General features: G+C 34.0%; 1 protein-coding gene and 1 long non-coding RNA gene across 2 annotated transcripts; both read left to right on the forward strand.

Annotated features, from left to right (window-relative positions):
- Window positions 1-11,573: 11,573 nt before the first annotated feature.
- Window positions 11,574-21,055, forward strand: Cylc2 (cylicin 2). The gene is made up of 4 exons (XM_070011010.1): window positions 11,574-11,640; window positions 15,978-16,018; window positions 18,266-18,387; window positions 19,688-21,055. The coding sequence occupies exons 1-4, from the start codon at window positions 11,624-11,626 to the stop codon at window positions 20,600-20,602; spliced, it is 1,095 nt and encodes a 364-aa protein (XP_069867111.1). The 5' UTR covers window positions 11,574-11,623; the 3' UTR covers window positions 20,603-21,055.
- Window positions 21,056-21,176: 121 nt separating this feature from the next.
- On the forward strand, window positions 21,177-31,822 carry LOC138819490 (uncharacterized). Its single transcript, XR_011369464.1, has 3 exons — window positions 21,177-21,204; window positions 23,094-23,137; window positions 31,728-31,822. It is a non-coding gene; the product is annotated as an uncharacterized lncRNA (long non-coding RNA).
- The last annotated feature ends 40,267 nt before the right edge of the window (window positions 31,823-72,089 follow it).

Below are 72,089 nucleotides of genomic sequence, written 5' to 3' on the forward strand. Positions count from 1 at the left end.
TATACATATCTATACATATAGATAGATATATACATATCTATACATATATATGAATGGATCAAGAAAAATGGATCAAGAAAGTACATATATACATATGTAATACATATGTATATACATATTAATATAGATACATATATGTATACACACACAGAAAATGGAATTCTATGCTTCCATCAGAAAGAATGACACTGCCCCATTTGTTAGGAAATGGAAAGAATTGAAAAAATTTATATTAAGTGAAGTAAGCCAGACCCAATGAAATACAGGTCCCATAGTTTCCCTTATTTGCAATAAAATATTGTTCATTAAACAGATAATCCTTTCCCTGTTCTGGACTCTTGACACCCTTATCAAGAGTCATGTGGTCATGCATATCTGGGTTTACTTCTATATTCTCCATTTTGTTCCCCTGGTCTATATATCTGCTCCAGAGGCTAATATCACACTACTGTGATCACTGTATTTTCCACTACATTTATAATCAAGAAGTGTGAAACATCTAACTTCGATTTGCTTCTCCAAGATTTTTCACCTTTCAGGTTTTTGACATTCTATTCTACATTTAAAATAGTTGCATACCGTTAATTTATTACCTTTTAAGTATACATTGGAATTGATACCAAAGAGAAGTGTGGCTTGTGACAATAACTTGGCTATTTGATGCTATGATGAGCTTATAAATTCTGCAAAATTACAATGCTCTTCACTCTATCCATTTCTTACAGGGTTTTAAGTATTGGTTGTTAATTTCAGTGATTACTTCCATGGAACAAAATATGCTAGTGCACAACTTTAAAAGGCCCCTGCACATTGGCTTCTACTGCTTTAAAAAAGCATCTCTAATTTTCTTTTAAATTAGGTGCAAGAAACACACAAATGGAAGGTAAATTGTTGTGCCCATGTCACAGGACCCCCACCAAGAAGACCACCGAGAGTCAGACTTTACAGCTTTTTTAAGTTTTATTTAGACAGGCTGCAGCTCAGGCCTCGTCCTACACTCTGACTAGGAGGAGAGCCCCAAGCTAAGGATTTGCAGGGCTTATAAAGGCAAACAACCAAGTGTTTTATCACCACGTGTTTCTCTGTTCTGAAACAAGCACCAAATGGTCACTGCCTCAAGTACTTTAACCCTTCAAAATATTATTTTTTCTTACTTAATGTTAGCTTTTTAAAAAAAATAATTCTTTTCTCTTTTTTTTCCTTTTTTTTGGTCAGTACTCAGGCTTAAAATCAGAGCCTGGACACTGTCACCTGAGCAATTTTGCTCAGGGTTAGCACGCTAACACTTTGAGCCACAGCACCACTTCCAGTTTTTGAGTGGTTAATTGGAGATAAGGGTCCCACCAGGACTTTTCTGCCCTGGTTGGCTTTGAATGGTGATCCTCAGATCTCAACCTCAACTCATTCTTTAGGTGCTCTACATCTTATTTTGTCACTAAGAAAGTTCTTGTCTACTTTAATCCTTTGTTACCTTTAACAACTTCTCAAAATATGGTAAATAATTTACAATAAACTAAAAGTTAGATGGCTCTTAATGCCTCAACCTATTTATCAAATTTGTATGTGATTACACAGAGACTGCTATTTTGCATGAAGGAAATGTATATGATTTCCCTACATTTTAATAGAGTTACTGAATATGCAAATACATTCATATAATATTAAATAGTATTTATTGATCACTAATCATGAACCAGACACTATATGAAATGCTCCAAATACACAAACTCATTTAAATGACATATCTAGGCCAGGCACCAGTGGCTCACATCTATAATGCTAGCTACTCAGGAGTCAGATCTGAGGATTGTGGTTCAAAGTCAGCCCAGGAAGGAAAGTCGGTGAGACTTTTATCTACAGCTAACTACTAAAATTGGAGCTGTTGCTCAAATGGTATATGCTAGTCTTGAGCAAAGAATCTTAGGGGAAGCACCAATGCCTTGATTTCAGGCCTCAGGGCCCTCTCTCTCTCTCTCTCTCTCTCCTTCTCTCTCTCTCTCTCTCTCTCATTCTCACTCTCTCTCTCCTGCACACACATACACACCCACACACACACAGAGTCATGTCTTCCATATATAAAAATTATTATACATATTTTCATGTTAAAGATAAGGAAAATTCCAGTGTATCTTTCTCCAGTTTTGAAAGTATCATATTATACACATTCTTTTCAATCCTAATATCGAATTAAACCTATAGATTTCAGTTTTTTCCATAATTGAAAACATACTTTTTATTTTAATTATAAATACATTGTTTATATTTATCTGATTCCTGCTACTAGAAAATAAAATCATTTGAAAACTCTATTACCGATAGTGCTTTGTTTATGTATTTGTTGTACATATACTTGTATACAAATTACAAATTATTGGTTTAAATTATGTAGTAAAATAAGCTACAAGTATGATCAATACATTGAGCAATGTATTTTCCAGTTTACAGTAAAGAAAAGACTAACATATGGCCCAAAATATTCCAGTGCTACCTGGGATTATATACCTGTGGTCTTTTAAGTTTGGAATCTAGAGTCAAAGTGAACCTTGATGTTTGTCTTTTTGCTATTGCTCTGTGAAACAGTCATCTTTGAAATTAACTTGTACATGTCATGGTGGACACCCTCACCACAGCACAACAGCCTGTTTTCTTTCGTGATAGCTGGACACCCAGTACATCTTGAAGTGATACCACACGCATATATTTGGCTTAATTAGATGACATTTTGTGGCCTGGGATTTCCAGCTCTATCATCTCCTACAAAGCACATCATGTCTAAGGTTAGACGAAAGTTGATGTGTCCCATGTTTCTGATTGCCAGGTTGGACCTTGAAGAAACTGACATTGGGAAGGCCATTTAGATATTATTAATTTTTTCCCCATGGCCTGTTCTATCAATCTATTTCTCCAATGGCAAGAGAAGCTAGATTCTTTTCTATATATATTTATGATTTCTTATTTTATGGTCTTTTTAGAACTTTGAGACTCTAATAGCACATAACTCACTTAATTTGCTAAATTAAGTGAGACGTTTCTTGCCTTACCATCTACATTTAATTAACCATTGGTATGTTTCTGAAATTGAACTTCTACAAACTTGGTCTGTATTTTTCCCTTTTCTTATCAATTTTGAAATATTTGATACACATATTTTGTACTTGGTTAATGAAAGCACAGAGGGGTGTGTAGAAGAGAGAAGAGAGAGAGGAAAAGTCAGATATATGAAAGCATATGGTCAGAGGGAGCATTTCACTACTATTATGACATTATATTAGTTACTTTTATCACTATTGGGATAAACACCCTACACAAACAACTTATGGAAGGATATGCTTTAGCTTATAGTTTTAGAGATATCTATCATGTCTGCTTCAGATGGTATAAAAGGGGAATATAGAAGTTACGGAAGTGAGGGAAGTTAATATAAGTTCCACAAAGATATACTCCCAGTGACCTCTTTTGTCCAGTTAGGCACCACTTCTGACTTTTCAGGAAAATCTATCATAGAGGCTACCATAATCCTTCCATGGATTAACACAACTATCAAGTCAAAACCATCATGGTGTGCTTTTTGGAAATGTTCTCATTCAAGTACACCCAGACCTATGTATTACTATTCTGCTAAGCACTTCCCAATCCAATAAAGTTGACAATTTTGGATCCACCATGTGGACACGTCTCCTTAAACCACAGCATCATACCATTTACTCCCCCCCCAAGCCTTATGCCCATCTCATCATGAAATATGTATGCAAGTCTATCTCCAATATTCACATAATATTAACACTTTGGATGCCATTCAAAACCCCAGTTAAACGTATATGTAACTCTTAGGCTGGAGAGTCTAAAATAAAAAGTTATATACTTCACTTCAAAGTTCAAGAGCACAGAGTGAGCATTTCTATTCTAAAAGATTAAATAGGGGCATAGAAAAGAGAAATGAGATGAGAGCACACACAAACCCCATCAGGAAAAGGCTTAAATTCTGTAGCTCTGCATCCAGCACACAGAATGTATGGTGCCACAAGGTGAGCCTCAACAGGTTTAGAAGCCCAATAGCTATGTCCTTGCAGGCTGCAGACTATGTAGCCTCGCTGCAGCTCAAGCCATTCTCTGCCTGAAGCTTGTATCAGCAGTCATTCTGTGTTCCTTGGATCTCCAGTATCCTGGGGTCATCATATTATCATCATATTATGAATCCATGAAAGGATAAACACTATTCATTACATTAGAATCTCTGTGAACAAATAGTCTCTGGAAATGTCCTCATAGTCATACCTTGATGTGTGCTTTGTTAATCTCCCAAGTATGTCTCAATGTAAAATAGCATGAAACAAAGCCAAACTACTGTTTCCCTCAGTCCACAAGTTGAGAAAGAGCCAGTCAATAAATCTATTGAACAATGAGACGTTTAGGTTTAGAACAAATCAAGAAGGGACAGGCAACTTATTGTAAGGATTGATCATTATTGTACTGTTAAAGTGTGGTATAAACATGGTTACTGAACCTTTGAGAAAACAGAATTTTTCTTCTTCCCCCAAACATGCATAAATCCATAGTCAGCAGTTTATCATCACTCAATATTCATGCCAAGGCATAGTTCAAGAATCCAAAATTAGGTCATCAATAACATCCAATAAAATCAAGTCAAATCTTCCTTGTTTTAATCACTAATAGGGAGAAACAAATACAGCTACACAAACGAACTCTTTTATTTTTTGCCTAGGGTTTTCTAGTGTATTAAATTACCAAACCTATGCGGAACATTAAACCTACTTGAAACTCAAAATTATACTGCATCTCTTTTTAAAATTCAACTTTTCGCCTTTTTTCAGCTATCCATACGGTGATTTTTCCATTTTCCCATGGGGGAGAAAAACATATATTCTGCCAACAGAATTATTTTGTTATTTTTAAAAATATATATTCTGCCAACAGCCTTATTTTGTTAAATCATACTCATATTATTTTCTAGAACAAACTCACAGAATATACACGTCATGTTGACTTGTTAAGACTGATTGTGACAGGGCTAAACTAATGTAGTTTCAAAGGTGGCATGCAGGTACTCTGATTAGATATTTTTTGCATATTTTGCTCACACACCTTATGACTACTGATATATAAATTATGCCTATGATCACTCAATATCTTCAAGCAAGAAATAATATAAACAAGATGCTGTATTTTAGGTATCTGTAATTCCTACAAGAAGCAGAGCTGGAATCTCATTAACATTTTTTTAATTATTTCTTAAATCTAAGATAATCCCAAAGCAGAAAAAAATGGAAATAATTGGAAGGCAGTGATCAGTAAAAAAAAAAAAATAAGTAAGCAAAAATCTCCACATCTTCCTTTCCAAATCATTTAGTAATCATTTTACATGAGTATTATGTCAATTGTCATTGTCTTTCTGCTATGTATTTTCTCTGTATTATGTGTAATCTGTGAAGTAAATGGAGAATGCCATGTTCATTCCTGAATTTTCAAAACTTTAGCAAGACACTGATACCTTAATGTGATTTAAAATAGTTGAGTAAACCCACATCTCTGAGCAGAACTGTTTCCCATACCTAGTTTTTGTATAATACTAAAATGTTCCATGAAGCATGATACTGTGTGTTATTTGATAGTTTTATTATATTCCTTTTTTACTGAGTCTTCCAGTCAATCTAAAAATTGCCTACTTTCTGTGTAAGCCAAGAAGTTAAAAGGCAGAAGAGCATTTGTAATCATTGTTCTAGTTTGTTGATTTTTGGATAATCTGGGGAATTAATTTTCTTCAAATGATGTCCAACTTCTTATGTGCCAATTATCAAAGAATGAGAAACAAGAAAGCCTGAAACATTTACATTTGTTATAGAGCAATTAATACTATACAATATTGTATTTTATTCTCAAAGCAGTGACATGTACTAGATGAAGGTATAATTGATTAACAATTATGCAGAATTCAATCACATGTGTAACAAAGTTTTAAATTGTATACCTGGACCAAAACAAGCTGTATAAGTAAAGTTGCAATTATGAATAGAGATTAACAGATTTCTCACTTTCTATAGTTTTACAAATATATAAACACTGACGCAGCTTCTACTGTAACTGTCATCACTTGATGTGATTGTGAATTCCATTCCATCCAGGACTAAAGGAAATTCAGGATAACAGCTGTAGATATCCTTATTCATATGTTCTCTACCCAGAGTCTACCTTTAATATGTTAATAAGTTACATTATTTTTATACAATCATTTGACAAAATAATGAAAAAATTGTAGCTGCCATCTTGGAAGAAATTTATACTGACAAATATTCATTCATGTATGCTTTTAAATTTCAAATAGAGAATACAAAGGAGTAGGTAACAATGTTTATCAAGAAATGTGCTCATTACCATACTTATGTAACTGTAACCCCTCTGGCATCACCCTTATAATACAATACAATTTAATTTAAAATAATAAATAAATACACAAGGCATTATATGCAGCCACTTCAGGATTTTGCCAAATTCCATGAATGGTAAATTTTACATTCAAGAACAATACAAGTTGGCTATTAGTATCTTCAAAAATAAACAAGTAGGGCTGGGAAGGTGGCTCAGTGGTAGAGTGCTTGCCTTGCAGGCATGAGGCCCTGGGTTCTATTCCTCAGCACCACATAAGCAGAAAAAGCCAGAAGTGGTGCTGTGGCTCAAGTGGTAGAGTGCTAGCCTTGAGCTAAAGAACTGAGGGACGGTGTCTAAGCCCAGAATTCAGGCACCACGACTGACAGAAAAAAAACCAACAACAAGAACAACAATTTTCTTGATCCATTCATGGAATTCTATGCCTTCATCAAAAAGAATGACATTGCCCCATTTGTTAGGAAATGGAAAGACTTGGAAAAAATTATATTAAGTGAAGTAAGCCAGGCTCAAAGAAACATAGGTCCTATGGTTTCCCTTATTTACAATTACTAGTATATGTCTGAGACAAGCAGAAAAGGTCAGGTAAGTTGATGTTGGGTGAAATGAACTCCAAGATAAGGATTCAATTTTTTTTTCTTTCTTGCGATTGTTTCCAACACATTTATAAGATGATTTCTTTGTTGCTTTGTATGTCCCTCCCCCATGGTATAACCCCTGTTTTCACTGTATTTGATGTTGGTATAATTTGTGGAGGGGAAGGGAAAAAACCAAATCATTTAAAAAAAAACAAAAAACAAATCATTTAAAAAGGGATACAGGTGGACCCATTGTAACAATGAGATGTATAGGAGGTTAGGTCGAGAAACGAACTTTACAACTTTGACTGGGCAATTACATTACCCATGCAATTGTAACCCCTCTGTGTGGCATTTTCACAATAAAAAAACAAATAAAAAAACCCAAAAAACAAGTATTATTGCCAATCCTTTTCTATATTTCTACTCTCAATAAAGCTACAAGAAAATGTATTTAAACAATGTAATGTTCTCATACTTTTCATATTGTAGAAAGTATGTTCTGTCTCACGTACATGTAAATAGGTTTATTGTCTGTCAGAAAGCAGAAGACATACCATTTGGGCCTTGTGTGCTAGTTGAAAGGACACATGTGTGACATGATGACATACAAGTCCTCTGTCACTCAACCCTTCTTCATGGAGCTGAGGCTAAACAGTTCTTGTGCCTCTCATATTTTGTTACACCTGAGACAAGAAATGAAAAGAAGGAAACCAGCATTCCTTTGAGCTATTATGAATGTGGTCCTGGTCTTTTGTCAAGTTTTACTTTATCTTTTTTATCTGAATCTCCACCATAAGCCTGAAAAGCCTGCTTCGGAATTATGAAAGTTTGAACTTTACATTGCCAATGTTATGTCTTCTTTCAAATACAAATAAACTCACACTGTAGGAGGCTCTTCAGTGGCCACGTCCTTTCCTGTCCTCTTAGAGTTGTCAGGCTAACAGATTTATAGCACTCATGCTCTCTTGCAGTGAAATTATTTCTTTACAAGTCCAATCATAACATCTCTGCTTAAAACCATTCCAGAAATTATGCATGATCATGGATAGATTGTACAGCCCTCTTCCTCTCTGTTTCTTAATTACATTGATGTACATGCTATCTAAAAATCCAATCTCCTCTTCCAATATCTTCCCTTGTCAGTCTTTATCAAATTAATTTTGTTTCTTCTTAGATCCTTAATATTTATACTTGTATAGCTATTTAAATGTTACAGTGTGTGTGTGTGTGTGTGTGTGTGTGTGTGTGTGTGTGTGTGTGTGTGTGTGTGTGTGTGTGTAACAAAATACTTAAGTCATAAATTTTATTTGTCTTGGAGTTCTGGTTGTTGAAAGATTGTAATCACATGCTATCCATGTCCTGCCAGAGCCTCTTGGCTGAAACAACTACTGTCCACAGAACTAATCCACTGCAATAATCTAAGCTCACTCTGAGAAACCAGCTTTAAAATATCCATCAGGGTGAAGCCCCAAGACCTAATTCCTTTCCAATAGGCTCACTTCCTAAAGAATGCATCACTTCAACCCTCTCAGGGGCTTACCTAGAACTTTTGGGAGATTAGCCATATCCAATCAACAGCAGATTCTGACCACTCTGTTCTTAAACCTAAGGGAAGGGCTGACCACTAGCTTTATAGAAAATATTACTCTTTGGCTTATCTGAGCCCAGATGATTCTCTATGATGATATATTCCCTCTGACTTGCTTCTGCAAATATATAAACTCTGTGCTACTTTGTGTAGTGTTTAAGATGGACAATTCTGTATTCCAGCTGCTCAGGTAAAATTCCTTGATTTGTAATTTAATCAAAGATTTTTTTGAAGAAATCAAGAGTACAATAAAGAGAATTGCTTTATGTTCTGAATTAGTAGAAAAAAAATATAGGATAAGTTATTGACCACTCACTGTTATTTACATCTTTATAATATTTTTCTAAATCAGATTGTTTCCCTATTGTTATATATTAAAATATTCCAAAACAGATACTGTAATTATTATGTTTGCAAATCATAAATAGTGCAGTATAAATGCTAAAAAATGTGTCATGTGAGAGAAAAAATGAATTGGACATCTGAAAATCAAAATCAAATAATCTAGCCTAGAATGGATTCTTCACATTAATGTATTCAGAAATGCAAATTTTTGACATTAAAAGAATAGATTCTTGAATTGGATGGATATTACATTCAGAGAATAATCTTCCAACAAATCAAACAGATGTGTATTAATGTAATATATGAAAGGAATAGTTGTGAAGCATTTCAGGGCATAGGTAAATCGATTCTCCTCAAGGCATGGTGTTTTAGTCCAGCACTGCTATTTATAATACTTCTTTCCTGTTTGTGGCATGGAAGAATTTGCACATGTGCAATATCCTTGTGTGCAGTCTAAACATTTCCTTCACTGACAGTTTAATGACATGATTTAAGCAGAAAACCATGTAAGGGAAAGAAGATATTGAAGCAAATTAACTTTGCAACCAAGTATAAAGGAAGTTTCCAGTTGAGATTATTTGTGTGATTTATGGATACATACTAGCAAGAATTAACTTTATCCAATAACATTTACAATCTTCATCTTGGAGCAGAAATATAAAATATAACATCGAATGTCTTAAGAATAAATGAAAGAATCTTATTCATGTGGCTCAAGCAGTAGAGCATCAGCTGTTAACAAAGGATTTGTTCAAGCTCTGGAACCTTAGAGAGAATTCATTCTCTACTACACTCAAGTGACTTTAAAAACTAACACACACACACACACACACACACACACACACACACACACACACACACATAAATTCCAGTCTTAAAATGAAAACACTAAAAATGCTTATGTACAGTGATAATACTCAAACTGGATAGACTTTGGGGAAAAACATAGGACAAATTTTATGTTCAATGATTTAAGGAAGCATTTAGTTTAATTTTGTTTCAGTGGTTGGCAAAGTCTAAGAATGATTATGAATGAACCTCTCCTTGGTTGTGCGTGAGGCCATGATGATGATGTTTTAGGATAACTCTGGCATATTTTGTAATGAGAAAACATTGAACAGGTAAGTGTCCTTCCTCTATTTTATGGAGCTCTTTAGGAAACAAAGGTTTGTTGTAGCTGCTTGCAGTAAAAGAAAAAAGTATTTGGATTATGAAATATTATTTTTTATGATGCAAGAGATTGAGCTCGGAGCATTGGGTAGGTTTTGAAAATATTTTGCAACTTGATCTATACCCTCTACCCTTTGGTGTTGCATTGCTATCTGGTATATATCAGGCTGGCTTCAAACTCATGAGGCTCTGGAGCTTTTGTATAGCCAGAATTACAGGCATGTACCACCATACCAGGATGGAATAATGCTTGTTTGAAAGCATTGGCATCTCATAGCCCCATGACACGAAAATATTTATAAGAAATACAGGATCAAGAAGTGAAGATATAGTCTTTGCTGACTGGAATGTGTTCACTAATTCCTCAACAATCCAATTAAGAGCTTGATCCTACAGAAAATCTGATTTTAGCCAAGTAAGACACTGAACTGATAACCCCATCAAACCTACCTGAGGTTTTAGCCTATACAATTAAAACACAATCAATGTGTGTTGTTTTATATGACTAAGTTTGTGGTTATTTGTTATGTAGCAATTGAAGGCTAAACACATGCTCATTACAAAAGATCATTGGCGGTCTAAGATCTTAATAGATCATGCAAATTTAATTAAGAACGCCATGCAAAATTAACTTGAGAGGTCAGGGTATAAGGGCAGGCATTATGGGCTGTCCACTTATTAATTGCATCTGAGTATATGTTAATACCAGAAGAATATTATAGATACATTTTATAAGCAAAGTATAAACATGTAGTTCTAACTGAAATGTAGATTTAGATATCATACTTTGTATAGTAAATGATCCTTTGTATGGAAATATCAGAACTTATGTTGTTAAGTCAGTGGAAAGACAAACAATTGGGTCACAAAAGTCTTTTTGATAGAAGGCTCCTGTGGTAGGGTCTTTAACATCACCGAGACAAGAGAAATTGAGTTAGCCCACTGAAATTTTTATACAGGATCTTTAATAGCATCTGAAATTCATCTAAGAAACTGTTCCCTTTCAGGAGTGGGGGAGAAAAGACAAAGAGCAATGTCAATAACTATTGTCTATATAGAACCTGTAGTCTTCTTTTAGTTGGGTAGAATTGTCAGTGTCTCTACTGACCCAGATCTGTGAGATTATAATTTTAATTCAAATTTAGCCTTGCTTAAAATACATGTCTGTGAGATGAACAATCCAGAATTTTAAGAACATAAAACAACATGTAGTTAGTCAATGGATTTGACAAAATACACATGATCCACAAATGAAATTCGGTTTAAGATCGTCCTCAGAGATAATGGTGATTTTCCCTTTACATGTGCTCATACATCAAAACTGTAAGAAATATTTACCAAAGTAAAAAGTCATTCAGTAATTTTAAATTTTACTCAGTACTAGTAGGTGAAAGTAAATGCTAATCTTAGAACGTTGGAGAACAGAGTGGTTCTTCTTGTTATTTCCCTTGGGTTCTGGGTGTCATTATGATGTCACTCTTACGTCATGAATCTAAGTTCACATTACTTACATCCTGGCAAGTCATAGGTGGGAGAAATGTCTGTACCAAGATTGTAAGTCCTTTGGTCAAATATTAGGTTTTAAACTAACAAATGTTGCAGCTAGCTTATTATTACAAACTATTTATTATTGTATTATTACCATAACTTTCAGAAGCAAGAGCAAATCTTTTACAGTAATGTATTCTCCAGCAATGTCACTGGCTATTTCTTTTCTAAGGCTTACCTATTTACTCTACTTCAGGAAAACGGATGGGTTTACAAAAATATATTATTTTAAAATTTTTCCTTACTCTTTGTTATTTTAAAGGTGATGTATAGAGAGGTTATAGTTAAATAGGTCAGGCAATGAGTACATTTCATTTTGGACAATGTTACCCATTCTCTCATTCTCTTCCAGTTTCAACAGTATATTTTAAAAACAGACAAACAAAACAAAAACGAAAAACCCACCCGGAATACCTAGGTGTTTTTTTTTTATCACACTGTATTCTGAGAAATAGAAAATTGAATCAACACAGTTCTGCGCCATTGGAGGCATTTGGAGATTTCTAGTAATATTACAAACATCACAATCACTGAGGAAGGCTAATGCAAAGGATATGGGTCAGGTTTCTTAAACCTCCAGGATAAACATTGTATCGCTACAGAAAGAAGACAAGCCAATTGATAAATTACATCTCCTTTGAGAAGTACTGAATATGTGATAGAGACATTGAGAGTAATAGTTGATTGTTTTTTATGTCTAACATTTTTGGAGAAATGCGATAGGAAAAGAATAATTTTCAATCTGTCAATCTTTTTTTGCACAAGATAAAGAACAAAGGTACTAAAACTTTGAAATACAAAATAGAGTCTTGGAGGATTTTTAAAAAGAAATACTTTTATTAAACAGAAGATGATCCAAAAGTATATCAATTAAAATATTCTTACCTTAAGTGTTGTTGCCTACTGCCTTAGAGCAATCTTGATAAAGTTTAATTTAAAATTAAACTATGATCTGTTATCTGGCATGTTAGAATAACACTAAATCATCATAATTTAAAAATGTTTAAGTATAGTCAGGTGCTGGGGGCTCACACTGATAATCCTAACTACTCAGGTGGCTGAGATTTGATGATCACAGTTCGAAGTCAGCTTGGGTAGGAAAATCCTCTTGATACTCTTATCTCCAATTAACCACTGAAAAACTAGAAGTGGTGCTGTGGCTCAAGTGGTAGAGCACTAGCCTTGAGTACAAAGAGGCCAGGGACAGCACCCAGGCCCTGAGTTCAAGCCCCAAAATTAGCAACTAACTAAATAAACAAAGAAAGAGAGAAAGGAAGGAAGGAAGGAAGGAAGGAAGGAAGGAAGGAAGGAAGGAAGGAAGGAAGGAAGGAAGGATGGAAGGAAGGAAGGAAAAAAGGAAGGAAGGAAGGAAGGAAGGAAGGAAGGAAGGAAAGAAGGAAGGTAGGAAGGAAGAAAGAAAAGCTTAAGCATCATACAGTATCAATGGGATTTCTGTATTGCAATCATGAACAATGTATGATTCTTTTAAAGAAATTCTCCATAATGATTAACTACATTTGTTTTTATAACTTTGTTTATGATGATTATTTTGTGTAATACCTAGACTCTTTTGTTATTGGAGAAAGAAAATATGGTAGAAGTCATAATCTAATGACATTGCTATTAACCAAAGAAATCAAAATCCAGCAACAAATTAACATATTTCATTCAACTTGAGTGGCAACTCCCAATCTATTTGTCACAGGAAATTTGAGAAGCTGTTCTTTTCTCTATTGTCTTATTTTATATGTTTGCCTCTTCTCATTTCCTGTTTGAATTCATCCAGTCCTCCTTTGATAGTTTTACCTTTACTTGCCTTTGTTTCTGAACTCAGGTTGTAGTGATCAAATCAGCACTTTCATTGCAACAGTTAAAAGGGCTAAAAGATTTGAAATCAGGGAGGGTATATAAAATCCATATAAATGACCATCAGTGCTCATCTACACTGTAAACATTACATATTTCCCTCTCTAAGGTGCCTTCTGTTAACTGTGTTAGAATGGAGACTTCCCATCGTTTATAAGAGGGTTTGTTAACCCTGGCACTAATGACAGGTTGACCTGCTCTACCTTTGTTGGTGTGGAGTTTAGAGTGCAGGATTTCAGTATTCTGTGCAGTTCAGACATTTAGCAGCCTCCCTAGCCTCTCCCTAGGTATGCAGTATCATCTCACACTCCTCTATAATTATGATAACAAAAATATTTTCAAACATTGCAAAATGTTTCATGGGTAAAGGGTTTAAAATAACATGATGTAGAGAAACTCCTTGAGAAATTATCAGGAAAAGAAAACCTCACCTCCCATAGAACCAACCTTCAGCAAGAAAACAAGCACTGGCTTTGATCTTATAAACTACACCTTGAGCCGGATTGACTCAGGCAACACTTAGTAATTGGAAAATTTTCCACTAAGTCATTCATGGTCTTATTTCCTCTACCACTAATGCAAAACCTACAGACTTCAAGCATGATGGCAGGATTATCTAGGAATAGGTTCACAAATAGAACTGTCTGGTGACAATTCCCATAAAACTGAGAAATATCATATTGCTTAAAATCTTTGGCCTTTGACTTTCCTGCATATTTTTAATACATGTCCAGTCCAAAAACAGCAAGAAAAAAGTACATGCATTTTTATACAGGTTGAATTTTTTCAAGACTGAAAGAAAGTACAAAGTTGGTTAAATATGTATGCCTTAAAAATAACCTTCTCTGTCAGTACTGTAGACATGTACATTTCTTTGAAAAAAATAAAGTCCCGATATGTCCTACATTGGGAACCTGAATTATTTTTTCAGAATTTTATGTGGTGTTGGTGGTTCATGTTTGTAATCCTAGTTACTCGTGAGGCTGAAATCTGAGGTTTACAATTCAAAGCAACCCAGAGTGGACAAATTTGAGAAACTCTTAACTTCAATTTTTCAGCAAAAATCAGAAGTAGAGGTATGTCTCAAATGGTAGAGTTCAGGCCTTGAGTGAAAAAGTCAAGGAAGAGCACACGTCCTGAATTTGAGAGCCAGAACTGGCAAGTAACTATCTCTAAATCCCATTCCCTTTCTAAATCATGAGCACATTACAATCCTCATTGCTAACAATTAGAAACCATCTTTATATTAAAAAATCTCAGGTACTGAGAATGTTTTGGAAAAGACTGATCATATATGCTTCGAGTTAAGGCAAATAGATGACTTTATCCATTTTATTTTTAGTAATATGAAGAAATGCTATAGACAGACAAAGACCGATGGGGGTGGGCTGTGGAGAGAAAGTGAGACCAGAGACCTTAATAAAAGCACTAGTCATATTAAAACACAACCAAACCTGACTTAATAGTTGCATGAAAGTCATTAAATTAGAACTTTCTTAGCCTTAAGAAGCTTAATTTAAACGAATGGAAATGCATATATATTCACATGCTCATCCACTTTTTTCCAAAACAAGGTTGTAAGAAGCACTGAGTTTATAACTTTTAATACTTTATTTATCAAAGAAATATCAAAAATTGAATCCAAATGGATCTGATTCTAAAAGAATATATGCCTTGCCTAGGAAGGCAAGACAAAAGATGTTCTCACAAGCAGACCTGGGTACTTAAAAGTACTCATTTTATTAATAATTTGAGCTAATATAAAAATCTCTGTAAAATGCAAGAAAGCCAAATTTCATTGATTTTTTGATTAATTTGAAATCAACCCTAAGATATATATAGACGTTTTTGAGCCCAGCAGGAAGTTTCACTACGTTAAATCCCACTCAATAATACATATTGCTTCCTCCCCACAAATGCCTGCTAATACAGACAGTCTTGAGATGCAAAGAGAAACACTATAGTATAGTTTCATATCTTTTGATATTTTTTTCAGTAGAATATATCTGGTGTATCCATGTTGTCATGTTGTAGTATCAGAAACTCATTTTTGTAGATTTCCAAGTACCACTCCCTTACGTAATTACTTCCCAGTTAATTTTTGTGTTGGACAGTTAAATAAGTTATTGGATTATTGAAATAAAGCTAGAGTAAACATTTTATCCAAGTATTTGTGAACTTCCATATAGATGGATACACACTGTGTATGTGTGTGTGTGTATGTTGTGTGTGTTCTGTTATTTCCCTGTGAATAATTTTAATTTTCTTATAGGAACACACATATATTTCAGATGTGATGTTTGGACACATATTTATTCATTTCTACTATCCTAGAGTTAATATTATTTTGTATAATAATGGAAATTGGAGAATGTAAAATAGTTAGCTACTTGTTATAACTGCTTATATATAACAATGGTCATTAAACAAACTGAATTGTATAAAATAATCTAAACTTTTTTCTTTTATTTTAATAGCCAAAAAGTAAACTTCGGATCATATGATAATTATATCCCAGGTGAGATGTTTAATATTTATTTTAAAACATGAATAGTGACTTTCAGGACTATTAGTGGTCATGGAATACACTGCATGGTAGATATTTTCCTTCCAAAAGAACTTTTCTTCTGGATTCAGTGAATATTTTCTATATCTATGTACTTTTGGTTTTAAATCTAAGTAAAATTAAGCAAATAGATTCAGTAACATACAGATTGTTCTTCTATTTGAAACTCAGTGTAGAAACTTGATACACAGCCTCTCACCCCACTTCTCATACTGGATTTTGGGTAGATGCATCCAATATAACTGGCAGAAACATTTCCTTAAAAGATAAGCCAAATATTTTGGTGAACAAATGTTTTTCCCTCATATATTGAGCTTAAAGAATTTAAGTTGTAAATTTTTATTTACAGCTATAAATTTTATTATGTAAGCAGTATTATTTTTTCATTCTGTAAGTTGTTTATACTGTTTCAATATTGTATTTAGGAGATTCATAAGTAAAGTATATTCTCTTGTACAAATCATAGCATTCTCTATTGCCTTGTTTCTAACATAAATAGCTTTACTAATTTTGGGGGTGGGGGGTCAGGTAACTTTTTCCAAAGTAACTACATCCTTATGGTCACCATTCTGTAGATGTTTTGTCAACTTCTCTTTTCTTTCTTTTACATTTACTCACAAATACCCTTGGCATTAATACTTATTTGAATTTTAATCATTTTAATACTTTTTAACTGGGCCTTGATTTTCTTTTATAATTCCTTACTTTTTATATTTTTTCTGAACTTCAAGAGGTTATACAAAGAGGTTACAAATTAATGTGTTCCTGAACGTGCTCAGTGCCTCGTGATCAGTCACCCCTTCCATTATTTTCCTCCATCCTACCTGTCCCTTCCCCCCAGATTAATTTCACATTTTCTACTTCCTTTATTATAAATGTACACTGATTACTCTTATTATATTTGTCTCCTGTTTCTTTTCCCATTCATGTATTCTCCCTCTCTGTCTCTCTAGTCCTTCTTATAATCTGACATTCAGTTTTTGAAACTTTCAATAATTGGTCAAAAAGTTTACTCCATAAAATTTTACTCCTGTGTATATACACAAAAGTCAACTAAACCACACATATATAATACACACACGTATATATTCATATATATACATACATAAGCATATAACTCTGTGTGTTATTCTATGGGGGTTGCATTTGGGGACTGAAATCCACTTTTGCAAGAGAATATATACCCTTGGTTTCCTGTGTCTGGCTTAGTTCACTCAGTATATGTTATTTTTCAGAACTATCCATTTTCCTGCAAATGATCAAATTTCATTTCATTCTTCCTGATGATTGCATACAATTCCATTGTACACTTACAGACATATATTATATATATATATATATATATATATATGTATTTGTGTATATACACATATATACACATGCATATACATATACATTGCAAATAACTTGGCCATTGTTAACTGTGTTATGATGAACTTGGGTGTGTAGGACCTTTTGTTGCATACTGATGTGGAATCATTTGCATAAAGGGCCACAAGTGGTATCACTGGATTACAGGGTAACTCTATGCTTAGTCTTTTGAAGAATATTCATACTAGTAGTACTAGTTTATATCCTCACCGATATATATAAGCCTATCTTTCTCTTCATTCTTGCCAGCATTTGTTACTGTTGGTTTTCTTGATGATGGCCATTCTTGCTGGGTTAAGATGGAATCACAATGATTTTTATAGCACGTCACCAGTAAAAATGTGGTCCCTGTATATACAGGATTTACACCTTTATAGCATGGAAAACAAATGTTAACTAAATGCTACAGTACTTAGATTCAATCACATATTACTCACTATTTTCTGTTAGGCATTTTGTGAAGCAATTTGAGAAATACAAAAGAAGTTAACATATTTTGTGTTCTTAATAGAATTATATTCTAACCAAAAGAACATATAGTACACTCTAGACTGGAAGAGAAAGTTATAAAAGAAAAAAGGACTAATATTTCTCCGCATTTGTATTACAGATTACATTAGTTTTATGATGACTATATAAGTCTCATCAAATTTTATAAAAAATAATTTTTCTTTTGTTATGCTTATCATACAGAATCTTTAACATTAGTATGTAAATTAAGCTATAATTCAAATAACTTATGTGCATGATATGTATTATACTTACTGGCATTTTCAACTTTGATAAAACTCTATTTACCGAAAGCACATTTTATCTCCCACATTTTAGTCAGTGAATTAAGTAAAAAATCATGGAATCAACAACATTTTGGCTTGGCATTTCCCAAACCACCTCGCCCAGGAAAAAAAAAGAGATCAATACCTTCCCAACAAAGTGACAGTCCAGCTCCTGTAAGTGTTGAAAACATTATTTGCCTATTAATACTAGTTTAATTTCTGACTAGCAATGAGCCTATGAAATCATGTGTTAGTCTAAGTATAAAGTATCGAACTATCTAAGCATCTAAGTCTAAGGTTTCAGTGCTGGTGAGTAGAGGATAGACATCTGCATGTCAAAGAGACTATCAACACTGGAAATCAGCCTACTACAAAGGAAGAATTAAAGTTTACATTTCAGAAACATTTCAATTTAAGTAAAGATCACATATGGCTGCTCCCTTAGCTAGGATATTTAAAAATAATTTAAAAATAATTCTAATGCTACAATTGGAAGAAACTGTATCCATTTTACTTGCATTTCTTTGTATCGCTTTTCTCATGTTAACTATGTTCAGCAGCCTTGCATTGTATAAAAAGATGTTTAAGAACCATGGGAACTGAATACTCTAACTTACAGTTTATATGAATATTCAGGAATAGTTCACCAGAGACAGTAACTCCCTTATTGAAGTTATCTAGTTGTATTGTGACCTGTAGATTATCTCCCATAATATTGGAATTCAGGAGTCTGAAAAGTGGAATAAAATAATTTCTCAGTAGTTCCTGAGATATCATGGAAAAGATGTATAAAGATATGTCCTCCCATACTTAAAAGCATCACCAATTATTTTTTATTTTAGGAAATGAATCCAAACACTAGTGATTAGTATTCTTTTCCTTTCTAATTATTTAGCTTTGTATTTTTGACACTTGTATTAAAATTAACTATTTTAACCATTTGATTTTTGCAAATAATTGGTTAAAAGATGAAAAACTCTGTCATCCCAAGCCTTGAAAAATACATATTTTCTAATTTCAGTTATCCACATAGTGATATGTGATTTATAACTAATCAAACAGGAGGAATTGCAAACTTTTTCATGTAACTACAGGTGTTCCCCTAATTTCCAGACAAGTTAAAAGTGAGAATACAGATCAGAATATGTCTTAAACTGAAACTGCTAAGTCTTTGAACATAATTAATTTATGAGTTACTTTAGAAATAAAAGAAAAACTAGACATTTCAAGATTTATCAGTAGCAGGGTAAAAAAAATAGAATAGCCTCTCGAACATGGATTGAATGTAGGTACCAAAGGATGCATCTATTTATTTAACAATGTTCAATTAAAAAAAAAAGCATATATAAATGATATAAATTACCCACCTTTTCTTAAAAATCTAGTCTATGTGAAGGGTTAAAGTCAATTTGTTGTGTGTTAGGAAAGATTGTTTAAAACAATTTTCTCATCATTAATTGGACAAACATTTCAGGTAATTGATGAAGGAAGATTGGGAATGCATAGACCACCCTTATGGATGCACCGTTCTTTAATGAGAATTTCCGAAAGACCATCTGTTTATTTAGCTGCCAGGAGGAGGCCTCCCCAGAAACCATCTCAGTCCTCCATGGGTGATTCTAAAGATTCAAAAAAATCTTTCTCTCCAGTAGTCAATAAGAAAGCACATAAAGGGAAATCCGATTCCGAATCAGAGCCCAAAGTGAAGACGGCAGAACTAAAGAAGGGCAAAGATTCATCCACAGGCTCTGAAGATGAGAAGGATACCGTAAAGAAGGACGCCAAGAAAGTGAAAAAGGATGCAAATGGCAAAGACTCCACGACAGGATCCGAAGATGAGAAGGCGGCCTTAAAGAAGGGCTCCAAGCAAGACAAGAAGGTTGCAAAGGGCAAAGACTCCACGACAGGCTCCGAAGACGAGAAGGCCGCCTTGAAGAAGGGCGCCAAGAAGGGCACAAAGGATGCAAAGAGCAAAGACTCCACGACAGGCTCCGAAGACGAGAAGGCGGCCTTGAAGAAGGGCACCAAGAAGGGCAAAAAGGATGCAAAGAGCAAAGAGTCCACGACAGGCTCTGAGGACGAAAAAGCTGCCTTAAAGAAGGGCGCTCAGAAAAATGCCAAAGGTGGGAAGAAGAGCAAAGAGGGAAACACAGAGTCTGAAGGTGAAAAGGGAGGTGATAAAAAGGGTAAGAAAGATCTAAAGGACAAAAAATATAAAAAGAATGAAAAGAAGAGAGGGAGTGGAGACAATGAGTCAAAGGATGACATCAAGAAAGACATCAAGAAAGAAAACAGGAAAGGCAGCAAGAAAGAAGGCAAGAAACGCCCCAAGAAAGACAGTGACACCGAGTCTGCTGAGTCCAAGAAGGGAGGAAAGAAAGGCAAATAGACCTTGGACAAAAGAGGAATAGGAAAGCGAAATTGAATCACACTATAAAAGAAGGATCAGATATTTTCTAACAACAAGACGTATTCTAAAACATTTTAACACACAAGAAAGGTCTTGAGAAAATTAAAGGAATATCCATTGAAATATCTGGAATAAATGTTCAGATGCAGTATAAGATCTCTAAAGATTAAAGAATATTCAAATAACCGTGTAGAACATAATGAAATTAAACATATGGATACAAAAGTAACGTTCCAAGAAAATAATGTTCAGTAAGAACTTTGAAAATCCAGGGAAGCAGATGCTGAATCTCTAAAATTAAAAAAAAAAAATCTTCAAGCTGCATCCGCAAACTTAAACAAAGAAGAACAGGAGTCATGGAACCGCTTTCAGAAAATCTAAAGTGAATAATAAAGATAACTTTTGGGGAAAAAAAAGAAAGGGAGGAAGGAAGATGGAAGGAAGGAAGGAAAGAAGGAAGGAAGGGCGGAAAAAGACCAGAAAAGGAACAGAAAGAAAAAGGAATTGCTTTCTTTCCTTGAGTCCACGAGATTTAAAGAACCACAAAATGTCTGGCTTACAAATCAAGATGAACATACTTGGTAAGTTAGTTTTGTCTTATTTTAAGCCAAATGGAATGAATAAAATAAAATATGAATCCATTACAAAATTTAATTGATGCTTACTATTCTGATAATTGCTCTGTAATTTACTAATTAAAATAATTGTTCAAATTTTTATCAAGTTTAGGCAAACTCATAACAAAAAATGTTTGACTACAGAGAGATCATTAAGTAAATTAAGCCCTAAATGATGTCCATTAAAAGATAAAGAAATAGGAAACCATTTTGGCTGCAGAAAATATACTACCTTATGATAAACACTTTTAAAAAGAGATTGTGAATATGTTTATTAGGAAAAGTAACTACATTCTCTACACTTTAGGAAGACTAAAAATTAAAAAATGCAAACAATAATTTTGCCTAAGTGTGTTTCCACATGAAGGGATTTTATATGTCCCTTCATCATATGGGAGAAAATATACACTTTTTGTCTCTCTGAGCCTGACTTATTTAATATAATCATCTAAGGCCCAGAATTTCCCTGAAAGTGACATAATACTATTACTCCTGAAGAATGAATAAATTAAAATTTCTGATGGAATTATATTTATAATAACCACTCAATTTACAATTTATATTCAATTTGTAATTCATGTATAATTCTATACAGTAGAATTGAATTTATTTATTAAATCCAATTTACATACCAATTTTCTTGACTCATTTTTCAATTGTAGGGCATCTCTTGTGTGTGTGTGTGTGTGTGTGTGTGTGTGTGTGTGTGTGTGTGTGTGTATGTATGTGTGTGTGTGTATTCTGATGAATACTGCAGAAATGATCATATGTATGCAGATGTCTCTACTGGATTCTGATTTGTAATATTTGGATAAATTCTCAGTAGTAATATTACTAGGTAATAAGGTAGTTCTATTTTCAATTCTTTGTGGAATTGTACTAATTTACCTTTCCACCAAAAATATAACAAGCATCCTTTCATGTATATCCACACCAGCTTTCCTTGTTGATAATATTCTTGATGTTGGCTATGATTACTGGATAAGATAGATTTTTCACTGTTTTGATTTGCATTTGCTTTGTAGCTAAAGGTTTTGAGTATTTTTCATATGTGTATTGGCCGCTTTATGTCTTCTTTTTCTTTCTTTTCTTTTCTTTTTTTCTTTTTTTTTCTTTTTTTTTCTTTTTAGCCAGTCCTGGGGCTAGAACTCAGGGCCTGGGCACTGTCCCTGAGCCTCTCTGTCCTCAAGGCTAGCACTCTACCGCTTGAGCCACAGCCCTACTTCCGGCTTTTTCTGTTTATGTGGTGCTGAGGAATTGAACCCAGGGTTTCATGCATGCAAGGCAAGCACTCTACCACTGAGCTACCTTCCTAGCCCCCCCCCCCCACTTTATGTCTTCTGAGAAGAGCTATTTTAGCTCCTTTGCCCATTTATTAATTTCCTTTGGTCCCGTGGGAAGTTTGTTCTTATTAATATTCTGTAAGCAATTTTCCCACAATTATGCCTCAGAATTCTTTCTTAATTCACATAATAAATATACAATTATTAAAAAGAAAACCAACTACTTTATGAATCATTTTAGATGCATATTAGCACTTAATTTCTATTTTTATGAATAACTTTTCAATTATTTGTTAACCTATAATTTGTCATTTGTACGTGAATTGCAGAAAGTTCATGGCCCAGAATGGTACAGCATGCCTGTAATCCTAGTTATGAAGGAGACATGTGGGAGGACTGCTTTGTAGGACAAATCCAAAAACAATTGATGAGACACTCCTTGAAAAATATTCTAAGGAAAAAATGGCCAAAGCCATGTATCTGGAGTAGAGTGCTAGGCTCTAAGAACAAACCACAAGACTGCCAATAAAGAAATTTGATAATGATATACTTGATTTGTCTTATTTTAAGGAGAGAAGAGAAGAGGGAGGGCAAAGCTGTTCCTTGACTTGAAGGTAATTATTTTTCTTTCTCTACAATGACATCCTCTTTATTTAGAATGTATTTGGAACTTAGAAAAGGCCATTGAAGAAGCTGGGCCTACAAAGTTCATATCCAATAGAGTTAAATTCCATCTCAAATGATAAATTTAGATTGATACATCTAAGTATTTAATTTCATAGTCTGCCTATTTATAGACTCATAAGTAAGTAAAATTAATTTTTACCCTTCTACATAAGAGCAATTAAGGATTATATCTTTTGAATAATTCAGAAGACAATGTAAAAAATTTTAAGATTTTGCAGTTAGCTGTTTATTTCTTCTTCTTTATACCAGACATTAAACTCGTCCATAAATATTCCTGTGATTGCCTAAAATTGTACTACTTGCCAAACAATCTATAACCTATAGCACTGGTCTTAGAATTCTTTTCAAAGCTATATTTTCTAATCTAAAATGGGTATATACATAGAGATTTACATATAGAGATAGATTATATATACACACAAACATAAGATATATTAAATATACACATTTACTCATATAAGAGCTTGTATACAAGCAGAGCTAATTTATTTCAAAGAAGAAAGAGTATGAGCATACAAATTATGCTTATTCAAATTCCACTGTAGTATTTTTATTTTATTTTACATGTTACATTTACTTACATAAATTTATATAAATTAGGACCTGGATGGACTAAAATGTAAGTGAAATAAGGAGTTTTAACGTCTTACTAAGGAAATCATACAGAATATTTTTATGAATTGTTTTAAAGTAATAATGACTTTGAGAACTGTTTGATTTTCTTGGATTTTTTGAATATTTTTATTATCTTTGGAGTAGTACAAAGGTGTTGCCATTCACCAAAGCAGTTTATGAATGCAGTACATCTTGATCCCTGTCATTCTTTCCACATTCTGGCCCATCCCTCCCACACCACCTCTTCCCTCTCCTTTATTTTAGGCTATGCATTGAATGTTTTGCAATTCAACAAAGCAGGTGATGGGTACAATGCATTTCAGTCTGTATCACCATGTCAATATCTTCACTTCAACCCATCCCTTACCTTGAGTTCTTGCTCTTCCATAACTCTCCCCTTGGCCCCACCCTTCTCAATTTCTATAACCCATTTCCTGGTAATTATTTTGTTGAGCTTTAACTTTGTCTTTTTTTTTTTTCTTTTTTTTGGTCAGTTGTGGGGCTTGAATTCTGGGCCTGAGTGCAGTCCCTGAGCCTCACTGTGCTCAAGGCTAAAGCTCTACCACTTGAGCAACAGTGCCACTTCTGGTTTTTGAGTGGTTAATTGGAGATAAGAGTCTCACAGGGATGTTTCTGGCTGGGTTGGCTTGGAACTGCAATCCTCTGATCTCAGCCTTCTGAGTAACTAGGATTACAGGCATGAGCCACTGGGTCCAGAGTGACTTTTTAGTTTTTTTTAAAGAATTATACTATTTGTACTCTCCATGGAGTCTATTAAAATTAATTCCTTTTAACTCCTTTCTTACCATCCAGTGTGTTTACTTAAAAATTTATAGGCATATTCTAGCTACCACAAATGAGGGAAACCACGCAACCTGTGTTTCCCTAAGTCTGGCTTACTTCATTTAATGTAATTTTTTTCCCAAATCTTTAAATTTCCAAATGAATGGTGCAATATCATTCTTTCTGATGGATGAGTAGAACTTAATTGTGTATTTATATATCACAGTTTCTTGATTCATTTGTCCCTTGAGGAGCATCTGGGCTGATTCTGTATCTTGGCTATTGTAAGTAATGCTGTAATGAACATGGTTTTGTTGGTAGCTTTACATATTTCCCAGCTTCCCTGGTATTGTATTTACTTTTTTGGTTAGGCCCATGGATATGTTATAGCGATTAAACTCAAAATTACACATTAAGTATCTGAGTTTCAAAAGGGTTTTTATAATGATGTCTTATAATATGAATATTTTATCAATCATTGTTAAAGTGACAAGATTTTAAAATTAAAAATGATAAAGTTGAAATGTTAGTTTAATGAAATAGTATATGACATATTATGAATTATTTGTATTGCTACGACAGATGCTGCTAATGGCCAAGTATTTACTCTTAGTGAGACAAAGGGCAGATCAAAGGAGGCTGAAGTTGTTAAAGGGATGACACAGATCAAGATACATTATATACATAAATTGCTTTGTTAAATAGCAAAAAGAAAAGCTAGGGAAGGGTTGGAGTGGGAATGTTGAAATGTATGATGTTGAGCAAGATGCATTGTATTCATAAACTTGTGTACAACTACTTAAATATAAAAATATTAACAAAATTTAAAAAAATGGATTCTGAATTCTGGCCAATACAAATATAGGAGAATAATTGCAAGAGGTAATTAAAATTGCAACTCATGATACGTGAATCTTTGTGGACTACAATGAACCTTTGATAATTAAACAGTGAAGAATGACTCCAAATTATAATTCTTCCAATGATTAAGGAATATTTGGTTTTATAATTTTAATCATGTATCAGAGTTCTACTATCCTTTTACTCATCTATAATAACCAATAGAGGCAGTTGGTTTTTCTCTGACTTGCCACCACCATCCTGAGATGATAAATAGAGCCAAAGCCAAAAGAGGACATGAAACAGGGTTAGAGATGAATTAAAGGTGAAGAACTCTGTTAAGGACAACCTGTTTCCCAATAATTCCATCACCTACTTGAAAGTACACATTTTTAGGAGCTATCAATTCCCAGCATAAGCTATTCATCCTGCAATTTGTATGTGGAAGATAGTTTTCCTCTTTTGATGACTTTCCCTTGAGTCAAACTCAGAACACTAAAAATAAAATACAGATATTAAAGATTTACTGCTTTATTGATTTGTTGATCTGTGAACATAAGACTAAGTCACTCTATTTGCAGTGATGAATAAAGATTTTAAAATGTAACTAAAATCACAGAAGAAAAATCATAACATAGGCACTACCTTGAAGTTAAACTTTTATATATCCCATAGGAAGTGCTTAAAACCTCTACATTACTTATATAGAAAAATACATAGTACATTAAAGCATGAATTTTTTCTTTTGTTATGTAAAATTCTATAAGTACCCTTAAATTTAGTTCATCATCTAAATTAGTATTTCTATTTGTAAGGTATTTCTGTTTTATATTCTTTTCTTTGTGTATTGATTTGACAAGTTTAATACAATATTGTTAATATCCAATTATAAGATGCTAAAATGTAAGAGAAAATCAGTATTGCATTTTGTCTATTGTGAAATATACACTGAAATTATGTGAAATACTAGGTATCATCATATTCTTATAATCCTATGAAAAGCACTATCATATAAATTTTAAAAGCAAATCAGTTGTTACTATACTTTATATTCAATACAAGGCATTCCATCTGTGATTACACCAGGTAAAAACAAGTTATTTCAATATTATATACTTAGAAATAGTCCAAGATCTATCCTAGACACTTAGCATTATAAAAAAAATCTTCTAGGATTTTGGATATCCATCTATATTAGAGTACAAAGCATGATATAATTCCTCTACATCATTCTTCATCTTTTTTTAATTTACATTTATTATCCATTTCCTTCATTGTTTCAAACTCTATTCCAATGATGTGTCCTAAGATATTCTCATATTATAGGATATGTTAAGTGCTTATTAACACTTCCATTAAAATTAATTAATTATACACATGTTCACCCGATTTGTAATTTGATGTTTCACTTTAATATTTTCTTTACTGTGTAGAACATTTTTAGTTAGGTGAAAATCCAATTGTTTATTTTCCCTTTTACAGCTTGTTCTTTTAGTGTCACAGACAAGTAATCAGTACTTATGCGTATGTTATTTATTGTCATGAGCACTTCTAGATATAATTGTGTGAATTATATTATTGAGTTTTTTTCATGAAACCCTTACTGAGTATTATTTGACTACATATGTATAGAATTTCTGTTTCTGGAAATTCTATTCTGTTTTATTGTGTTAAACTTTATATCTTCTTTTATCCAAATACAATACAGCTTTAATTTTATTTTTTTTAATTTAATTTAATTTTATTTGTGAACATACTGTACAGAGGAGTTACAATTACATGGGCAGGATAATGCGTACATTTCTTACCAAGCATTGCAGCCTCCTCCTTTGTTTACCCTTCACATCCCTTCCCAGCCTCCCCCCTCCCCCCAATCCCAATCCCAATCCTTCTCCTTCCTCCCCCTCCCCCCCACCCCCCACCCCCCCCCCCACCAACGTTGTAAAGCTCGTTTTGGACATGACAACTTGTACTTCTCATTGTTGCAACAGGTCCACCTGTATCCTTAAACAACTGGTTTTTCCCCATCTCCTCCACATGTTATACTGACATCAAATATAGTGAAAGCAGGGGTTATACTGTGGGGGAGGGACATACAAAGCAACAAAGAGATAATCTTATAAATGCGTTAGAAACACATTCATGAAAGAAAAAAAACATTAAAATACATATCTAAGGGTTCATTTTCCTGACATCACATTATCTGACCTTTTCCGCTTGACTCATACATATACTAGATATTGCAAATAAGGGAAACCATGGGACCTATGTTTCTTTGGGCCTGGCTTACTTCACTTAATATAATTTTTTCCAAGTTTTTCCATTTCCTAACAAATGGGGCAATGTCATTCTTTCTGATGGAGGCATAGAAATCCATTGTGTATATATACCACATTTTCTTGATTCATTCATCCTCAAAAGACTTCACATAGAACTCCCCTATGACCCAGCAATCCCACTTTTGGGCATTTACCCAAATGTTTACAAACAAGACCACACTAAAGCTACCAGCACAACAATGTTTATTGCAGCTTTAATTTTACTTTGTTTGTAGTGTGTTTCTTTCTGTAAATTACTTTGGATATTCATGGTATTTTGTATTTTTGTTTAAATTACAGATACTTTTCGCTTCTATAAATTATCATTGAAATTGTGAAAAAATTAGATTGATCTGTTGATCAGTTTAGTTAGCGTGGATATTTTAACGATATAAGCTCTTCTGATTCATGAACACACAATGTCCTATTTACTTGTTGTATAACGTATCGAATAACTTAGAAGGCCTTAGCTTTTATAGTGTATAATTTTAACTATTTCATTCATGTTGATGCTATTATAAATGAAATAACCTACCTTAGTTTTTGGACAGTTTATTACAGGTATATAGTAATATGGTGAAATATATGTCAATTTTTGTATTCCGCAAATTTACTGAATTTGTATATTGGTTTTAAATGTGTTTGTGTTTATTGTTCTTCCATATTTTACATATTAGAACATATCATCTACAAACAGAGGTAATTGTACTTCCTCCTTTCTGGTTTTGATGTCTTTTTCTGGATTTATTTATTGTATTATATTTAGTGGATATGTTGAGTTTGGGAATTCTTGCATTATTCCTGATCATAGAAGATAAAATTTCAGGTTGTACAATTGAATATGTCATGACAATATCTATAATACAGTTATTATAAATTCCAGCCGGGTGCTGGTGGCTCACGTCTATAATCCTAGCTACTCAGGAGGCTGAGATCTGAGGATCATGGTTCAAAGCCAGCCCAGGCAGGAAAGACCATGAGACTCCTATCTCTAATAAACCACCAGAAAACCGGAAGTGGGGCTGTGGCTCAAGCGGTAGAGCGCTCGCCTTGAGCTGAAGAGCGCAGGGAAAGTGCCCATGACCGACAAAAAAAAATAAAAATAAAAAATAAATTCCAAAATATCTATAATTATGTTAATGTAAAGGGCATTGAATTTTGTCAAATACCTCATGCATTTTGTTGATATAACTATCATTTTATCATTTATACTTTTGATGTTGTATATCACATTGAATAATTAGTCTATGTTGGTCCATGATTATGTCACAGGAATATAGTTCCCTGATCATTAAGGTTAATCAAAATCAAAGCATTACTGAATGTTATTTGCTTGTACAATTGGTTGGCTAAATCTCTGGATTCAAGCAACTATAAATTAAATATATATATATATATATATATATATTAAAGTGCCTATTCCTTAAAAAGCACTATATTTTCTGTATTGTTTCATAAATAATGCAATATTCCAACATTTTGTACTATTTATATCACAGTAAGCATTATAAGCAATCACAGGCCCTATTAAAAAAACATGGCTTTTTAAAATGAAACTTGAAAAACTGCAGATTTGGTATCTGCAGGGGTCAAGCATCATTTCTCTGTAGATACCCACAAAGAGCCACAGAGATTAATGTAGTGAACTTAAATTTGTGGCGAAACAACAGATTTGCATCATAGGCATGATTCACATATATAATCATTTAGAGTTAGAAATATTTACATTACTTTCCCATAAATACATTTTGCATGTCCTAGTAACTGTAGAAGTAGTTGAGATATTAATGAATCTTTATTTATTATTTATTTATTATTCATTATTCTTGTATTCCCCACCTATAACAGGAGAATGACTTCTCTAATTTTGCCATTTTTGAATGGCTCATATAATTACATTTAGTAAAAGGAGAACAATAAATGAAGTCTCTCCATTCACATGTACCAAACTGCATTTCACTTGGAATTATAATACACAGACAGAAAACAAGATTTAGCCTATGATTATTTAATATTTTAATATTTAAATTCCCCATGTTATTATTATGCAATACACTAAGTATTAAATTGATAAATACTGAAGCTGGTAATAAAATTACAAATATTTCTTCTATAAACATTTAGTATGAAACTTAATGTGAAACATTAGAAAACCCTTATTACTATATTTCACATGAAAAACCATTTCTCATTTCAAAGCACAAATATTTTTAGGAGAAAAAGTTCATTGTAGACATACTTAAATATATGCCACTAGTATCAACTTATTCAATCTTATTCCAATGAGGAATTAAATACCATTAATAATAGAAAACAAATAGCAATCATCACACTATAGGAGACCGAGAAGTTACAAGTCTTACACCAAGTTACTGGTGTAGCAATTGAGAATTTGTAAATAAAATTATTTTAGAATCAAGAAACAGCTTTTAAAAACAGAGGCAATCTGCCAGACACCAGTGGCTCACGCCTGTAATCCTAGTTACTCAAGAGGCTGAGATCTAAGAATCATAGTTCAAAGTCAGCCTGGCCAGCAAAGTCCATGAGATGCTTGTCTCCAATTACCTACCAAAAAAATCCATAATTGGATCTGTGGCTCAAGCAAAAGTGTGCTAGTCTTGAGCACAAAAGCTCAGGAACAGTGTTTGGGCCCCGAGTTTAACCAAGAGGACCAGCAGACACACATGCAGACACAGACACAGACACACATGCAGACACACACACACACACACACACACACACACACACACACACACACACACACACACACACAAACACACACACCACAAAATGTAAAGGCAAACTTGCAGAATTATTTTACTGTTACAATCATGTTCGTTTTCTTTTTAAGCTGAAAAAGCAACAGCAGTAAAAACAACTGCTATCCATCTATCATTATTTGCTAAAGACACCCAGCACTGTGTCCTTACAACAGTTCTAATACATCATATCTAATCATTTCTATTGAACTGAAACTTTGAAGGATAAGTAATGAGAAGTTTGTGCAGCTAATTGAATCAGAATCAGTTGCTGAATTTCTGAATTTCTGTCTCATATGCCACTAACCTTTAGTCTATGGCTTTAAATCATCCTACCATTTGTTTTGCAATTGTTCTTGGTTCTTAGTTTTGTTATAGCCTCTGTGTTGTCAATTCTATCTAACATTCTATGATATAGGCAAAGCTTCTACTCCAGAATTGCTAAAGAAAGGCAACAGTTTAGTTCATAGTTGCTTACTTACTTGTCTCAAAGGGTTATCTATTATAAATATCTATTCTCATTCTCCATAGCACACAATGTGTCTTCTTAGGAAGTATTGAACTCTGCTTAGTGGCTTACATGAGTGTGTTTGCATGAACATACTGTATTGAACAAATATGGAAATTTCCATTTTACCAGATACATATATACATTCCAAGGGTCATCTATTTGCCTTCTGTTCCACAAATATTTAAATTTATATTTCTCTGACTATATAATTTCTTTTTACTTTATTTTTTAAGTAGGTGGATTTTTGTGTCTTTCTGAGGAAATTTGGAAATGTCATGGATTCCCCATTTTTGTTTTGAAACAGCCTCTGGGTACAGAAGTATTTGACATACAAGACTTGAGTCCCTTCGTTCAATTCTAAATTCCTGGGAGATAAAATTTTGCCTTTCTCTATGTGTGTATGTGTGTGCAAGCACATTATGGTACTATAGTTTTTACTGTACTTTTAGTACCATACTATACTTTTTCCTAATGAATGCACATGGCACTGGATGCTAGGGTGTGACCACTGCCATATGGTGAGGGACATTTTTAATCACAATCTTTGTGTCAGAGGTCATTCTTAGACATACTAAGCCATTTCCAGAGCTGAACCAGCCTGAGGTTTTTTACCTATTCTATCTTTCCTTTCTTTCTTCCTTCAAATGGACCAGACCTGCCTTATGGTTTAACACTTTGCTGTTCACTCCAGGTTTCTCTTTTAATATTGCACTTTAACCTCACCCTGGTATCTGTATACCAAAGCCCGAGAACAAGGAAGGGAAGAGCAGAGAAATTTATCTTGGCCTCTACTGAATATCTAAGAAAGGTATGGAGTTTTGGAGGAATGAGGACAGTGGTCCATGTGCTGTCAAGGGAAGATCAAAGCTTCCATATAATCACAATCCCCACCCTGAGGCATCTCAAATAGTAATTACCCCAGTGATATCTTCTTAAATAATGCAAAACAAGCAAACAAGCCAAAACTAAAAATAAAGGGCAATGAGCAAACCTGATAGCAAGAATGCTAACATTTATTATGCATGGATGCAGAACTTAATGAAATATCTCTAAGGAATTATAACAGTTATGACTATTTAGATAGTGGGAACTTATAAAATATGGCTTCTATAAAACAGCCAATAGTAGGTAAGCCCTTAGTAAATCAGAAAATAATACTGAAACTGGAAAGTTAACCACTTAACTATCAGCCAGAACAATAGAATGAGATGATAATATTTTTTCTGAACGTTAATCTTCTGTGAGCCCTCAGAAATAAGATCTCATGATATGTCTTTGGAGATTGGCAGTTAACATAAAAGCTATCCACACATTGAACTATTTTACTGGATTCTTAATTTTATTGCTTACATTTTCATACTGTGAGGACAAGAATAATATTGTCTGTATTCTTTTGGCCTTGGGAAGGCTTGTTGGGGGAAGAAAGATCCTTTTTTTCATTGTACCTTTTTGGAAAAGTTTAATATTGTAAGTTTAGGCAGTACTGGTGTACACAAAATCCCTGCATTTTATGAAATGCTTCATATCTAACATCATACAAGTTTGATGGTTAAGGTGCTTATTATTGAACTTTGGCCCTTCAGGTGAGAAGAATTTAAGTTACTTTATCAAGGAGATAACAGGTACTCTAATGGTACTAAAAACCTGATGAAACCATGAGTTACAAAATGTAGAGTCCAAGTAAAGCTGATTTTGAAAAAACAAAAGTAGTGAGGACAATTATGTAGGAGTCTAAAATTTGAGTACTACTCTACTTACAACTCATCTGCTAAGTACTACAATTTTTGTAAAGTTTCCTGGATTGAATGAAAGGGAAACATTTTACCTCCAGAAAAAAGAGATTTATCTGTGTTTCATAAACATCTTAAAGCTTGAATCTATTTGAAACATCTTTTACAGTGTTTGGATCATTTTAAAAATGAGAGTCTAGGGAAGATGGAAAGATATGATTACTAAGATTATCTTTAGGACATATATCTTTGGCCAATGGTAAAATAAGTACTTATTAATCTGGACCAACTGGCCTAAATACAGGAGGAAACCAATAATGCACAAAAAAATGCTGATACTGAAGGAAGTGTTTATGTGTTACCCCTGTTCACCCAGTCACTTTACTGTTTTATATTTTTTCTGGTCTAATTGTTTTAAGCATTAGGCAAGAGCTCATTAAGAAATGTAACCACTACCTTACTTATATAACTGGTACCCCTCTGTATATCACCTTGAGAATAAAATTTTTTTAAAGAAGTATAACTTATACATGAATTCTTACATTTGGGGCATCATGGACTATAGACTACAAAGATGGTAATTTCTAAGGAAGCATAGCTGGTATCGCAAAACTTGATAGGTATGGTAATATGTTATAGCTCCTCTTTTTTAATGATTCAAATATAACTCATTTTTGCCTAATCTGGAGCCTAATTCAAATAAAATTTCATCTGTGATAAAATGTCATGAATAAAAATATTGTGAAAATTGTCAGGTGGGAATATCTGATAGATGATTCAGGGATTTTTTTAATCATACTGAATGAATTATTTGGAGGAATAAAACAGCAAACTGTCATGTACTAGATCTGTTTATGAGCTCAGAAATTATATAATTCAAGGTTTTTAGATTTTCTCATTTCTTTGTTATAATAAATGTTATAGAAATCACATTGCAGTTTTACATGGAAACAAGTATCAGTGTATATATAAAAGGATATATATCAAAAAAGAATGGTACAATTCAAAGGAAACTAAATTTACATGGATATAGGAAACACATTCTTAGAAAATAAAAGTAAGAATACAGCTTTACTCAAGGAAGGCTAAGACTTAAGCAATGCATTTCTAAATCTAGTGTGATATTTAATATTATGGAATTCTTGATTCTATTTTAACACAGATCATCTCTAAAATATACCTTTTGAGTAGTCCTTAGAACATCTTTTTAAAAATTTCTTTCATTGTAAAAAATAGTATACAGAGGGATTACAGTTACATGAGTACAGTGATGAGTACATGTCCTATGGAGCATTGTTACCTCCTCCTTTTTACTCCTACCATCCCTTCTCTCCTCCCCTCCCCTCCTCCCCCTCACTCCCTAAGTTGTAAAGTTCATTTTCAACATAATGTCTTGTATATGCCATTGTTACAATGGGTCAACCTGTATCCTAGTTTCAGCATTTTGTTATTTCCCTTCCCCTTCCCAAATTAGAAAAATGTATATACAAGATGCAGGGCCATGTCAAGTAAAATAGATCACTGCCTCACAGATCAGCTAATTTCTATTTTAGATGAGCTATGCTTTTTAGAAAATGGCTTCCTAACATCTAGCCACAACTTGTGGCCATGATTCTTTAAATTATTCCAGATATTAATATTTGTTCTACTTTAAGTTATACTTTTATCACTAGAAAAGTAAGAAAGAAATGAATCTGAGCCTGCTGGGTGAGAATTCCATGCTTAGATCTAGAAAAGATAAACAGATACTTAGATCTACCTTTCATATATTTATAAATAAATGGTAATGTAATCATTTTATAAATAAATGGTAATGTAATCATTTGTCAATTATAGACATATAATGTTTTACAATAAATCTATGTGATGTACTAGAAATTGCTTCATCTTGGAATGAGAAGCATTAACCTCTTATTTAACTCGTATGTGATTATCTTCCAGGACTATGAAATAGATGGGACATTTATTCCACACTGAGGGAGTACAGCATGTCATGTATTTGGTGATCATCTCATGTAACTTGCCTGACAGCTTTCCTTTTGAGTCAAACACATGATAACACCTGGTGATAATAACAAATAAAGCATCTACTCTCCATAGATATGTGTGCCTGTGTTTTATAAACTAAATTACAACCATCTACGCATACTCATCTATAACATCTATTTTGACAAATTACTAAAAATAGATTTAGTTAAATATATCTAAATTCCCTTATCTCAACTGTCATGTTGTCTTCAGTTCTTGGGGAATGAGAGGTCCTGTTCTCTTTACCACGAGAAGTCCTAGAATCTGTCTTCCTGAAGTTGCATCAGACGTATGCACATCATACACTATACATGGATGTCCCTCAAGGGTCTCAGTTATGTGTGTGGTAAAACTGATTTTGTTTTTTTCCTCCTATTTTTATAAATTGCTTTTTGTATGGACATAAACATTTGCCCTTACTCTAGGCTATTGCTGACAAGTATCCTCCATTTACAGGTTTATTTCAATCAAGAGGAAGGCTATGAAGGTCATAGTAATGGTTGTTATTATATGCCTCATGCCTGCTTTCTCCCATTGAATCCCATTGGTCTCTAGTGGTTTGAGATTTAACACAGTTTAGCCCTGCTAAGAATTTTTTAAAAATCATCATGTAATGAAATTCTCAGAAAATTTAAATGTGTATGAATCATTAATCATTCTGCTTTCATGTATCACTTTTTGAGTTTTAAATAATCTTCCAAGGAATTTTGGCTCTCTGCCAACCATTTCTAACATTTTTCAGCCTTGAAAATAATACTGTACCTTTTTCTTGAATCCTTAAAAGAATTTAACATTCTTTATTTAAAAACAACTTTATTGAGATATTATCTTTAAAGTCCCATGTATTTAATGTATACTGTTTAATGACTTCGGCATGTGAATACATCATGAACAATTCACGTAATAAATTCATAGACTTAGCTAAGTTTATCACTGCCAAAAGATTTGTGTGCCACTTTTTCTGGTTTTATTTTGCCTGGTTGTGAGTGGTGGTAAAAAATCTAACCTCTTAAGGAAGTTTAAGTACATAATATAATGTATCTGATTATATAGAAAATCTCTAGAATGAACTCATTATATCTTGCTGTGATTTTCACAACTCAGACAATATTTTTCTCCATTGGCTTCTGGTTGCATATCCAATAATTTATTGCCTAGCTTGATGTAAAAAATCCTTTCTCTTTTATTTACTCCCAAGTATCTCATAATCACAGGTGGTCTTTCAATGTCTACAATGTATTTTAAGTTGGTTTTTGAGTATGTTGAAAGATAGGGGCTCAATTTAACATTCCTATGTTTATTCTTCCAAAATACATGTTAAAGTCCTTTCCATCAATATTTTTACTATCTGTTTCCTTCACCAAGAATATGAGTTCCTTCATTAGATCTGTCAGTCATTTTTATACCCTCCATTGTTTGAGTCATAGTGGCTTGTGTAACAGTAAATTTATGGGCCCTGTACTCGAGTATGTGACTACGTTTGAAAGTGTTCAATATCATTCAGAGAAATGTTTAGATCATTTGATCTTCACAAAGCAAGAGTTAGGAGGTAAAGAATGAAAAGCTTTGATTCTTCTGAAGGAACATAATTTAAACTGTGCAAATGCCTTTATCTGCAGTTAGCCTCACTGCGCTATGATCAATGGCTGATTGTGCAGAAGACCCAGTACTCTCAATGCATCACATCTGGATTTTCAGGTTCTAGAGTCACTGTTTTGAAATTCTAATATTCTCATACTTAAGTCTGTGTTTTGGAAATGAAGTGTTTTCAAATAGGGCAGGTTAAGAGCTGGATGGATCCGATTCAAGCAATGTTCTACAGCCCATGGGAAAGGACAAGGTGGCAGCCATACCTAACTCAAGTGGTGAAGTTTATAATGCCATCCGATGATGACTCACCCACCCCTCTCTCCCACCATCCATATAATAAACACATCTTGAGGGAATTTGCAATCGTCTGGTGGTGGTCTGACTGCTGTGGCACAGGGTGATAGGAAAGGGGAAAGAGGAACTGACTTCCTATCTCTAGATAAGAATTTTACACTTTTATTTTGTACAGCAACTCTCCAATTATCTAGCTGACTATGCTTCTAATAAATCTCCCAGAAAGTATCCTCTCTACACCAATTATTTCAGGATAATAGAAGAACCTTCCTTACCCAGATAATAAGCCTAGTTTAAATCCTTCAAATAAAACAAAAGTATGGAAGGTAAGACATACTCCATAGCCAGGGATTGTATTCATTTTTTCCCATGAATGGACTAAAGAATATTGCTGACCCAGTTGATTCTCTACTGAAGGGAAAATTTTTACATGTCTTATTAATTAGGACATGTATCATCTCAGAAAATAAGGCCTATCAGTGGCGCTGTAGCTCAAGTGGTAGAGCGCTCGCCTTGAGCTGAAGAGCTGAGGGACAGCGCCCAGGCCCGGAGTTCAAGCCCCATGACCGACAAAAAAAAAAAAAAAAAAAAAAAGAGCCTTTTTGCCGGGCGCAGGTGGCTCACGCCTGTAATCCTAGCTACTCAGGAGGCTGAGATCTGAGGATCGCGGTTCAAAGCCAGCCCGGGCAGGAGAGACCGTGAGACTCCTATCTCCAATAAAACCACCAGAAAACCGGAAGTGGTGCTGTAGCTCAAGTGGTAGAGGGCTCGCCTTGAGCTGAAGAGCTGAGGGACAGCGCCCAGGCCCGGAGTTCAAGCCCCACGACCGACCAAAAAAAAAAAAAAAAAAAAAGAAAATAAGGCCTATCTTTCAAAGTTTTTAAGGAACCTTCTCACATAGCGTAGTACAGGAAACATGTCAGGTTTTGCCTCTGATGCTTCCTGACTATCTTTGTAGCATTTTTTCTTCCAGGCTAAAATATCATTTTTCCCTTTTTAATCTAAAAACTTGTTTGATAATAAACAAACATTTATTGAAATGCTCAATAAACCTTAATTACCTTCTTTCTCTACAATAATTATCTTCTATTATTAACTCAGAAAAAGTACATTAGCTACTAATTGAGTCCTAAAATAGATCCCAGAAGATATAGCATGGAAATCAGAGCAGTCGTACAAAAATAACAAAATTAATCTTTCACAATTCATTACTTTAGGACATTCAGAAAGAATTGAACAGACGAAGCATTAGAAAGAAGAGGGAAAAATGTGATGAAAGTTCACGAGTAGTGGGGATATCAAGATTTATGAACATGGGTAATTCTTTGTTTTACAGCATATTCTAGTCTCCCACTTCTCAGCCACAGACATTGAGCAATGATTTTGTATGAAATGGTAGAACTATGGAAAACTACTGAAGTGTACCATTCTGGAGACTAGTGATAATCAAAGAACATATTTATCATGATTTATCAAAGCTGGTTAGCTGGGTACTAGTGGCTCATGCCTGTAACTCAGGAAGCTGAGATCTGAGGATGGTGGTTTGAAGCAAGCCTGGGCAGAAAAGTCCACGAGATTCTTATCTTCAATAAACTACTCAGCAAAAGAGGTAGCACTGTGGCTCAAGCGGTAGAACACAAAGAGGCTCAGGAACAGTGCTTAGGCCCAGAGCTCAAGCCCCAGGACCAGCAAACAAAAACCCCACAAAACAAAACCAAAACCAAACAGGTTAATTCAAAACTAGAAGTATGGCGCAAGGGTTAGAATGCCAGCCTTGCCTGTACAAACTAAGGAATACCACCTCGGCCCTGAGTTCATGCACCAGTATCAGCAGAAATAGGAATAAAACAAACAAATTTGATTTATTCACCAGGAGAGAAAACTCTGCTCAAATTTGTGAATTTTTTTCTTGGAGAAAATGGGATCATATTGAACTGCTACTAAAAATAACAGCAAATAGGCAGTGTTAAATGCACAAGAATATGATTATGTATGACATAAATCTCCCTCAGGATGGTTCTGTACAAAAACTAATAACCTGAAACACAGTAGGGATATCTGGCCATTATTGTACAGATTATGAATAATAAAGACAGGATTTTAATTATGTTCATCATCAGATCTTAACCTCTTTATTTCATTATAGGATTTCTTGCACTGGCTCTCTGAATATAACTGCAATCTTATTTCAATTTTCTATAATAATTATCTATATTCCATTAACTTAGGTCCCTTCCTTTCCTTTTCTCAAACAACAGGGGGAATAAGTAAACAGGAGTGTTAAGTTCTCTTTCAATCCATTTTTAAATAACATCTTAGGAGGTACATCTTGTGTTTCCTGTCTTTTCTTTAAATTGCTTTGCATAGTATAATGTATGCATTAGACAAGGGAGAAAATAGGCTGAGAAAAAGATGGCAAAAAATGTCTGGATGATGTTTCAGTTTGTTTTAGTGGCTTTGGCAATTGAAATTACCATTGCTAAAAGGTTTGTTCAGAAATTCATTATATTTACCTTGGTGCTAATGACTCCCTTAGTTTTCTCCCCTAAGACAAGCAACAACAAGGTCACCGAAGGTGTAGGGAACTGCATAAAAGTACATGGATTAGTTATGTATCTTTAAATTAAGATACAAACTTAGATTTTCATATTAGCATGTACTAAAAGAAACTATACATGTCAAGAAATTTGAGCCTTCTCATGACCCCATTTCTTTGCTTAAATTATATTCACAGATTTTCCTGAACTAACTTTAAAATACAGTCCATCATTTTGCAGTCTGTTTTCTCTGATCTGACCTCATTAACCCAGTTACCTACTATAAGATATGGTTGAAAGCTGCTTTTGCAGGGCCAAAAGTTAACAGCAAAAAAGCCAGCATTTATGTGTCCATTAGGAATGTTTCTGTTCTATGCTATAACTTTTGCAGTTAGCTTGCACTTTCAAATCTGAAAGAGACAGGACTGATCACTGATCAACAACATGTTTATAAGAATGAGAAAGAGAACTTAGAGAAAAATAACACTTCCTTCGGACAGGCCATCTGCCTGGCAAGAATGACTTATTTATTCTGACATTTCTCTAGACCCTTCCCCTGAAAACAAATGAAATAATGATCAACCAGGCCATACTCTGACTAGGAAAGTTTAATAATTATACAAACCCCTCTCCCTCCTGCTCCATTCTATCTATTTTTAAATAAGTTTTTATTGTGAAAATGCTGTACAGAGGGGTTACAATCACATGAGCAAGGTAATGAGTATTTTTATGTAAGCTTATAACTCATGCCTGTATCCCAAATAAAATGCTATCTTCCCATGGCTGTCATATAAAAACATTTTGCTCTGTCCCCTAATAGGTCTCTTCATTTGTAATATAGGGAAAAGGAATCAGATTTGATGTGGAAGTCTTGGAGTTTGGACCTGAAATACAAAAAAATCTCTTTTACTATTTTAGTTGACTTTATATTTTTAATTTGCATTCGCCATTGACCCTTTGCAGCTACATCTTGACAAGCAGAATGCCTTTACAGGATACTTCGTAAAGCTCACTCCTTTAGGCTATAAGATGAAGAAGGGGTACACAAAGAGTTTAAATTGAGGTTTACTTTGTTAGATCCTAGGCAAATGGCCTGGAGATGACTCTGGCAGTTGTAGATAAACTATAGAAGTTTTGCAATACAAAATACTGGCATTAATGGCAGCAACATAACTTTACCTAGTATTTCTAGGAATGCTAAAAAGAATGAATTTATGTATGTTGGATAAAGCATTTCTTTCCTCTTCATTGCACTTATACATGAGCCCTAAGGTTTAATCTATTAATGGACCTAACTTTGCTGTACTAGACAGGTTACCCCAAACTGTACTTGGGGATAGGAATCAAGAAAGAAGCAGGAAATGAATCTGTCTCCAGATGCAAGAATCAGGTCATCTGACTTCTCAAGTAGGTTCTAGGTATAAATTATAGCTGAGACTCAAACATGAGTTGAACCATAAGACAGTAGATTTTACTTACAAACAAATAAAAAGAAATGATCACTCCTTTGTGGTGAAAATGTGGCAGTTTCTTAAATCAAGTTAGTGAAAACATCCATGAAAGTATTGCACACCTAAAGAGCCCCCCCAAAAAAATAATAATAATTTAAGAAAGGTGAAACTGGAAAACTGCCCCTAAAAATCAAGTTTACAAGAATATAAAAACACAAGTAGAGTGGGTTCAGTCTTACTGTTTGAATCACAACAAAATAGAAGAGATAATTAAGCTGGAAGTACAATAAGGTGTTTTAAAAAGAATTTTGAGGAGATCATAAGGGGTATATTGGATATATCGGAAAGAGAAAATTAGACCTTGATGTTAGGATAAATAGAAAAGACAGCTTAGGCATAACTACATCTGTCTGTCTTAAAGGCCAACATAAAAGTGAGATTTAATTATTCATGTGTTCAGAATTAAGTATGCAGTAGAGACTCCGGGTAGCTCTCATCTCATACAAACATGAGTTCAAAAGGGAAATGGAAATTAAGAGGTCTGATTACACAAGATTTGTTATCAACTTTTCAAGAAAGAATTTGTACATGAAGCTTTTTATTCCCCTCTAATACCATAAAAAACTCTAAAATGTTTGAGTCAACTACTTTAAGTCTGAAGGTCACAAATGCTAGCCTATGCTACCGTTCTAATGGTGATAAATATTAAATTGTTTTTATTATTCATAATGTATCACTCAGATGATCCTCAATGCCAGTTGAGTTCATATTCTGGAATGTAAATTTTTCCCAGGGATGCTTTAGGGACCAGGGTTTGGTATGGTTTTTAATATTTGGTAATACGCATTCACTACCATAATCATTGTATTATATAGAACTTAAAATCTTTAAAAACTGTGTCCAGGAGAAACTCAAAGAATATATGTTGTCACAACTTTTAAATACCATAGAGTTGGATCTAAGATTAGACGTGCTGATTGAATACAGATCTACCTTTATTCTTCTCAAAATTGATCCATATAAGAAAATATAATTGACATCTCAATAATAAAATTTCATGATTGCAAAAGGGGGATTTTCTTGATGACAATCAGTTGAAGGAGGAATGGGAAAAAGAAAGGTGGTAGGGACAAATTTGATAAATATAATATATATGCATATATACATATATATTCAAATAGCAAAATGAAACTTGCCTAAAACTGTTAAAAAGGAGGGAACTAGGATGGAGGATTTTAGTACAGAATGGGGCAAATTTGAATACAGAATACTATATGCACATATACGAATATGACAATAGAACCCTTTTTATATAAATAACATGCCAATAATTTTTTTGTTGTCGCTGTGGTTGGTTGTGGGGCATGAACTCTGGGCTTGGGCACTATCCCTGAGTTCTTCAGCTCAAGGCAAGTGCTCTACTGCTTGAGCCACAGCGCCACTTCTGGTTTCCTAATGGTTTATTGGAGATAAGAGTCTCACAGACTTTCCTGCTCGGACTGACTTTGAACCATGATCCTCAGATTTCAGCCTTCTCAGTAGCTAGGATTACAGGAGTGAGCCACTGGCGCCCAGCCAATAAAAATATTTTTAAAAATCCACATCTGATCAGTAAAAAAAATCCACATCACTTCAGTAAAACAGGCACTTAATCTCCAGAATGATAACTCCAGGAACGCTTGGGGCAGTTAGTGACTGTGCCAGAACTGCTGAGCTAGGCTGACACCACATTCTTGCATAGTAATTGCAAGATGATAAACGTTTACCGTGTTTGAAGCCCACAAAGAGCTGGTACAATGTGTTACTTAGCCATGGATAAGCGATGTACAAAGCAAACAAATTACATAAAAAGCTTTGCCTTGCTGTCCAAATTCTGTGTGAACTAGCCAAGACTATGTTATGAATTCCTTTACTCTTGAGATTCTCAGTTGCAGCCAGATGACATTAACCAGATGTCAGAATAAGCAGTCATCCATGGGCTTTGTGGGTCGTTTGGGGATTCAGGAAGGTGTTTAAAAAATATAAACAGATCTCTACAATGAGGACAATTTTAAGATGAGCAGCCCATGCCAAAGGGTCATGCTCATCAATCATAGTTCGAGTAACAGCCCCCCAGACGTCAATCTGACCTTGATCCTACCACCTGGAGCCACAGAGTGGAGCAGTTTATTAAGAGACCAGAGAGCAAAGTCACAAGTTGACATGCCTCCTATAGTATGTTGATTATGTTCATGGTGGTCCAATCTTGAGGCTGCCTTGACCTGATTCTTTTCCCTCCTAGCAGTCTACATTTCTAGGAACCGGTGGAAGAAATACTCTTGGGAAACCAGTCAGGGATGTCTGTAAAACTTGTTCTGATTGAAGATCCAGTGAAGTGACTCCCGGGCATGATTGCAACCCAGATTTGTGAAAAGTCAGCAGAAACAAAAGGAAATAATGATGATCAGAAAACAAATAGGCTTTGGAAAGATATGAAAGACCTATGACTTAATTTTCAAAATGTAATTAAATTAAAAAAACACTTTTAGTCTAAAATCGGACTGAAATTATGTTATAAAAACAGGTAAAATATTATACTACAAACAATGAAACACACCATCAAAAGTGATTATAATTATGTGTCAATCAATTAGTAAAATATATTTCTGCATCATGCAGAAATAGAAAACTTAGTCATAACAGTAAGGAACAAAGAAAAAGCCAGGGAAAGATTAAGACAAAGAAATATATTTTAAAAATTATCATAAAACCTTCTCAAATACTTTCAAGCATTTGAAAATGAGGAAGCACCTCCAAAAGCATGAGGCAAGCATTATCTATGTATTCAATAGAGATATGAAAATTACATGAGCAGAAATTGTAGACCAAAACTACTGATGAATATGCACAGATCCAAAAATTATCAGATATAATTCCATAATAAATTATAAGGATCATCTCATTTTCAAGTGAGATTTATTCCCAAGATATGAGGATGGTTCAAAATGTACCATAATAATAATAATAATAGAATATAACATTCATATACAAACATAAAACTCCTGTAATCATCTTGATAAATATAGAAAAGTCATTAGACAAGATTTTACATAATTTCATGTTAAAATAAAATATCAAAACTTCAATATAGAGTCTACCTCATCCTAATAAAAGATATATAAAACCCCACAAATAACATTCCGATTTGGACAAAACTGATTTTTTTTTCCTTTGAGATCAGAAATAAGACAGAGTGTTCTTTGTCACTATTTTCATTCCATAGATCAGTAGGAGCCCTTGTCAGAGTATTGAGGCAAGAATTTTTTTATAAAGATCCAAGTCAGAAAGAAAGAATTAAAAGTGTCTAAAAGCTTCATTAAAAATAAACTTAGCTGGGTGCCAGTGACTCAGGCCTGTAATCCTAGCTACTAAGGAGGCTGAGATCTGAGCATCGCAATTCAAAGCCAGCCAGGGCATCAAAATCCATGAGATTTTTATCTCCAGTAAACCACCAGAAAACCCTAAGTGGTGCAGTAACTCAAATGGTAGAGCACTTGCCTTAAGCTGAAGAGCTCAGGGAGAGTATGCAGGCCCAGAGTTCAAGCCCCACGACCGACTAAATGAATAAATAAATAAATAAAACTTAATATAAGTAATAAATTCAATTAAAGTTATAGGAGACAATCAACTAACATAAACAAATTGGCTTTCAATACAATTAGGAAAGATTCTTCCAAAATGAAGAAAACAATTCAACTTATAATTTAATTACAAAATGTAAATGAACAAATTCAAAATATAATTGAATGTAAAGATACACTTAGCCAAGGAAATCTAAGGTATTGTCACTACCACTGTAAAACTTTGAGGAATGAAACTGACAAAGACAAAAATTAGTGGAGAAACATTCCAGGTTCATAGATTAAAATAATTTCTATTGCTAAAATATAAAAAAATTAAACTAAACTAATGCACAAATGCAATGTGATCCATACCAAAGTGCTAATGGTATTTTTCACAGATGAAAAATCATTTGTACAGCATAACAAAATGCTGAATAATTAAAGTGAAATTAATAATTAGAATGAACAACTTGGAGGCCTGATACTTCAGGTTTCAAAACTATACAAAAATATTTAGTAAATAGTGTGGTATTAGTATAAAATGAGAAACATCAACTATTGAAACAGAATACACACCCCAGAAATAAATCCAAGAATGTTTAGCTAATTCACTTTAACAAAAGTTTCCAAGAATATACAATGGGAAAATAAAACTCTAAAATAAATACTGTGGAAACTCTAAAAATGCACTTTCAACAAAATGAAACAGTTTTTTAGAAAACCTATCAAAATGTTTTAAGACTTAAATGCAACACTTAATTCTCTGAAGCTCTAGAAACCATCAGAGAAAATGTGTTTCATTTGGTCTTGGGGATGTTTTTCTCTCCACAGGACATCAAAGCCTAGGCAAAAATAAGCAAGTTTGACTGAACTGATGTTTCTGTGCAGCAGCTGAAACAACAGAGTAAAAAGACAACCCACAGAACTGGAAAAAATATGAAGCATATATGCTATACATCACAGCACTGCTTACAACTTATAAAAAAACTCATGCAATATAACAGTAAAACCCAAAATAGTGACATTAAAATATACACTTCAACAAAGAAAGTATAAACGTTGCTAACAGATATGTGAAATGAGGCTAAATAGCATGCATTTTCAATGAAATGCAAATCTGAACCACAAGGAGATGTCATAATATATCATCTTATATCAAGTCAGTTGTTGTCAATTGATTTGAAAAAATCCAGAGACAAAAGTGTTAGGGATGTTGTGAAGATCAAACACTTGTGCTTTGTTGCCAGGAATAGAAATTAGTATGGACATCCTGTAAAAAAGAACTTCCTCAAAAGGTTGAAGAGAGATATTATGATCTAAAAATGTGACTTCTGGGTTTGTGTTCAAAGGAAATGAAATTAATATATTGAAAAAAGTACCTACATTACCATGTTCATTTTAAGCTTACAAATTATAGCGAAGACAAAGAAATAACACGAAGAGTCCTAGCTTGTTCACTTGACATAGTCAACTTGGTCTATCAATAAAGGAATGCATACAGAAAATAGTCAAAATACCTACACAAACACCACGGAAGATCACTTGAAGTGAAAACAAAAAGGAAGCAAATCTTCTATCCACAACGGCAATGGATTAATACAAGTGACATAGATAAGGAAGACACAAAAAGACAAATACTTGTTCATCTTAGCTCCATGTGGTTTCTAAAAAAGTTAGAGTCATTGGATTCCACCTGTAATCTTAGTTACTCAGGACTCAAATCTAGTCCAAGCAGACAAAACCTCAAGACACTTATCTATCTCCAATTAGCCAGTGAAATGTCAGAACTGAGATGTACCTGAGCAAAAAGAAAGAAAGAAAGAAAGAAAGAAAGAAAGAAAGAAAGAAAGAAAGAAAGAAAGAAAGAAAGAAAGAAAGAAAGAAAGAAGAAGAAGATGAAGATGAAGAAGAAGGATGGAAGGAAGGAAGGAAGGAAGGATGGAAGGAAGGAAAAGAAGGAAGGAAGGAAGGAAGGAAGGAAGGAACGAACGAACAAACAAACAAACAAAAAACCAAATATGAGTGTGAGGCCTGGATTTCAGCCCCTAGTGTGGGCATGCACACCAACACAAAATAAATTTCCTGGAGGCAGAGTGTAGAATGGTACTTATCAGGAAGAACTGAATGGAGAAATGGTAGGTACAGTGTTCAAAAGTTCAATCATTTCCTAACAAATGGGGCAATGTCATTCTTTCTGATAGAGGCATAGAATTCCATTGTGTATATATACCACATTTTCTTGATCCATTCATCTACTGAGGGGCATCTGTGTTGGTTCCATTCTTAGCTATGGTAAATAATACTGCAATAAACATAGTTGTGCTGGTAGCTTTTGTATGGTCTTGTTTGTGAGCATTCAGGTAAATGCCCCAAAGTGGGATTGCTGGGTCATAGGGGAGCTCCATGTGGAGCCTTTTGAGGAATCTCTATACTACTTTCCAAAGTGGTTGAACAAGTTTACATTCCCACCAACAATGCAGTAGGGTTCCCTTCCCAAAGAAACATAGGTCCCATGGTTTCCCTTATTTGTAATAACTAGTATATGTCTGAGACTAGCAGAAAAGGTCAGATAAGTTGATGTTAGGTGAAATGAACCCCAAAATAAGTATTCAAATGTTTTTTTTCTTTCTTGCGATTGTTTCTAACGTATTTATAAGATGATTTCTTTGTTGCTTTGTATGTCCCTCCCCCACAGTATAACCCCTGCTTTCATTGTATTTGATGTTGGTATAATTTGTGGAGAAGGGAAAAAACAAACCTTTTAAATTGGGATAGAGGTGGACCCATTACAACAATGAGATGCACAAGTCGTTATGTCGAAAAATGAACTTTACAACTTTACAGGGATGGGAAGGGGAAACAAAGGAGGAGGAAAGAATGCTTGATAAGAATTGTACTCATTACCTTGCCCATGTAATTTTAACCCCTCTGTATGGTTTTTTCACAATAAAAAATTTTTAAAAAGTTCAATCATAAGAGGAATACATCAGAGGAATCTAAAGAACAGCATGAGGACTCCAGTTAATCTATTATTTATTTAGAACATGAGGGAGGGCTGTGGCTCACTCCTATAATCCTAGCTACTAAGGAAGCCACTCTGGGCAGAAGAACACATGAGACTCTATTTCTAAAATAATCATTAAAATTCAGGCTGGAGACATGGCTCAAGATGCAGAGCATTAGCCCAGCAAGAAAGTAGAGCGAGGCCCTGATTTCAAATACCAGTAAACGCACATCATTCCTCCAAAACAATGCTGAGGACAAATCTTAAGGGCTCTGATCATCAAGGAAAGAAATTAGAACGACATGAGATGCTAGATGTGTTATTCAGTTTTGCAAACGATGCCTATAGCAAATCAATGCATTGCATACTTTAAAGTTGTGTAATTTTCATTGTTGCACATACCTCAATAAAATGTTTGCTTTGTTTCTAAACATACATCTAAGTCTTATATCTTAAAATATGTATAAATACATAAAAGAAGCTAAGAAGCAGATGAAATCACTCCCTTCACCTTGGGAAAGCTCCCAATCTATTAAACCTTGACCTAAAATGGCAGGATTTCTTTTCTTTGTTGAAGAGAAGGCAGTGTTTCCTGGTCAATATTGAAATCTATAAATTCCTCCTATGAGATCAGAGTGGTGAAGACTGAAATTTAAATATTCTAACCTATCTTTTTTTCTGGAAATAAAGGTTGTTTGTGTTGCTGTGCAGCTGCTGGTTAGTGTTTTGTTTTGTTTTCTTTTGTTTTTTATGAAAATTCAAACTACACAGATAAAAAAGAATAGGTTAGTGTTTTCAAGATGAGGGATGGCAGAGACCTCAACTAAAAAGGAAATTTATGGGAAGGATCTGGTGTGGTGAGGCTGTTCTGACTGTTGCTATGCATGTTTCTCATGCTGCACAGCACTGAGAATGCATACACAGTGAGGAGAAATCCTAAACTGGATATAACTGGGAAGTGGTTCTAACTGTATCCCATAGGTATAATATACCTGTTTTGAAAACACATAGAGGAAATACAAGAGCTTCTCTATCTTGAGAAGTTGTGTTTTGACAGAAATCCTTAAGGCTGAAGACAAGAAATAGGGCTCATTATTGGAACAATTGTTCCACTCTTTTTGGCTGTTCTGATCCTTCTTGTTGGCTAAGTAAAATCTTACCATTTCCTCCTGAAGGAAATGATTCTTGCTCTAGGAAAGTCATGTGGTCTAGCAGTAGCAAATATTTGTTGAATACCTGAAGTCCAAAAGGTGGCAGGGAAATGGTTACAAATGGGACACATTCAACCCTTGAGTTAAAAATTCATCGTGACCAACATATCAATGACTACCATAATCAGCCCCCATCCTTCTGTCCTCTCCTTTCTCAATACTGTGGTGTTTTTTATTTTTTATTATTTACTTTATTATTATTATTATAAAGGTGATATACAGAGGGAACACAATTACATGAGTCAGGTAAAGAGTACATTTCCTTTCATGCATGTCTTTTGTTCCTTGCTCTCTCCCTGTCCCTCCCATCTCTATGCACTTTCATCAATGTCCAGGAAGCCCCACAGCCGTACTTTTTCACCCTTTTTCCCTTGAGTTATTATCCTCCCCCCCTACTCTCCCAAAGATAGACATATGAATATACCATATATAAAGAAGACAAGTAACTCTCTATAATCATCATGTTCTAAATTTAGTTGTAAATTTATATATCATTATGATACCGATGAATAATTCTTCACGTATAGACAAGACTTAAGAAAATAAATAAGTGAATGGTGAACAGTAGGAGTCAGGCTTTTGAATCTGATAGGAACAAGTTATAGCAGCACACTGAGTAAAGGCTAGCCCAAATGCTGTGGTCTGAATTCCCTGGTGACATCAGTAAGAACTCATGTCTAGTAGAGTGTAGATATACAGACAGCTGGGGGTGGATTTGGTAAACCCAGAGATAGAGAACAGATGAAGGATAGATGTGTAAATAGATGTGTGTTAATATATATTCATAACTTGCTCATCTCTGTGCTCCAAGAGAGGGTTGTAGGCTTTGATAACCCAGTAGCAATGAATATTCAACATTCAGATATTGATTTAAGAAACTAACAACATAAAGAGCTAATGTTATTGTCCTAGCCTGGGGTTAGGAGAAATATGTCATGGAATTGATTTAGAGTATAGTCTAGAATAGAAAAGATTGCAAAAGAAAAGAGAAAAAAACAACAACAAAACAAAGAAAAAAAAAAGAAAACGTGCCCAGGAATCAGCTAGTGGAATTTTCCAGGGGAGATTACCTACTAGAACCATCTCAACAAGAAAATTAATGTGGCATTGGATACATATCAAACTGTGAAGCATATACTCATGAATTTATAACAATATGAGCAATTACTTAACTGGAAGAAACGAGCTAAGCTTCCATGAAGAAAATAATTGTGAATACCATATGTAAATACTGCATTCTAAGAGCAATAGTTTAAATCTTCAGACATTACCTTATCCTACACATTTAAGGTTGACAATACCAATGATGCTGCATGGGAATACTACAAAGCCTACATGACACAAAGTGAAAGGAACTTGTACTTTGTAATATTCTTTCATAAAACTCAGTACACAAGTCCAGTCATTAGAAGAAAACATCACAACAACCCACACTGATGAAAAATCTGAAAAAAATTCAAGAGCATTAAAACAAAGAATGATTGAGAAATTGTCACAAATAAAAAGAGAATGACAAGACCACACATGACAACATAAATTTACTAAATATAAAAATAATATCAGTGGAAAGAAGAGAAAAATTTGAATAGTCTGGAATTTAATGAGGAATAATATATCAATGTTCTTTCCCTATTCTGATTAGAATTAGAATTTATAATTATTCTGTATATCATCATTACCAAAAAATCATTTATAAAGCAATGGATTTGATTTTTTTGGGGGGGTCCAGTCGTGGGGCCTGAACTCTGGGCCTGGGCACTGTCCCTCAGCTCTTCAGCTCAAGGCTAGTGCTCTACCACAGAACCACTTCCAGCTTTTTTTTCTCTTCTGCTTATGTGGTGCTGAGGAATCGAATCCAGGGCCTCATGCATGCAAGGCAAGCTCTCTACCACTGAGCCACCTTCTCAGCCCTGGATTTTATTTTTATAAGTTAACAAAACAGATATTTTATCAATTCAGATTATTAATTGTCTTACCAGACTATATTAAAGTTTTAGTATACTTTGCAGTGTCTAGCTAACTAAAGAGAATAGAACAGAAATAATACTTCCTCTCTGAATTTCTGAGTTCAGTATGAATAAATAAATACTTTTTTACACTTTGGAATAATAGAGTTATTGCATTTAGTAGAGTCTGCTTTCTGTAATAGGAATATAGTGAATCATATTTTCTTTGTATGTTTATGTGGTATATCTCGCTCCATCTTAAGAAAACATTTTATTGCTATTGTAACGGTGATGTACAGATGGGTTACTGTTAACTACGTCAGGTCATGAGTACATCTCTTATTGGACAATGTCATCCCTTCCTTGCTCTCTCACAGTTTTTCCTTCCCATTCCCACCAACAAGTTGTATAGTTCATTTTCAAAAAAGTGTCTAGTGAGTACCACTGCTGCATTTGTTCACCCTTTGTTTCGCCATTTCTGCGTCCCTTATACTCCCCAAAGCAGATAAATGAACATACAGGACAAAAAGGAAAGAAAATAAAAACAGCCACAAAAACCTTCTTGTTAAATACTTACCTTTTACATTTATCCCTTACAATTAGAGTAGTTTTTTGCTTTATAGTTTTGTTTAAAACCTACATTGAACTTTGGGCTAATACTTAAAATCATCACTTACAAAATACATTAAGGAAAAGTATTAACAAGATTAAGTGTTTTCAAATATTGTAAACTAATTTAACTATGTTTTTGGATAATCGAAAATTGTGGATACAACATACATGCTGACAGTTAAAGGCAATTTCCTTTATTGTCCTCCATTTGAAATTTTCCATAGCAACTTTGAAAACATATTCTTTCAAAAGTGATAAAGAATTATTTTGTCAAGGTCATAAGATTTTTTTTAAACAGGAAGGTATAGACTGAATTTAGTATAGAGAAATTTCTTTGATCTAAAAATATATAATTTTCTTCCTTCATTTATAATAAATCTATTTACAGTATATAGTCATAAAAAGTCTTCTTCTTTTCAAGTTTTTATCACTTTTTTCTTTACCTTGTTTTCATTTTTTGATCCTGTGAGTTAGACATTTCATTTCATACCATATCTGAATTATCATTTCATACCATATCTGAATTATTTTGGTACAAATGGAACATGTGGTATTTATCAACATATTTACAGTAAAATACTTTTTTTATTGATTGAAATTTTTTAGTGGAGTTTGTTGGTAGTTTCTTTTTTATTTTTTTTTATTATGAAAATAATGTACAGAAGTGTTACAATTACATGGACAAGATAATGAGTACATTCTTATCAAGCATTGTAGCCTCCTCCTTTGTTTCCCCTTCCCATCCCTTCCCATCCTCCCCCTGTCCCCTCACCCAATTCCCCCCCCCACAGTAAAGTACTTGCTGATACTTGCTCATCTGATTATGTTATGATACTATCATATAGACATTCTTATCATCTACAGCATGATACAATGAAAAGCAGCTTTCTTTTCTAATACATGAACCTAATATAAGTTTCCTAGATAAATGCATTGTCTAGTATTCAGAGAACACAACAACAGCAACAATAATAAGGCCACCTGGTAATAATTTTATCCTAACATTAATGTGGATACTTTAAGCTCTTACGATTTCAAGGCATTGCTGATTTGTCATGTCTTGGCATACGGGTTTTTTTTTAGTAGACTGAAAAACATCCAACTGCTATAACAGTATTAAGTAACTCCACACAATTGTTACCATGCATAGTCTATGATTTATTAATAACAAAAGAGAATACATCTAGTATCACACAGTGGCTGTATCACAAAAGAAATCCAGCTGTGTGGAGTCATCCTCTTTTTTCCTTCCTGTTCTAGTGTTCTGCTAATTTACCTCTCTAAAGTATGAGTCAGAACTGTGACATAATACCTCTTAGGTCTTGAATTATTCTTTGTAAATGCAAACTAAATCACAAAAAATATAGAAAGTACTGAAGTTTTTACTGCTAATCTTTTATCTTCTCTGGTATTTCATAGGGAGAATAGTGAAAGGAAAAATGAGATTATCTATTGGCCAATGCAATGAAATACCTTACAAAAAATAATAACTTCCAAGTCATTAGGTCCACTGGACATTTTTAGCCTGTAAGTTTGATTGGACAGTACCAGTATTTACTATGACTTCTTCTGAAAGATTCTCAACCCACCCACTATAAAATAATAGTATGCATATATATTATGTGTGCATGTGTGCTTGTTCTATTCTGCTTATTCTCTTCTATTTCCATTTTTACCTCTTATTCAACTACACAATGCTGATACTTACATCCTTTCTAATCACTTCCCTTCTTGTTTTCTCTCTCAACATGTATAAATAGATGAATGCACATATATGCGTATAATATAATGTATATAAATACATATACCAATTTATACACACACATTCCCAAATAGACACCTGATGGTCAATAATTTATTTGTGATCATTTCTCAAATATGTCCCTCAAAACCCTCTAGGTTTATTTATGGTTTTAGGATTAAAACATGGGATAGCTTTGACATTTTGCAGACTGAAAGAAAATTTGTCTTTGAAGATCTTTATTTTCTTCCTCCTTCAGTTGACTATAAGCTCCACGGCTTCACTGTAACTCATCTATGATGGAGCATCTGCAGTTTGACCTTCCTCAAGGTTAAATATTTTATCAAGGAAGTGTTCCATACCCTTGATATCTTATGCTCACAAGTTTGCCACATCATTCTACTTATTACACTTATTCTAATTCATGTGAATTTTTAACATATAGCCTTTCCAGCAAATGGGTTTTGCTTTTCTAGAGATATATGCATTTAATTTTATCTTACTCCTACTAGTTTGCTAGTTGTATTCTCTTCTTCAAGACACATTTGTAATTATACACAGACACACATAGACAATTACTCCTGTATAACTTTCTCATATTAAGTTTTTATTACATTTTTTATGATTGCTTATTCCAATTTTTGCAATAATCTAGGGCAAAGTTAATAATGGGCTCTAACAATTATAAATAAAACGTTGCTTTTTGTGGGCATATGAAATGCAAACTTTGTCTGATACTTCTACTGACATTAGCTTCCAATTATGTGTTAAGTTTTTGCCTCAGAGAAATAGTAAACATCATATTAATTATCATTATGATTATTTTTGTCTTTTCTCCTTTAATTTTAATGAGGTATATTTTTGGAAATTTTCTTGTCCTTAAAATCTATTTTTGTTGAAACATGTGTTTCTCTACTACTAGACCAGTACACTCATTATACATATTAGAATTGAGATAAGACAGAATCTTAGGCATTAAAATGACCACTTACAACTCCACATCTATGGGAATTAAATGCATCCATCACTACAAGTGCTGTTGATATGTGGCAGAACTCATATTTCAAAAGGCATAATCTTTTTTTCTTAACTAGCTCAGTGCTTCAAATACATGCTGTGTTCTGTACTACAGTTTTAGAAAGTATCATTCTGTCCTTTCAGGTAGATTAACATTAGAACACAGGTGGGATGCCTACATTTCACTGATATTTCTTCCAAAAATAGTGAATTCAGTGTCCAGTTCAGGTATGTTTATTTCTTTGCTGACAGTACTATTTTTTCAACCGGTTGACCTAAAATCCTGCAGAGAGATGGAACTCACAGAATAATAGCACGAGAGGTCAGCAAAACTTCACCCCTAGGGCTGGGAAGGTGGCTCAGTGGTAGAGTGCTTGCCTTGCATGCATGAGGCCCTAGGTTCAATTCCTCAGCACCACATAAGCAGCAAAAAGGCAGAAGTGGCACTCTGGCTCAAGTGGCAGAGTGCTAGCCTTGAGCTGAAGAGCTGAGGGACAGCACCCAGGCCCAAAGTTTAACCCTCCATACTTCACTCTTGATATGACATCTATTAAGCTATTGAGAATTTGCAAATCCAGTCATGGAGAGTCTCAGAAGATGCTACATAGAGCTTACAATGATTTAACAAGATTGCTAAGATTCAAAGAAAAATCTACAGAGTTCAGTCAGATATCCTTGATGCTTGAGTTCCTGGCTCTACCTTGAGCAAGAAATGGTTCCGGGGACTCAGCAGCCATGCAGGAGTGAACTGGTGAATACTGGTAGATCCTATCTCCAATGCTTACTACAGAATGCTTTTGGAGGGTGAGGGTCAGAAGTGGGGGAATATGGTAGTATTGTTTTCAAGAGTTGTTTGTTTCAGATACAAACCCTTTATCAGATAGATGTCCCAGGGAATCCTGGACTCTTTTGGACTGGAGCATGCTGGACTGTGGAAGGACTCAGTTTCTATTGGACATCTCTCTGATAGTGATTTGTATCTCAAATAGTCAACTCAGAATAATCACAACATTTGAACAAATATCCCAAATGCATAAATATATAGATGGTAAATAAACATAGGAAAAGATGTTTTCCATTGTGTACTGCCAGGAAATGAAAACTAGAAAAACAGTGCCATACTACTACTATTAGACAGTTGTACTTCATTGCATAAACCACAGAATTGATAATTATAAGGAAAGGCGTGGGTTGAAAGGAGGTGAAGATATTGAAGTGGTGACACAGGTTAATATGCATTATATACATAAACTGCTTTATCAAATTGCAAATCATTCAATCCAAAACTTAGAATTGAGATCAGTCTTGGAAGAGTTGAGTTGGGAAGGGTGGGTGAAAATGTTGAAAGGGGTGACATTGATCAAAATGCATCGTATTCATAAACTGCTTTGGTGAATTGTGACTCCTTTGTATAATTTTCAAAAATAAACAAAAATAACTGAAAAGACAATATGAATAGCTGGAAAGAACTTTGATTACAGGAACCTTCATTTATTAATGATGGCTCATTTTGGTACAGTTTGACAGCATTTTATTATTGTACAACTGATTGTTCTGATTCTGCCATTCTCCAATTTCACTTCCAACTTAACCCCTATACAAAATCCTGTACACAGTTGCTTGTTGCAGCAGCTTTATTCATAATGTCAAAAACTAAAACAGCCACAACATCTTTTGATAGAGAATAGATACACAAAGTTGGGAACATCCTGGAGTACTATTCAGTGACAAATAGAAATGGGCCATTAAGCTACAAAGACATGAAAGAGTCTTAAATAGACACTGAATAAAAGAAGCCAGACTGAAAAACGTGCATCTGTGTGAGGCAATCAGATGACTTCTGTAAAAGGCAACTGTGAGGGGATAGTCAAAAGAGCACTGATTACAGATTAAGGAGATTGGGGAAAATTGAATATGTAATCCCCAGGAGACTTTTCAGGATGATAAAGCTATTTTGTAGGATGATATAATGATGAATAAAAAAGGTAAAGCATTTGTAAAAATCAACAGCATAAAAGATATTAAAATGTAATATAAAACACTTAAATATATTTAGGCTGTTGGGGGTTGGAGGATGTAATGAAAAACGTAGCAAAGAAATCTATAATTACTGCATATAATTCATAGGAAATTTCTACAAGGAGTAGAAAAAACTAGAATTGTATACTTTCTATAAGACCAAAAACTAAAGGAACGTTGGATAAACAAAGGAGTCAACTTATTTTTTTCTCTCCTTCCTTTCCTTCCTTCCTTCCTTCCTTCCTTCCTTCCTTCCTTCCTTCCTTCCTTCCTTCCTTCCTTCCTTCCTTCCTTCCTTCTTTCCTTCCTTCCTTCCTTTCCTTCCTTCCTTCCTTTCCTTCCTTCTTTCCTTCCTCTTTTTCTTTCCTTCCTTCCTTCCTTCCTTCCTTCCATCCTTCCTTCCTTCCTTCCTTCCTTCCTTCCTTCCATCCTTCCTTCCTTCCTTCTCTCCTTCCTCCCTCACTCCCTCCTCACCCTGGCTCAGCTGGCAGTCAACCACTTGAACCATAACTCCTTCAGGCATTTTTTATGGTAAACTGGAGATGGAGTCTTGAGAACTTTTCTGCCAATCTGGCTTCAAACCTGGGTCCTCTAGGTTTCTTAGCTACTCCTGACTAACTAAGATTACATACATGATCTAACAGCAATGTACTCTATAAGTACATTGGAATTAAATATTTAAGTAGTTAGCTGTCTAAATATTTCAATGTTTAAATACAAGGATATGGAATAAAAATGAGGAGGCAGAAATGAATCATATTGTAATGAATTAGAGTTGGAGACCTTACTGAAATGCACATGCATTTTAGTATAATATACTGAGGTGTCTCCAAACAGAATTTTGTATTGGAGTGCACATATTATCAAGAACACAGAAGTGGGTATGAGGTCACATAGCACTCAGAACTTGGTTACTGAACCTTTCTCATGAAAAGAAAACAAGTTCCTTAGAGAAATGGTAGACCCAAGAACTGGGACCAAAAACAATTAAACAAGAAAAAAGTACTTGGAATATATTACTATGTTGTCAAGAAAATGCTCCAAACTCAAAAGCAACCAAGTGTATCAGAGAAAATAAAATCCATCAGAAGAGCTGTCAAATCTCCAAACTCTATATATTCTCTTTAAACAATAAAATACATAAAGTAGTATTGAGAAAGGAAACAGAGTACAAAAATGTGCATATCAGAATAATTTATTGAGTAATAAATGAGAGTGGTAAAGGCCAACTAACTATAAGATTCTCAAATAGTTCATGTCAATATTTTCATATTGGACATTACTCTTTGTGTTTAAGGGTTATCTACACACAGTAACATTCTCCAAAAGAGTGCAGTATTGTAATGAACAAAGGAAATCATAAAATTACAGTGGAGGAGTCTGAGAAACATTAACCAGGTTAGGCAATCACATAAAAATGATCATAATAGTGATAGTAAATAGTAATCACCTCTGAAATAAAGCATGAAAATCTCTACTTTCCTCTGTGATCCTTCTCCAAAGACATATTACCCCAATATGGTTGACATGTGATTAGCTGGTAGAATTCATGGACTGACAAAGGACATTAGGAAGAATTTAGAGACTAGATGAAAGCACAGGTTTTAAATACTGTATAACAAAACTGTAAACAATAATGTTAATAATGTGTCAACATAGGTTCATGGACTGTGACAAGTACGAATTTTAAGCATTAGTAGAAACTGGGGGTGGCATTTGGAAGAATTCTAAAGTTTTTACAGTAATTGTTTTCTATATTTGCAATTCTAATTTTTTTCTCAAAATTTCTTTACAAATACAAATAAGAGCATAATAAAACATGAAAGATCCCAGTATAATATACATATTATTAATGTAATAGTTGCTATATTCTATATTCAGTAATGTATGTCATTATTTATTAGTTGGATAAAGATGCTGTGATTGAAAGGCGACACTCAGATCTAATATTATAGGGTATTCTTATAGTCACCACTGGTTTAATTTTAGTTCCTCTGCCTCTCATCTATCCCATAAGTAAGAAACATGTAGCTCTTTGCATTCTAAATTAACATTCAGTTTTTAAGAACCTCTCACCATACTAAGTATTTGAGCTATAGGATAAATGTAGGGCACAGTCAAATTGACCCATAAAGCCAAAAGGCATTTTGCCCAGGAAAGTCTGTGGAGGAAACTTTGTGAAGAAGGTAGGGATAGAGAAGAGTCTTCTAATCTTATTTCTTCAAGGGCTATTACCGTTCAGTTCATCTCTGATGCAGATTTAAACACTTAATTAAATCTATCAGATAAGATGTTTGCTCAGCTGTGCAGGTTGATCTAAAGTTACAAATGTGCCTCAGAGCAACTTTTGATTTATGGAAAAATTCATTGAAAGCATTTTTTTTGAGGGAATCAAATTGCAAGAATTGACTTTCCGACCATGCCCTGTGCATTTCATTTATTGAATTTAAGATCAATGAAGGCAAATTATATTATTTAGGAAAAGAATGGTTTCATCTTCATTTGTTGGATGTCAAAAAAAACAAACATAATTATTTCAAAGTAAGGATATCCATTTGTGTGAGTTATTTAAAATAAAACAGAAAACATGACTGGCATCTATTTTCATCCAGATAGTCCCATGCAAATTACAAATAAATCCAATGTCTTAGGAAAATAATCTTGATTTATGTACTCTCAGGGTATCATCGTTAAAAAAAAAACTTGTTAACTTTGTGTTCTTACCAATATACTGTATCTAGTTCTTTCTTCTTATTTTATTTCATTTTTCTTTTTCCATTGGTTTATCCCTGGCAATCACTGTCTTTGATTCTTGTACCCTCTGTCTTGTATATACATTTATCTGATTTGGGGAAGAGAAAGGAAATAACAAAATGCTAAAACCAGGACAAAGGATGACTCATTGCAACAACAATAATCACAAGACACTATGTCTGAAGTGAACTTTACAACTTTGGAGGATGTAGGGAGGAATGGGGGAGGGAAGGGAGAATGGAGAAAAACAAAGGAGTGGGTAATAATGTTTAACAAGAAATGTACTCATTACCCTACTCATGTAACTGTAACCCCTCTGTACAGCATCTTTACAATAAAATAGAAAAAAATATTTTTTAAAATACAGATGTTTGTAAACCCAGAAGAATTTACTTGCATCATGAATTTGGCTAAAATTATTAAAACTATGCATTAATCTAAGCTGTTGAAATGCCCTCAAAATAAATTTCAATAATAACCTGCAATATTTTGAACTATTTTTCAAGACACAGCAGGATATGATTCATGTTTAAATTTTTACCATCTTGTCTGTTTACAATTCATTTAAATGGACATATTTCTATTCACATTTAATAGTTGGAGTTTGGCTAGGGTTACTTTTTCTCAATGAATTTGGTGTTAATTAATGGAAAGACGGTAACCACTTAGTAGGTTTGATGAAAAGATCAAAGAATATGTGTTGCTATTGTTGATGATGATGTTGTTTTAATGGTGTCTCACATAGTAATCTGAGAAGGGAAAAAGAGAAAAGAATTTAAGATCTGTACAATGACTGGTCACTAGTTTTGGGTTAAGACCCAGAAGCAGAAGGAAAATAAAGCATTCTATTTTTCACTCTTTTTTAAGATGGTCACAGTTTAGTGGAGGAGAAAGTAATTTAAGCCAGTAATTAAGTAATAGCTAACAGTTCTGCTAGGAGACTATATCTGATCAGGGAGATATGAAGAAAGAGTTAAAGAAAATAATTACTTAAGCATTTTCTGCTTATATCTAGTTGATATCAGTTTCAATTCAAATGTTAAACCATTCTCAAATAGAAACAGAAAAAACTCAGTATCTAATAATGATATTTTAATAGTGATTTTTGAGTGAAATCTAATTTTTTAAGTTACTTCTATTTTGTTGTAAAGGTGTTGTACAAAGGGGTTACAGTTACATAAGAAAGGTAATGAGTACATTTCTTGTAGAACATTGCTTCTCCCTCTTTTTCCTCCCACTTTCCCTTCCCCTTGGCTCCCCTGTCCCTCAAGTTATAGAATTCATTTCCAACCTGTATCTCTGTCTTATTGGTTCACCTATGGCCTTTTGTTTCTCTATTTTGTTATTCCCCTTCCCTTACCCAAATGTGTATATAAGACTCAGAGTACCAGAATCAAACACAGTGACTACAGGGGATAAACTAAAGGGAAAAAGATTAAAAAAAAAATTATCAAAGAATTTCTTATTTTTTTAATGTTTGTTTTTCTTTTGCACTATTTGAACTCTGATTTTATAATTGTGTATCTGTCCCATGAATACCTGGATATGATAGGTTACTTTGCACTAATTAGAATTCTATGCATTGTATTCCCTTCATTCTTTTTTTGCCTTTCAAACTTTGAGTTATTTCTTTGTTTTTTAGTGTTTTATAGACTTTTATTCTGTGAGTAATTTTTATATACTTTTTATTATAAAGACACTGTACAGAGGGGTTATAGTTACATGAGCAAAGTAAGGAATACATTTTCTATCAAGAATTATTACCTCCTCTATTTTTCCCCTACTACTCTTTCCCTCCCCAACGCCCCAACTCCTCCTCGCCCCACCAAATTTGTAAAGTTCATTTTCAACACAGTGTCTTGTACACCTCATTGTTACAATGGGTCAACCTGTATCCTTATTTCAGCATTTTGTTATTTCCCTTTCCCTCCCCAAATTAGAAAAATGTATATATGAGATGCAAGACACCAGAATCAAATACAGTGAAATCTGGGGTTATACCATGGGGGAAGAACATACAAAGGAAGCAAAAAAAATCACATAGTACATTGTAAGTACATTAAAAACAACAGCAACAAAGATAAAACCTCTTGTGTCCCCTTCTTGTTGTTCATTTCGCTTAACATCATCTTATATGGTCATATGTACATAACTGTTGACCTTTTCTGCTTGTCCTAGACCTGTACTTGTTATTGCAAATAAGGGAAACCATGGGACCTATGTTTCTTTGGGCCTGGCTTACTTCACTTAATATAATTTTTTCCAGGTCTTTCCATTTCCTAACAAATGTGGCAATGTAATTTTTTCTGATGGAAGCATAGAACTCCATTGTGTATATATACCACACTTTCTTGATCCATTAATCTACTGAGGGCCATCTGGGTTGGTTCCATATCTTAGCTATAGTATATAATGCTGCGATAAACATAGTTGTGCTGGTAGCTTTAGTGTGGCCTTGTTTGCGATCATTTGGAAAATGCGTAAAAGTGGGATTGCTGGGTCATAGGGGAGCTCTATGTGGAGTCTTTTGAGGAACCTCCATACTGCTTTCCAAAGTGGTTGAACAAGTTTACACTCCCACCAATGCAGTCGGGTTCCCTTTGGTCACAGCCCCTCCAGCATCTGTTCTTATTAGAGTTCTTTTGTGTGTGTGTGTGTGTGTGTGTGTGTGTGTGTGTGTGTGTGTGTGTGTGTGTGTGTGTGTGTGTGTGTGTGTGTGTGTGTGTGTGTGTGTGTGTGTGTGTGTGTGTGTGTGTGTGTGTGTGTGATAGAGAGAGACAGAGAGAGAAAATACTGTACAGAAGGGTTACAATTACATGGGCAAGATAACGAGAACATTTCTTATCAAGCATTGTTTCCTCCTCCTTAGTTTCCCCTTCTCATCCCTTCCCATACCCCCCCACCGCTGCCGCCCCCTACCCGATCCCCCCCCCCAACCAAAGTTGTAAAGTTCGTTTTCGACATAACGGCTTGTATATCTCATTGTTGCAATGGGTCCACCTGTATCCCTATTTAAACGATTTTTCCCCCTTCCCCTCCACAAAGTATACCGACATCAAATACGGTGAAAGCAGGGGTTATACCGTGGGGGAGGGACATACAAAGCAACAAAGAAATCATCTTATAAATTAGAGTTCTTGATTTTAGCCATTCTAACTGGGGTGAGATGGAATCTCAATGTTGTTTTGATTGGCCTTTCTTTTATGACTAGAAAAGGTGAGCATTTCTTCATGTGTCTATTGGCCATCCTTCTTTCCTCTTCAGAGAAGTTTCTCTTCAAGTCTTTGGCCCAGTATTAATTGGGCAGTTGTTTCACTGAGGATGTGTTGTTGGGGGATTTAATTTTTTGAGTTCTAAGTGTATTTTTTTCTTCCTTGTCTCAAATCAGTTAGTAAGATTCCATTTTTTTCTTCCTTGTCTCAAATCAATTAGTAAGATTCCATGTTGAAAAACAAGAAAGTAGAATCTGTTTAACAAATGATGCAGTCTACAAACTTTGTGTACTTAGGAAAAAGAAACCCATATGAAGGGAAATAGAAGGTGGAATATTCAGCTGAAATAAAAATACCTAATAAGAATACAGATAATTAATTGAAATGTCAGAAAGAGTAGAAAAATGGGTACAAATGTTAACCCAAATCTGATCATCTTTTGAAAATCACACATATTTTACAGTAAAATTATCTTTAAAATTTATTCCTTAAGCCTGCATAAGATTTTATAGAAAATAGTCATTCAGCTTTTAACTCATTTTGTAATTTTGGAGAGGAAGCTATATTATAATGTGAAATGTAATATGTAATTGGATATAAGTATATTTTCATTATTTGAACTTTTTCCTTTCAATGAAAAAAACAGATCTTTTAATAATATTGAGAACCTCAATACAATTTTAAATCTAACAATGTAAGGAAATACTAATCTCAGAATGGATTTTGAAGAAAAGAGAAGCTGATGATGAATGGCATCATTGATGCTGACCTCCTACTTTACAGAGGGTGACTTTCTACTTATCCATTCTAGCCTTTGCATCCTGCAAACAGTTCTGTCTACATGCTGGGAATGGGTCAGTTTGGTAACACTTCATTGAAACTCTCTTAAATGTTGAGTCAGGAAATACAGTATATGCTTTTGGATCACTGATTCAATGGTTCAATAATTCATGGCATTTAGTTCCAAAGATATAACCCTTTAATACAATAGTTAAGTTTATAAGTTTAAATTTTTATGTATTTTATCCCTACCAGAGAGAGAGAGAGAGAAAGAGAGAGAAAGGTGGGAGAGGGAGAAACTATTACTGTTGAAAATACGGATGATCCTTTGGAAATTGAATCCTTTTTGGAATCTTTATTTTTAATTGTGGTAAAAAGCATTATTATTTTATTCATTTTAAAATGCACATTTCATCTAAGTGTACCTGAACTTTTTGTCAACTCCAGTCAGTCTCCAGATCGTTTCCATCGTTTAAATGTGAAACCATATACCTAGTGAACAACCCCCTTTTATCCCTTCCTTAGTTCAGAGTTGAGTTCTGCAGGGGCTAAGGAATTAGAAATAATTTCAACGTTTCCATCCTTCTCAGTTTTGCTGCATGATTTTTACTTTAAACTGGGAGAGAGCAAGGGAAGGAGTGACATTGTCCAAAAGCAAATGTACTTTTTACCTGACTTACATCACTGAAACCCCTCTGTGCATCACTTTTATAATAATAAAAATAAAAATATTTTACTTTTGTATTTTCTATAACCAAGGCTAAATAAAAATACAGCTTTATACTATTATTCAATATCCTCTCCACATATGCAATTTAAATATGGATTTATAACTTCAGAGACAGGTGTGTTTGGTGGTATAGTTCCTATTAGTTAGAAGCTTGAGACTGCTTACACTTTCAAGTTTTGCCATTTACAAATTGTGCAATATATTCTGGGTGCTGCAATACTTCAGAACTAGTTCATAATGTTTTGAAAGCGGATCCAAGACAATTGCCTAACAGATTCTGTAAATGGCTCTTGCCCTGAATTAATGATATTTCCACTGGGTGGTAAATGCCATAAAGCTTTCTCTGACTAATTTGTAGAAACGTTAGAAACTTACTCAGAATTAAGGTTTGTTCTCAATTACACCTCTCAAAATGGAGAAATACAGAGCTAAATCAACATTCAGGTCAGAAATCCAAATAAAATTTCAAGATGAGAGACTTTGGATAACGTGCTTCATGGTAAATAGATTGAAATCCAAGAGAAGAAAGGGACTAACAATTAGATAAGAGAATCTAAACAGTATCACCCCAGTTTCTGAGAAGGCTCCCTGTTAGGATTAGATAGCTACCCTCTAATCTCAGTTCCCAAGTAAGTGCAATCAGAGATAGGAGCCGCCAAGATTGGCTAGAACTTAATGGTTTTAATTCTATCAGAAATCAACTCAAGATTACTAAAGGTAAAGAATTTCTAAGTCAATAGTGGAGTAGAAGAGTTTTGTTTGATGAAGTCTTGTGGGAGGGATAAATACATCTGACACAATGCAAAGCTCTTATACGTGAAACACCAGCTCCAAGTTTCAAATGGTCTACCATGAATTCAACCCCTAACTTCATTTTATCTTCCCTATGTTCATGAAGCAATAAAGGAATCCTTCAGTATCTAAATATGCTGCTGCACTATAATTTTAAGTGGGCAGTTTTATATTGTCCTTAAATAACCAAACTCTTACAAAGAGTTCATATAGCTTAAAATTTAAATATGTAGTAATGTAGACATTGGCATTTTGATCATTATTGGATTAGAATGATTCAAGCTGAAAATTCATATTTTTCTTAAATCAATTTTTAGTCATATTTATTCACTTATTTTTCTATTCCTGTTCACCACTTCCAAATGTTTTCTTATTAGCAGTTAAAATATTTAAGTATATGAAAATGCTAAAATGTTTTCATATTTATACCTTCTTGACAATAGTTGATATTCTCACTCTCTCTCTTATTTTTGCTACAGGTATCTTTCCAATAAGGGCTATAGATATTAACTATAATCTTTGCTAATTTATTTCTGTAGAAGGTTTGCGATCATAGCCTGGATTAGTGTTCAGCAGCAAGGTCATCTGCTTTTAGACTGGGGATTTAGTGGTTCATGCCATTAATTTCATCTAAGAATTTACTTTGATCTCAACAAATAAGTGAAGTGTGGTGCAGCATACTTGTGATCTTAGTTAGGCGGGAGTTATAGGAATCTATATTGTAGGTCAGCCCAGGACAAAAAATTCTTCAGTGAAATAATAGCTAAAGCAAGCAAATAGTTGGGGCCTGGCTCTTGTGGTAGTGTTACCTGGCATGTTTTAGGCCCTGAGCTCAATCCCTAGTATCTTCAAATAAAGCAAAACTATCAGACTTGAAAAATATTCCATGGTGAAACATTTCAAAATAGCGTGCCAGAAATGATGTTTCAAGCTTTTGTTTTTTGCTTTTTCCCAACTTGGTAAAAAATATATTTATCTTATTTTTAATTATTTTTAAATTACCTTTAGTTGTACAAAGGAATTTTCACATAACAAAGCAGTTTATAGATATAATGCATCTTGATCCATGTCTCTCCTTTCAACGTTCTTACCCATTCCTCCTCTACCCATCCCTTCCCTTGCTCTTCTTAGTTTTATAGGATATTCATTCAATCATTGACTGTATTTTCTGTCCTCTTCTCTTCATTTGTCTACCCTTTCTTCCCTCATTATTCATCATATTTATCATTGAAAACAGCTCCTTACAAAATGGGCTGCATTAGATTATTAAAATTTGGGCTCAGAATTTTGCACTGTGGTATATAGCCTACCTAGCATGGGTGAAGCCATAGGTTTGATTCCACAGACTCATAGAAGATATTAAAATACAATCAGGTAAATCAAATCTACAACAATGGACCAAGGCCAGTTATCTAACTTAACTAATATGAGGACTTCTTGTTATATTTCAATTTTTTTCTATAAAACTCTCCTTTCTGGAAAACCATTATAGTTCAGCACATAGTAAGTTTTTTAGTAGTGAATTTCTATATTAACATCTAGAAATAAAAGATCAAAATCAGCATATTACTTTTCAGATACTTCAACATTATTACTCTGACATTAAGTATACTCTTCAGTTTACTGTATTTTGTTTGCTTCTGTATTTCACAAGAGATTTTTTCCACAAGAAATTTATTCATTACTTATGTAATTTCAACCCCTCTGTACATCACCTTTATGATAAAATAAAATTTTAAAAAAGAACAGTGCCAACCTTGAGGAGATCTGCAGTGATTTAGTTCTGCATGTAACTGGGTGGAATATGCCCCTGATACTTCTGGCATGATGTATTAGGAAGCCTATTGTGGCCATCCATCTAGGCCAGTTCTTCAATGCAGTTTTTTCAATAATGAGTAATATATTCTTCTACATGATTACTTTTGAACTGAACAAGGAAAGTATTACAACAAGATGAAGTCATTGTCTTCAGAGAAGAATCACACTGCAAACATCAAGCTTTCTTTATAGTCTTAAATAGAACTATTTCTTTTTGATTGTAAGTCATAATAAGAAATGAATTTTGCACTGTGACTTAGTATACATTCAGAAAACAATTTTCATAAACTCATTTTTTTATTAAATGTATTGTCTCTGATATTTTCTATTTTGTTTTCTGTTTTAAAAAATGCTGGTCATGCTCTCTAAATAAATTTCCTGACCTAGTAATAAATCACAAGACACAGATGAAAGATGGTAGACTGAAGTAAGTTATGTTGGCATTCAAGCAAAGAATAGACTTTGTGAACTTCCAGACAGGAAAACATTGCATTACAAATTAGCTACTCAATCTAATTTTTCCAGTAATATCTTATCAATTGCCCTTGTACCATCAGAACTAAATACTACATAAAAGTTAAACATCAAACTCAATACTTCAGATGTGAAATTAGTAGAAACTTATAGCACCTACTGATGACTGATTAAAGATTGATTCTTACTTCTATTTGAATAAGTTGAACTGAATATTTGTCTTGCTAAAATCAAACTACATAGTTTTTTTACTTTTATATTATATTTTATTTTTATTTTTATTTATTTTTTATTGTGAAAATACTGTACAGAGGGGTTACAATTAGATGGGCAAGATAATGAGTACATTTCTTATCAAGCATTGTAGCCTCCTCCTTTGTTTCCCCTTCTGATCCCTTCCCAGCCTCCCTACCCCCTCCACCAAAGTTGTAAAGTTTGTTTTCAACATGACAACTTGTACTTCTCATTGTTGCAATGTGTCCACCTGTATCCTTTTTTAAACGACTTGTTTTTCCCCTTCCCCTCCACAAATTATACCGACATCAAATACAGTGAAAGCAGGGGTTATACTGTGGGGGAGGCAAACTATATAGTCTTATGTGCACAGTAGTACACTAAAATGTGCTATTCTTTATCTGATGACATATTACCAAAAGAAATGCATGTTATCTTAAAATTCAGATATGATTTGGGGCCTGTAGCCACTCATGCACCTGTAATTTCGCTATGAAATTATCCTTAGGCTGGTGTGCTAGAAAAAAGAAAGATGCATTAAGAGAATCTGGGTCATCACAGTTGCTACAGAAGAAAGCTGTCTTACATAAATGGATATGCAGCCAACAACAGATATGCAAATGAGCTCAGAAAAGACCAGATGGACCAGGAAGTTCACAAAGTAAATAAATGCTAAATGATTTAAGTCACTGAGTCTTGAGATGTTTCATTAGAATGACTATGAAAACAGATAATGAATACCAATGTTGACCTCTATGAATCCTATAAACAGAACTAATTTTAAAAATATCTTAAACAGAGTGTGACACAATAAGTTTTCTAGAGGAATATATTTTTAAATGTCATGACTTGGGGAAAAGGACAATTTATTAAAAATACTTAAAAGATGCCATTAAAAAGAAATTGACCAAATTGGGTTTGATTGAAATAAAGAATTCTTATTTATCAAAATACATCCAGATGAAAGCAAAGAAGCAAATCACAGTGTATTAAAGACACTATTATTGCTTAGTTCTGAAAGAACTGATTCTAGATGTGTTTGGGGAACCCAAATATTAGTGGTGATGTGTGTAAGAGGATTTGCGATTTCAGCCATTTCCAATAAGGGGAAAATAACAAGTATTGAAATAAAATACTGAGAGTTAAGGAGGAATTTATTTCTAGACAGATATTAATTAGATATTCTAATTGAAAATAATGACTATTTGAAGAGATTATGACAATGGAACTTCGCAAACAGGCAGCTTTACATGAAAAAGAAAAATACTCACAAAAGCAGAAAATCTAGGACCCAAGAAAGGTAGGTTCAGAGCAAAACTGAAGCACAAACCAGGTATTTATCTATACTCAACACATTATTCTGGTTTGCGCTTTGCAAATTATAGATGAACAGAAATATTTTGTTATTTTTACATCTAGTAATCAATTATTTTATGGTCACTCATACTTTTTATGAGAAGCTAATCCTTTCATTGAATTCAGTAGAAGTTTATTATTTCATACATGTGAAAGACAGATTGTAAAATATTGCTAGATAATAATGGTTTGCTATCTTTCATTTCTTAAAAATACTAGTATTGGTTTTTGCTAAGTATTTGTACATAGACTTACAAGTACAATTTCCTAAAAACAAAGATGTTAGAATTTGCATCAACCATGACAATGTCTTCTTAAGAAACATACTCAACAGATTCTCAAGACAGAATATAGCATGAGAGGTAACTTGTAAATAAATGAAGTATAGTTGCTTCGCATTTATAAAATATATGTTGTTGGTGATGTAGGGCTACACTATTTCATGAGCATATGGGCTAACAATATGTCAGATATATTACTGCTATTGAATGATAGCCCAGAGAAGAAAATAATTCTGTTTATAGGATAAATAAGGAACAAAAACATTGAGAAACAATGTGACTAGCTGTACCCTGAGGAAACCATTCAGACTTAATTTAGCCTTCTGTTTCAGAGAATATTGTCAATGCATTCAATTTTGTGACTGAGAGTATTGTCTATGCTTTTAATTCAATATAATATTGAATTCTAGAAAGGCTAGTATGAAATTAGTAGCAAGCAAAATTAAGAAAGACATTCCCAAGATAAGTCATATGAGTAGTTCAAGGAGAAATTACGGAAATGAATCTTGATTTATTTAGGCAATCATAAACATAGATTAAAAAGGGCCTTGACCCCGTTGAATCTGATTTCTTCTTCTATCCCAGGTTGTCATCTCTATTAGCTGTGACGATGAGTGTCAAATTACACTGAATCTGAACTATACAGGATATACCAATGCTTTAAGTTTAAGTTGTTTTTTCTCTCTTTCACAGACCAGATCTACATTTGAAACTGTTCTTTAGGTCTGATTCTTACTGAAATTTGAATACTGAAATCTCATCTAAGATTCCTTCTTATTTTCTTTAAGCACTTGTACAACACTATTTCCATTCAACATGCCAGTTTGTGAATACAAAGCATCTTGAGCAATGTTACCACTTTCATCATTCTGAAGTCTCATCCTATTATTCATTATTGGTGGGAATGAAGACCATAGAGTATTCACAAACCATTTTCAAGTTGTATTTCCCTAACTGGAAAAATTAGCTTTGGAAATGAAACTGATAAAATTTTAATAGACAGGGATTCAAGAACATTCTGTCAATCTCTTCTCGGGAGTTCCCACAGAAGCTATGTACAGAGAATGATGTTCTGATGACATTTGCACTGTTTTACTTAATGCTGCCCAAGAGTCTGAAGTTCTCTTTTAGTGTTTTCTGCAAAAGGCTAATTTAGGCATCAAAGTCTAAGTGAAATCCCCAACGCTTTTGGATTTGAAATTTAGAAATCTCAGGATGACAGCCTCTGGACATCTCCATTATATATAAAAAACTAAGTATGAGCCGGGCACTGGTGGCTCACGCCTGTAATCCTAGCTACTCAGGAGGCTGAGATCTGAGGATCTCGGTTCAAAGCCAGCCCGGGCAGGAGAGACCGTGAGACTCCTATCTCCAATAAAACCACCAGAAAAACCAGAAGTGGTGCTGTAGCTCAAGTGGTAGAGCGCTCGCCTTGAGCTGAAGAGCTGAGGGACAGCACCGAGGCCCAGAGTTCAAGCCCCACGACCAACAAAAAAAAAAAACCTAAGTATGGCAGGTGACTTACTTTTATTTTCCAACCGAAATGATCATCCATCAACAAAAAGGAGATCTAGCATAGTAAAAGTATTTTGATTTTATGTTTCATGAACTGAAGACAGGCTTATCATTTCCATAAGAAAATATGATAATAATTTTATGAAGGCTTTCCTTGAATTTATCTAATCTTAAAGTTTATATTAATTTTTTCAAAGGAACAATGAATTTTAAAACTGGTGTCCTTAATACATAATTGTTGATTTAAGTCACATATTTGCTCAGGAGAAAATTTAAAAAATTAAGCATCTGAACTTCTGAAATAATTGAAAGTAATGACAAAGACAAACAATCATTGACAACACAGAAGCAATGACTGCAAACCATTCTTATGTTTCATTGGAAAAAAATTGGCTATAATTGATTCCAATAATTTTAAAGCTATCAATTTCATAGTATAGTAGAATCTTTATAGTTATTCTAATATAAGAGAAATAATCAATAATGAAATGTCAATTTTCATTGGTGAATTTTTTCAAAGAATAATATTATAAACTCTTTTCTGTAAAATAAAATAGAAAGTCAGGCTGAAAAAGGTTACTCAGGTTGTACTAAACATTGTATGATGTAACTATTTAAAAATGTTCAATGAATGGAAAAACACAAAGAATATTTTGATTTCTATGGAAAGTCTTGTATACATTGTGAAGAGTGGGTACATGAGGGAATGACTTAGTAATTTACCACTGATCATAATAATTTGTATCAAGCCTACACCTTACTGAGAAGGTTCGATTAATAAACACTTCAACCATTGCCTTTTCTTGTTGTTATTAAGCCTAAAACTAAATGTAGGTTGAATTTGCTTTAAGTTCTAGTAATTATGTATGCCAATTTTACACCTTTCTTTAAGCACTATTATTATGTTTTCTTTGTGGCATTGCTATTCATAGGTGGGCTGTTACTGGTAGTATTAAGACATGGCATGTTTCATTATTCAAAACTTCCTAGCAAATTAATAGACCACTATCATAGATAACAAAATTTCAAAGATGGGAGATACCTAAGGCATGAGCATTTTTATGCTATTTGATGAACTGAACAGGTTATACTATGCTTTTCCTCAGCTCTTATAGGTTGCCTGTGGCCTGTGTGCCTGCATTAGTAATTTTCTATGTCCTGAAAATATTTTATACATACTCATATAGCCCTTGGCAGAAATCAAAAGGTCCATGAAAGTACCTGTTTGATCTTTCTTATGTGGAAAACACTCACATTATGAATACTTTCCTATCAATGGTATATAATTGGAATGATTATTTTTATTGTCAACTTGATTACATTGAGAGACATCTAAGAGACTAGCAGAGCACACTACTGAAGTGTCTCTGAGGGGTGGCACGTTGAATAGCAACAGAGGACAGAAGACTCTTTTTTGAGAGTTTGTTGGAGGTTCTAGCAAGGGAACGCAGCTACTCTTATACCCTTGAGTGAAGACTGGTTCTGGTCTATCTGGGATGGCCATCCTCTTCAACCCAAAGCACAGCTTCGGGAGAGATGCATTTGGAGGGGTGAGGGAGGAAGTGGACACCCGTCTAGCCAGCCAGATCTGCGGGATCAACCCTGGTGATTATTGGGGTGACATATCTCAGCCAGATGGCCCTTACACCCAGAAGACTCTCTTTGAATGTGGGAAGTGCTGTCCAGTAGGAAGGATCCTGGATGCAACATAAGTCTTAGAAGAACCCTGTTTTGCAGGCTTGCTCTTTCCCGATCTTTCTGTTTCCTGGTTTGAGGAAGTGAGCAGCCTTCATCACTGACCCCCGCCCCCATACACACTATAACGCTCCACTAGGCTCAGCCTCAGAGCAGTGAATCCAGCATCACCTGGATTGAAATTTCTACAACTATAATAAGCCAAAATAAAATCTTTCCTCTTCTAAATTATTTCTCTCAATTATTTGTCACAATGATGAAGATGTCACCAATGGTTTATGGGACAAACAGACTTAAAAATCTTCAAAGACCCTTCAACTTGATGTGTACTTGAAGTACATACCTTCTTCCTCTTGATAGTTCCAAACAGTAAAACTGAGTTGCTAAATAAAAGCCAAGGCCTTTTATTGTTCCAAATGGTTGTGGTAGAACTTTTCCAGCTCAGTTTAGACCCATTCTCTTTAGCTAACATTTCAAAAAGTTGACAGGATGATTGCTCTTCATTATAAGTGGCTTTTTGTTATAGAGCATTTCCTTTCATAGCAAAAACAAGATTTTAATGCAATTACATTGTGTTTAGATGACCAAGTATGGCTTCAACCAAGCTCTTATTTATCCTGTGAAAAATTG

This window comes from Dipodomys merriami, unplaced genomic scaffold, assembly GCF_024711535.1.
Source record: "Dipodomys merriami isolate MVZ:Mamm:240054 unplaced genomic scaffold, mDipMer1.0.p SCAF_11, whole genome shotgun sequence".
NCBI classification, from domain to species: domain Eukaryota; kingdom Metazoa; phylum Chordata; class Mammalia; order Rodentia; family Heteromyidae; genus Dipodomys; species Dipodomys merriami.

Bases quoted from the DNA above. Each gene is read 5' to 3' on its own strand.
- Cylc2 (XM_070011010.1), top strand. The intron at 16,019-18,265 runs GTGAGATGTTTA...CCCACATTTTAG, and splicing joins ATATGATAATTATATCCCAG to TCAGTGAATTAAGTAAAAAA. The intron at 18,388-19,687 runs GTAAGTGTTGAA...CAAACATTTCAG, and splicing joins AAAGTGACAGTCCAGCTCCT to GTAATTGATGAAGGAAGATT.